The sequence below is a fragment of the Nelumbo nucifera genome, chromosome 5 (genome assembly GCF_055504915.1).
Source record: "Nelumbo nucifera cultivar China Antique chromosome 5, China Antique-T2T, whole genome shotgun sequence".
In the NCBI taxonomy this organism is placed as follows: domain Eukaryota; kingdom Viridiplantae; phylum Streptophyta; class Magnoliopsida; order Proteales; family Nelumbonaceae; genus Nelumbo; species Nelumbo nucifera.
In genome coordinates, this window is record NC_142653.1 from 19671838 (window position 1) to 19743926 (window position 72089).

Below are 72089 nucleotides of genomic sequence, written 5' to 3' on the forward strand. Positions count from 1 at the left end.
TTTATTGAAGTAATTTTACAATCTGACAAGTTGGGAACCCAAGGATTTGTCCACGGGTCAATCTTTCTACCACTTCTTACCCTCCAAACAAGACATTTTTTTAAGAGATCGAGTCCATAAAGCAGACTTGTCCATCCCTATGAGGGGGAACTCCCATGTTTAGCCTAGAGGGAATTGTGGGGATAATATATGCTTTTGATCGTATCAGCCCAAGCTAAGGATTCTTCCTGCAATAAACGCCAAGCTGATTTGGCCAGTAGTGCCTAGTTAAAGAGGTTTAACCATCTGAAACCCAAGCCTCCTCTAGATTTTGTAGCACAAAGAGAACCCTAGCTCAACAAATGGATGTGATTCTCCTCCAGCCTCTAACCCTAGAAGAAACTTGCTAATTGAGAATTTAATTTCTGACATATGTTAAGGGGGATTTTGAAGTGGCTCATTATGAATAGAGGAGTCGGCCGCTGCTTTAATTAAAGTTTCACGCCCTGCCTGCAAGAGCGAAGCTTGCTTCCAACCCTTGACTTTACCACATGTTTGGTCCACTATATTAGCAAACATAGTTGTTTTATTTCTCTCAATCTGAGTTAGGAGCCCTAGGTATTTTGAAACACTTGAACAAACTTTTATACCCAGAATTCTTGCAATGATATGTCTAAATCTATGAGGGGTATTTCGACTAAACATGTAGGACCTAATTTGCAATTGCTTCTAAAATAACCGAGGAAAGAGCCTGGGCAGCAAGGATGAAAATATAGGAGGGCAAGGTTCTTGTCTAATTCCCCTTGTAGGAGTCACTCTGCCTCGTTGGGTTCCATTAACATTGAAAGTGAACTTAACTGAAGACAAGCAATTGCAAATTAGGTCCCTCCAATGCTGATTCAGACCTAACTTTCCTAGCACTTCCCCAATGATTGCCATTCAAGGCTATCATACGCCTTGTTTAGGTCCATTTTAATTCCCATAAAGAAATGTTTACCTTTTGTTCTAGTACAAAGGGAATGAAACGCCTTGTGTGCCAACAGAATGTTATCAGTGATGAGACGATTCTTAACAAAGGCACACTGGCTTTTATCAATAATCTGAGGAAGACAATCTCGCAGCCTATTCACAAGGCATTTGGCAAACACTTAGGAATTAGAGTGATGCTTATAAAATTAATTGATTTTGGAATCTTCTTTTCTTCGAACTAATTTTTGCACTCATGGATCAAATCTTCACCAATAACCGCACAATAGTGTTGGAAGAAAATAATGGGGTAGCCATCAGATCCAAGGGCCTTGTGGGCCCCAATAGTGAACAAAGTTGATCTAATTTCACTTGAGGTCAACGGGCTTTTCTAAATCCTGATTCATTTCATCAGAGAAGACGAGATTAACTGTATTGAGAATACCATTGCCAAGACTTGGGTTAGCCGAAGTAAACAAATCAGTAAAGTAGTCAACAATTACCTTTTGAATTTCTCCCTATGAGTAAACCTATTGCTAATCTTGGTTCTTAATGCAATGAATTTTGTTTATTTGCCCTCTAATAATTGTAGTTCTATAAAAAAAAATGGTGGTGTTGTCACCTTCTCTCAACCACTGAATTCTTGACTTTTGTTGCCATAGTGTTTCTTCTCTTTTTAACTCTATTGCGAGCTGAGCGTGAAGTATCTTCTCCATGTCGTTGTTGTACGTGTTTTGAGATTGGAGATTCCTGATTTCCTGTTTAATGATCATGATCCTATCCTTGATGCAGCTGAAAGTGGTTATGTTCCAAATCGTGAGCTTTTCTCTGCAAATACTTAGCTTTTTACCAACGTAAGTCCCCTGGAGAGGTCTTCTACAGTGGTTGTTGTTCCACGCTTCAGAGACTATCTTTTCGCAGTCATGGTGGTCTAACCACATGGCTTGGAAATGGAAAGGACGATATCCTTGCCACATCTTGGGGGAGGTGTGCAGGATGATAGACCTGTGGTCTGAGCCATGCGTAATTTCATTGAAAACGAATGCTTCTGGGTCCTTTTGGTGCCATTGAATTGAGGCCATCATTTTATCTATTCATTCTCTTACCAAATGTCTTGCACCTCGCCTATTGGACCAAGTAAATGGAGAACCAGCTGCCCCCAAATCCACTAGCGCACAATCATCTATCAAGGTATCGAAATCCTGTATTTTACGATAGTAAGAGGTGGACCCGCCATCCTTCTCCAAGAGGCTGGAAATGGCATTGAAATCACCACATATGAGCCAGGGGTGGTTAACGTTTTAGGAAATTTGACAAATACTGAGATAGTATCCCAAACCAGCCTTCTATTTCTGCAGTCAGGCTCGCCATAAAGAAAGGTACATCTCCAAGTATCATTTAAGCTGGGAATAACTATGATGGTATCAATGATTCTCTGAGAGGAGGAGATAATTTGGACCACAATTCCATTTTCTCACGCAATAATAGTATCACCAGCAATACCAGTAGGCCCCAAAGCAAACATGTTATGAAACCTGACTGTCTGCAAGGGTCTCCGCAATCTTTGTGAACTAATTTTAGTTTCACAGAGGAAAACAATTGAGGGTCGATGAGTTCTTAAATGGTCTTTCAAACCTCTAATTGCCATGGGCCAACCCAGCCCCTGGAAATTCCAACATAACAAATTCATTGCTCTTGACAGCCTGAGTTACTAACTGAGGTGGCCGATGTATCATTACCGGTGGGAGGAGGGGAGGAAACGCTTCTCCTCGCATCTTTCATCATAACTTATTGGCTTCTCATCTGCTAGGTTGGGTTATGAAACACTTGTAAAATGGAATCAACAAAACACTAGACATACATAATTAGGTTTCATAGCAGTCGTCTCAAAATTCAGAACTAACCAACCATACTCATGTAAGACACCCACTTTATTAGTCAAAGTAGAATCAACACATCACTAGACATACATAATTGGGTTTCTTAGCAGTCATCTCAAAATTCTGAACTAATCAACCAGATTCATGTAAGACATTTTAAGACAAGTCAATTTCTGAAACTCAAGGTGGCTCTATTGTCTTCAATGTATTTGTTAAAGGGCAAATTTCTTAAACTACCACTACTATTTAATAGCTAATTGACTAACTCTATGTTAGACAATGTATGCCCATAGCTCCAATCAATATGATGTACATTATGACATTTATTGTAAATGAATAAAGTACATATTTTATTCATGTTATTATGGTGTGTTTTTGTGTAATACCCTTAAATTGGACACACATGAGACTCGTGTTAGTTTAGAATCTTCACAGTCATTGGATAGATCTAGGGAGATTTATCCTGTCAAGGCTGACACTGATGTACCGCCAAATTGGTTGGGGTGGTTTGTCTCAGCTGCTAGGGTGAGACCTGAGGTATATGCAGTGTGGGTTTTCTTGAAACCCATGTGGCTGATGTGTAGATCAATGATAGGGTCCCACATCATACAAAGAGAGTCAAGCTAGCCAGCATTTAAGTGGAAGTGAGCCTGAAAGCTTAATGGGCCTAAAAGCCAATTTCGAACTGGGTTAATTAGATTAATTAAATAGGAGCAGATCTGGGATTTGGATCAACAGATAAGATTAGGGATTATCCTTATCCACTTAAAGAGTCCAGGTCCAAATAAAGATTTGGACCAAAGGAACTCCTAATTTGATTAGGAAGGTTGATCTTTATCTACAGATAAGATAAGTGATTATCCTTATCACTTAAAGAGTCTAGATCCAAATAAAATATTTGGATTAGGAAACTACAATGGGATTAGGAAATTTTCTTTTTAAGGCTATAAATAAGAGAGTAGGGCGAACCTCCAAAGACACATTTGTTGAATACAGAGAGAAGACAACACAGTTAGATTGCTCTTTGCCTTCTACTCTTTTTTTCCTGCTCTTGCCGCCCTACCTTGTTCGATCTCCATTTCTTGGATTGAACCAAAATTTGATCTTGATATTGTTTCTTTCTAGAAGAAACAATCTAGAAGTTGTGCTCATTGTCCTATTCGATTCTTGCTGAAGAATCACTAGTTTTTGGAGAATAACTACCTGTTGATCCCGCCTCACCCTAAGCTGTGCCATCTTTAGTGGAGGGAGGATTTGGTACTCTCTTTGGGTGTGAGCACCTACGTTGGGAGGAGCATTCTTGCGTGGATTCCATATCAGGTATATCCCTCCCTTAATTTGGTTTCATATTTGGTTTGGTTTGGTTACAAGAACGAACCTTGAAAATACAGTTTTCTAAATTGGGAATAGGATTCTCGGATGGGAGTAAAGAAATTTTTGAAATTTCGCCCAACCTTCCTACAGGGTTCGGCCATCCATATGATGGATCTCCCATCCATCCCTTCACTCTACTCTTACTGTTTACCTATTGCCTTGAAGTACCCCTACTGTTTGACAATTGACACCACCGTTAAATAGTTATGGAAAAAGCAAAATATCGAATTTGCCCTTCACTATTCCTCAAAATTTCAAAATAAAACCCAACTATTGAAAAATTTTCACTGCCACCACCGTCCCTACATCCTTCAAAGAACTTCCTTATATCTTTGCTCTTTACATGGCATTTCTGGTTGATCAAAGTTGCTACCTGGGAGACAAGCTCAATATCATTCCTATCAATATTCTCATTTCTATCATGAAGTTCAATTTATTCTTTTAGATATTGGACAAAATTCTGCCATGGATTATATTAATATCTCAATACACTTTAACAGCTATATCAATTTAACATAATCCGATACATAGCCAACTTGCAAGCAATCTACAAATTCCTGTTCTATTTGAGACCTAAATGGCCACATCTCAAACCCATAGATGAACTTAGCACCGGGAGTGGGTGAGGCAAAGAAAGTGCAACCATGAGAAAGGATTTCCGTGATGGATTCTTTACTAGACCATTCACTTCTTTTTTTGGCTATTATAGTGACTAATGCGATTGGTCCAAACTTCCACCAAATGCTATCAGAATTTCAATATGTAGTCTACACTAGTTGTATACGATGTTGGGAATTAGGTCTTGCATTTGTGTATTGTGTTGTATTTTTTTCTTGTTTTCTCTAAAAAAAACTTTGGCTTAATTTGGGCACAAAGTGTGAATATGGTTGTAGATCAGGTAATTTATTCCTATGAGAACTCAATCACTACTCTATTATTGGTTTAAGTAAAAAGGAGATAGTGATGTTGTCCGATCCGAGGACATAGTCAAATAGTCATGCCAACTGAATGAGGCTGAGGTGGAAAGACGAAGACGTGCATTGAGATATGCAATCAGGAGAGAAGTCAAAGGCCCGAGGAGTTGCCCCCCGGGTAGGTACTCTACACTCAAGTCAGCAGGGTAGAGAAGGGTGCGGCTGGGTCGATCAGGTTGAGATAGCGTTGGTCTGAGCCGAAGAGATAGTGTAAAGAGGTATTCAAAGAATGTGGTTCTGAAAAGTCTCTTACCTCGAGTGGGGAATACCTATTTTTAGTTGGGCATCCATGTCCTACATGGATAGGGCTTTCGGGGTTATCGAGATGAGGGCGTCCGTCGATGTCTTCAGGAGGTTTCCTCTTCTCTGACAGAATTTGCTTCCTTGTCCGTACATGATACTCTTTCTTAGTCGTGCTCTTCCATTATGCATAGCATTGACGTAACCTGAGAAGAGCGATCATAGAGATAGCCACGTGGTATCCTTGACCAACTCAACCATCACCCGAACAAATAGGCCATCGTTTTATTACACCTTTAATATCCCATCTAATGGTTACACCGTCCAACATATCCACCTTTCTCACCTTCTCACCAAGGAAGTTACGGATCTTGATGCTCTAGATGAAAATGACATTGAATATTGATGGTTTCTAGGATTGCATGTCCCTGTTGAGCTATGGAGAAATCTAGAGTCGACGGTCCAGAGAACGAGGCATGGCAGCCATGCGAAGCTCCTAACCCGACATGTAGCAGGTTCAATTACATGAAATACCTCCAGAGCTCAATATCAGTTATAGATTCTGAATCTACTCTCGTCAGCTCCGCTAACCCCTAAGCCTGATCATACATCGAGGAAAGGTAAAGAGAAACATAGAAGGGAAAAATGAAGACGATCTTGTCAAAGACAATGGACATCCTGGATGAAGTGAAGATACCCCAAACCCTGATTATACATCAAGTTAAAGGTAGAGAGAAACAGAGGTGGGGGGAAGATGAAGACGATCTTGTCATCGAAGACAATGGACATCCCAGATGAAGTGAAGATTAAGGTCAGGGTGAAGAGCATCGAGGTGGAGGGCCCCCGAGGAAAACTCAGCAAGAACTTCAAGCACCTCAACCTGGATTTTCAGCTTATCAAGGATGAGTTAGGGAAGAAGAAGCTCAAGATCGAAGCCTGGTTTGGTTATAGAAAGACCATTGCGGCGATTCAAACAGCCCTCAACCACGTTGAGAATCTCATCAAGGGTGTCACGACCAACACAGTTCCACAAGTCTTGGTGACTTCAGTATCATATTCTTCAAAGAGGAGGGCGATGAGCTACTGACAACGAAATTGGCATCTGTTACAATACTTCTCTCCACCATGTCTAGTGAGAAGAATAAATCTAGGGTTGTGTTTTAGGTAAAAGAGTCATTGTCGAGGTCGGTGACTGCAATGGGCTAAGGCCATTCAAGTGGGGTGAGACAAGTGATGCCAAAGGGAATAACCCAGAAAACTGTCCCCTCTCTGTATCACCTCTGGTTGGGAGTAGCTTGCCTCGATTTTTTGGTGACGGTGTCGTTGTTGTTTTTTGTGTTGATGGTGTCGCTGTTGCTGTTTATGTTGATAGTGTCGCTGTTAAAGAAGATAAGATTAAAGAGAAGGAATATGGAAACTGAAGACAGAGGAATGGAGGGAATATTGGGTTTAAAAAAATATATAAAATCATGTGGTGTTACGTGCGTACGCATTTAAACGGATAAGGTAAAGCTAGTTAATTGTCAGAAAATTTAGGGATAAACAGGAGGGATAGTTTACGAAATTTGCCCTTTATTAAACAACATTTTAATGTTTGTGCTCATAATTAGAAATGAATCAAATCTAAAGGCATTTTTCTTTGGCCTTTTAAAATCGACTCAAGGGAGTTCGGGTTTATTTCTTTGTTTTTTTACCAAAACGCACATTGTTGCTTACCGTGAACTTGTGTTGCCATATGAAGTTGGGCTCAAGCTGTACTACTAATGCTTGAGAAACTATACTAGTTTATCTTCTACCAAAATTGATAGGAGTGAACTATGCAATCTCTCGCTTGATAATTGGTATGGCGCCTTCGACTTTGTGAATTTCTTTAAAAACTTTTTCTTAATTAATTTTTCTATTTTTCTCTTATTTTTTATCAAACAAAGCATAACCTAAAGGAGGACCCTACAATGTGATGTCTGAATGGGTCATTGTAAACTCTCCTAAGGCATGAGGCATGGCACTTGATGGAGACTTGAGCTTAAGGCTGTGTTTGGTTGCAATGCAAACATATTTGTGCGATGCAAAATTATGGCAGTGCAAATGATTTGAGTGTAAATTCTGGCCTATTTTTCTTTCAAATTTTAGCTTATTTTGTTTGATTGCAATACAAATGAAATAAATCAAGGCATTAAGCAGAATAAATTAAAGGGGTTTTTATTGTTCACTCCACCTCAAAATTCATAATACAATCGTACATTTCAACATCATGGGGTGAATGATGCCAAATTCATTGGGGGGTGTTTATAGGTAGGCATAAATACATTGGAAAGAAAAATTTTACGAATTTTGAGGTGGACTGAACCATAAAAATCCATAAAGTAAAACCCAAAACAAAATTAAACCATAATTTACAATTTTTTTTTCATTTGCACTCCCATGCATTTGTACTGAACAAGGTTTAGCTGAATGCTTTAGCTATTCGACAAGCCATGGAACCAATGATAAAGTTCCACACATGTATTAAAGACATGGGGCCCGCATCTTTTACAGTGAAGCCCATGAATTTAATACTGACATAAAACCTCATCATTGGTGAGACAGCCCGTTGCATAGCTAAAGCATGCAACTAATCCAAATTCATTTGCACTAGTGCAAATAAAATTGCACTGCAACCAAATGCAACCTAAAAAGTTCACATCTTTCCCCCATAGAATGTGTCCCAAAAACACCCCACATGCACATCTCAGCGTGCAGTGAGTATTGAGAACATCTCCCGTATTTATCATTGGGAGATGTTTCCAATGCATGATTGGGATGTGCTATAGGACATTTTTAGGACTCATTCTGTGGGGGCGGGTTTGAACTCTAAAGAATACTGTAGCTGTTTGAACTATCACCCATTTAGATAGATGTGGTGCTTTAATTACAGGAATTGTGATACATCATCGATTTGTTAAAGCATAATATAATGGTTATGTAGATTTGGCGGTTTTTCCCGTCATTCATATTTGATCAATTTGGAATCAAATCAACGACTCGTTTATCACAGTAAAATTCCCTTGTGGTCCAACCATCCAAGTATCTATGAATATTTTTTTCAAGTTCATTTTATTTTAACCAGAAATCCGGTTCCCCTTTTGATGACCATCATGCACAAGGGCGGAGCCAAAGTATATTGGTGGGGATCCTTGCCCCCCAAACTTTTTGTTAAAACCGTATCTATATGGCTACTTTGTGGAGGTTGGGGTTAAATTGGGCGCCTCCCCCCCCCCCCAAAAAAAAAAAAAAAACCTAAAATTGTAAAGCATTAAGGTTCCTCCAATATATATATATATATATATATAAAATAAATCCAAACATTTTCATGCTATTTTTTGGGCCTTCAAAAGAAAATTCCAGGCTCCGCCGTTGATCATGCATCACTAAACCAGCAATACATGTACGATATTTTTTGGCACCATCCCTAAGAGACAAATCCATTTTTTATTTTGCCTACAGAATTGCATCATTTGTTTCCACAACAAAGTTTGGAAAGAGCACAAATACAAATATATAGAGTGCAAAACTATGTATTTTGTATTATTGTGAATGCATTTGCATTGTACATTGTTGTATTTGTACTCCTTCAAAATTGAGCCTACTATACATCTGGACATGATACAATGACCTAACAGGTAGTTAGAATAATCCAATTAAGCAAAATTGTATGACTTGGCCAATCAACTAGAAGGTGGGCATCCACCAAAGAGCATCGTCAATTCCACCTCCCCTGTAAATGAGTTTTGAAGTTAATAGATGGTGAAGAAGAGAGGGTAAAATTGGGTTTTTAAAGTATTATAACAGTAATGTGCTATCACATATGAAGCAAATGTAATGGCTTGCTAAGGGAATGATGTATTTGTCTCGTTATCATAAAACCTAGGGGTACTTTAAGGTATTATTTAAACATGAAGGTTATATTTAATCCAATTTTCAAGACCCATGGATGCTTTACTTAAAAATTTAACTCATTTATCTTTTCAAAATTGACGAGGGGTAATTTGGTCCTCCAATGACATCATGACATGTGGCATCGTAGAACAACTGGGTGACACCTCGACACCATGTAAGTAGATCACTTCGGACATTTCACAACTACGTCAGTGACCTCGGGACCACCCGGTAGACCGAACTGCAAATAGCTAGATGGGACATCAGGTCGGTGTAAGAGGCAACATGCTTCCACTGGACTACCCTAGCCCCAACAAGGCATCAGGTCGGCATGAGAGGCAACCCGCTTCTGCCAACTTGACCTGAGTTCAGCTAGCGACTTGCCGGGCAACCTCCTCCTTAAGTGGGTTATCGTCTTCGACTTCCAAATGATCATGATGGCACGTCAGAAGAGCCGATTATCACCCTGCCTGCTTCGGGTGCGATTGGATAAGCCCTATCCGCTTACACGAAGTCTATCTTCAAGCATAAAACCACCTCCAAATCAGACGGCTCGGAGAGCCCAGATGTGTTTCATGAGGCTCATGGCAGCCCACCTATATAAGGGCCTTACTTCCAACTTCAAAAGGTACACGCGATTTAACTCTCAATCTCTTTAGCTATCTTGCATTCTAGCAGTCACATATACAATCAATTCAGTATAACTTAAGCATCGGAGTGCCCACCCCAGGTAAAGCAATCCGAATACTCTGATCTCTTTCTTGCAACTTGACCAAGTGACCTACTTAGCTTGACATCTGAGATATCCGCCAGTAGGGAGCACCAAATCGTGCATCATCAAAAACCAAAAATAAAAAAAAAAGACTATTATTGAATTTTTTATTAACAAATATGTTTTCAACTTTTCATATGGTTATTTAATATCATGTTATATTTACATATACTATATTTTTCTAACAAAAAAAATCATATAGTTTCTATACTATAAATACATGGGTCAACAACTCTCTTTTTTTCTTATCTATTTTTAGGGGCATCCTAAAGCGTAAGTTATTTTTCTTGTTGTTGGTTCCCAAAACAAATCAAAGCAATCTTGTTTGAAAAACAAATTGTTTCTTAAAACAAAAACATAAGAAACATGTTTGGTTGTGTATGCATTTTTTGTTTTCAAAACTGGAACCAAAAACATGTTTTTGAATTTGGTTTCAAAGAATACAGAAACACAAGAAGCATGTTCTTGATGCGACAATTTAGGTGGCGTTCTACAACGTAAATGATTTTTCTTGTTGTTGGTTCTAAAAACAAATCAAAAACTAAAACCAAGAGTGAAGCATGTTCATGATGTGGCAATTTAGGGGGCAATCTACAATGTGAATTGTTTTTCTTGTTGTTGGTTACAATAGCAAATCAAAACCATCTTGTTTGAAAATAGATTGTTTCTTAAAACAAAAACATAAGAAACATATTCTTGGTTATGTATGCGTTTTTTTTTTTTTTCAAAACTGAAACCAAAAACATGTTCTTGAATTTGGTTTCATAAACAAGTTTTCATTTGATTATTCAACATCATATTCTATAAAATCATATAATTTAAATACTAGATTTTTTTTTAAACCAACATTTTATTGGTTTCAAAAACATGCATCTCTTTTTAGTAGGGTTGTTCATAAATAAATTCAAATTGACCAACCTGGCCTGACCTAAACTGATTTGGCCAGTTTTTCTTTACCACCGGTCGGTTTCGGGTTGGAAAGATGGGCAAACCAATAATTCAGTTCGGTTTCAGTTTTCATATGTAAAGATGGGTAAACCGAACCGAGTTATCTATAAATATATTATCACTGAAATATTATATATAATATGTATATTCTAAAATATATATTTCAGTTTTAAATGTATTTCCAGTAAATATATTCTCACTGAAATATTATATATAATATGTATATTTCTGATATATATATATATATATTTAAAGCTGAAATATATATTTCGGAAATGTATATATTTAAACCAAAACTGACCCAAACCGACCAAGTTGGTTTTGCTTAATATAGGGTCGGTTTTGGTTTAATCTTTAGGTAACCTGACTAGGTCGGGTCGGTTGAAAAAAAAAACTAGTAAACTGACCCAACCCGACTCATGAACAGCCATACTTTTTAGAAACAAAATCAACTTGCTTTTCCTTTTCGAAAAGAAAACAGAGTTCAAGAATATTTTTTTTTATTTAGTTGCTTATGTGGCGATTCAAAAAACAAATGACAACAAAAACATTCATGTTATAGAACATCCCTTAGTGAATTGCTTATTTGATTTCTATTGATGGCCTTTGGTGGAAGGTATGAGAATGTGTTATGGCTGTGGTCTCTAAACTGGCTTACCTAGGAAATAGAGAAAAAGAAAAGCATAATAACAATTGCCAAATGGGAAAAATTTGAAAAAGTGGGTGGTGTTTTGTCCAAAGTTAACTATTTAAATCATTATTGGAGGAGTTCACATCTCCACCCCACAACACATCCCTGCCGTGTATTGAGAGCATTTCTCGATGATGATAGCATCAATTTTGATACATCATCGAAAATTGTTCCCAATACACGACGGGGATGTGTTGTGGGGTGGGACGTATGTTAAATAGCATGAAAAAATTTGGAAAAATGCCACATCAGCAAAAATTAGACAAAGTAATGATGTGACAATTGCTTTTCTTTATTTTTTTTGGTGTTCTAAGTAGGAAGCTCAAGAGCTGTAAGATGAAAAATTTATTCTCATACATTGATTAAAAAAATAATCACTCGGGAGATGCTTCTTCATCGTTCAGACATTCATTACATGTGATATTGGCATTGTACATAAGGTTGCATTTGGAAATGGTGCAAATGGAGTCTAAATCCCGATTTAGAATAAATTTGCACTCTGATTCACTTTTGCCTATGTTTAGCAACATTACATTTATGCATTGACAAATGATAGACTAACACATATTTACATTGATAATAAGATGTAAAAGTACATCAATAAAAAATAAGTAAATTTGCATTCAAGTGGGCTTTTGATAAAAAAAAAGCATATGCTTTATTAAAATTCATGTTTGCATCCATTACAGCTAAAAGTCTATTTGGTAAGAAGGTAAATTTATATGAACCTAATTTTACAATTTATATGAATCATTTTACACTACATATTTACATTCACACTTATTTGCATCATTTCGAAACGGGTCCAGATCTGCTCCTCACACCTGACGCCTCAGAGGTGCCTCACATGCACATCCTATCACATGCATTGGGAACATCTCCCATACTTATTAAGTATTATTCATGGGAGATGTTCCCAATGCACGGTGGATATGCATGTGAGGTGCCCATATGTGAAGAGCAGATCCCGTCTCTTCCAAATGGAGCTGAAGTTCATTAAGGTGCTTATTTATTAATCACTATGATTTTGATAAACCCCAATAGAGCTGCTCACAAAGCGCGTCTCACACCGACGCGCAGCAGTGTTTCAGCCGTGCACCGGGAACATCATGTGAGTGCAGATCCGAACTCACTCCAACACATCAGATAAGCTGATAAACCGTAAGGCTGTGTTTGGTTTGAGAGAAAAAAATAAGAAAAGTAAGGAAAAGGTAGGGAAAAAACCAAACACAGCCTAAAGTTTATCAGGTTTAAGATTGATGTCGTATAGACCCGCTATTTAACTCATCCGAGTTTTCACATGCAGAACTCAATTCGATGGTTGGATACCGACCGAGTGCGTCGGGGTTCCGGGTCCCCAAATGGGCAATTTGGCAAATACTTCTGAAAGTTCAAGGTTGTACCTATCAATTATCAGGCACTCTTGCCCGCCAAGTTCGTCTGTTCGACAATGGCGACTTCTTATTCCGTCACCCACTTTCCCTCATTCTCGAAAACCCTAAGGTGCCCTTTGTACCCAGTTATCTCCAAACTTTCATTGACCTTCAAGCCCTCTTCAAAGTCCCTGAAACTAAGGGCAGTTCTATCAGAAAAGGCTACGACGGTCACGAATGATGCACCAGCGACCAGATTCCAGCATTGTTTCAGTAAATCCAAGGATTTTCTCTATTGCGAGGGTGTTAAAGTACAAGACATCCTGGATTCGGTGGAGCAAAGACCGTTCTATCTCTACAGTAAGCCCCAAATATCTCGGAACTTCGAAGCGTATCGGGAAGCTTTGGAGGGGCTGAAATCGATCATAGGATACGCAATCAAAGCCAACAACAACCTGAAAATTCTCGAGCATTTGAGACAGTTGGGTTGCGGTGCGGTGCTTGTTAGCGGGAACGAGCTGAAGCTAGCGCTTCGTGCAGGTTTCGACCCCACGAGGTAATTTCGAAAAATAAAAAAAAGAACATAGTTCTAGATTTCAAATGCACGCCAAGTTTGTTGTTCTGGTCTTCAATGCATGTGGCCAGCGTAGACTCGTTCTCATTTGATCATTTCTGCACCTTAGAATATCTTTAGAACCATGTTGAGGGCAATTATGCATGAGCAGGTCTGAGTGTGATAAGGATAATATTAATTGGTTTCACAAGACCAATACACTGTTTATTTGATGCCCTAATCTATTACTTTGCAGGTATCAGTGTATGACTATGATAAAGATAAGGTGTTTTCCTGATCTTGCTATCCTAGTTTGATATTTTGCTGAATGGAACCCATCCTAATATATCAACTTCATATACGACAAAAGAAAAATGTATAGATGAAGTTTATCTGGGTAGTTTAATCCTAGTGAAGCCGGTTTTGTTGTTTATAGGAGCAGGTCGAGATCATATTTTTCATGACTTTGTCACGTGGCAGTTGAGGTGGCAACATCAAGGGCTATAGTTTGTACGGTAGAACTGCAAAACATGATTATGCATGGGACTGCCATGGATGAGTACACATTCAACAGGACTACTCAAGAATGTCCCTCATCAAATGAATTGCCATTTCTACCGTGTCAGTCCACCACATAGCAAAAAACTCATGTCACTGTTAGCCAGCAGAAAAATATGGGATTATCCTTATTTAATATTTGCATGTATAATATTATGAAAAATATTTGTTTTGTCATCATCCAAGTCTTCTCCCAACTATATGGAGTTGACTACATGAATCCTGTTTTTCCATTCCATTTTGTTCAGTGACATAACCATCGTTAAACCTTGGGTTGTCAAGCGTGAGAACAGAGAACCCGGGTTCGAGTTTGACAGTGACTACCTTTTGCAAAAAGTGCCAAAGTTAGGACCGTATCTAGTCCACCCTTCCCAAGACCCCAGATAGTTGGGACCAACATTGGGTAATGGCTTTTTTTATTTATATTTAAATAATTTTTTATTACTTCTACCCAAGTTCTTTTCAGTCTTCCCATAGCTCTTCTAGCCCCTTCAACTTGTAACGGATCACTTTTTCTAACAGGTGTTGTAGATGGTTTTCTATGCACATGACCAAGCCATCTCAATATACTTTCTCTCATTTTATCACTTATTGGAGCTACTCTTAGTTTCCTTCATATGACATCATTTCTAACCTTCCACCAAAAAAAAAAAAGACATCATTTCTAACCCTGTCCTTTCTATCTTTACCACTCATCCATCATAGCATTCACTTACAAAAACTATTTGTTTGTATGTGCAAAAGTTCAAAATTAGTTATTGGACTCTTGAATGAATCCTTTTTATCACCATCTTTTTTTTTTCCTGTCAAAGAGCCATGCCTAGGGGTGCAATTCTAGCTGAGTTGGCTCAGGTTGTGCCAACCCTAGCCTAATTCAATGTGTTCAAACCTCAACCTTAACCCTAATCCAATGTGATCTTTCAACCGTGGTTTTAACCCTAACTTGAGCCAACCAAGAAATTGGGTTTGGTTCAGGTTGAAACCATATCAAATTTACAGGCACATGCAAACCTACTAGCATACTCATGCAAACACAAACATTATATATTGGAAATGATAGTCATAAGAAAAACACCCTTCATTATCATCCTCCCTCTTCCAGTCCTCCCCCTCTCACATAAATCTACTTATACACAGAATTTATACATATATCATACGTAATATATAAGAATTGATACATTAGGTTTAGGTTGGGTTAGATTTCCCAAGGCATGAAGCTAACCCAACCTGTTCCTATGGCAGTGTTAGAAACCAAAAACAGAGAAAACCCACTATCCAGAAGGTCTACGCAAGAAAGAAAAAACATGGGTTTAAATCTGTTGAACAACAAACTGATTAAGTGGGTTCTTGAATTCTTGACCTTGATTCTTGAACCACTACAGTTGTCAGCTTACAAGTGTAAATAAGTGAATTGGGGAATGAGAGGCTTACCTTGAGTTTGATTCATTTTCTGCTCTCTAACCTCTCTCTCTCTCTCTCTCTTTCAGGAGATCACACTCTCTCGAAGTAGTGTCTGAGTTGGGCAGAAACCCAACGTCTGGTATCAGAGCCAATTCCAAGCACTTGGTCAAATACCATGGAAGACAGGGTCGATCAGATGGAACCTACACAAAGCTATCGACTATCTCCAAAACATCAAAGAATCCGTGAATGCTATACTGGCTTAGATAGGAAAAAGCACCACAGACAACAACCTGGAAGGAGATCAGGAAGTCACTGGCCAAGTACACAGAGAACCCATTCTTTGATTTGGAAAATTCGATTTTCCTAGGTACGCCAGCGACGGTCCAATTTCTTGGATTTTTAAAGTTGAGCGATAATTTGAGTGTCACGAGACCCCAAGCCACCAGCGCGTCCTGGTTGCTTCGTTCCACTTGGAAGGTGAGGCTGTAACATGGTTTTAATGGTTCAAGCGTTCCCATTAGGTCTCGTGGGCAGACTTCATCAAAGCTCTGTGTGTGTGATTTGGTCCAATAAAGTTTGAGAATCATGATGAAGCCCTGTCCAAGCCCCACCAATGGGGTACCGTCCGGGAATACCAGCAAGAATTTGAAAAACTGGCAAACCGGGTACAGGGTTGGCTAGAAACAGCCCTGTTCGGATGCTTCCTCAGCGGCCTGCGCGACGACATGAAAAATGATGGCTGTTGTCAAACTTGCAAAGCTACAGGAGGAGAAGATAAATCAGTTGAGGAAAATGTGATGGTTCGGTCCTCTAATAAAAAACCCTCCCAAGATTGAGTCGATATAGTCCAGGCCATTAATATCACAGATCCAAGACTGTAGTGCACCCTCCCAAGCGTTGTTGCCCTTCAAGAAGCTCTCTTGGACTGAAATGCAGGATCGTTGGGAATGAGGCCTCTGCTACAACTATGACGAGAAATTCGGGCCTGGCCATAAATGTAAAGCTCAACAAGCCTATTTACTCCAAACGGATGATGAGGAAACTATGGAGAGCCAAGTTGAGGAAACATATCCAGCCCTGCCGGAAATTTCAATACATGCGCTTAGCGGAACCAACTCACCAAGAATGATGAGGGTGGAAGGCACGGTGCTGGGTAGAACAGTATCGGTACTGATCAACAGCGGCAACATGCTGAACTTCGTATCTGAAGACCTCTCTAAGCAACTAAGTCTAACCATACAACAAACCCATCCCTTCAAAGTCTGTGTAGCAAACGGACAGAGCATCCCCTGTTGAAGGAATATGCAAGGAGGTAACCATCAAAGTCCAAGGTTATCTACTTCGAACTGGCTTACGTCCATTGCCATTTTCAGGGGCTGACATTGTATTGGGCATTCATTGGCTTGTCCAATTAGGGCTTCTAGTATGTGATTGCAATTGGATGATGATGGACTTCTTGGTGGATGGTGTGGATTGCCATTTACAAGGTGCCCAATCTACGGGAACTCAAACCCAAAGCCTTCAGTCCATGATCAAAAGTTGTAGACAACAAGGTCATCGCTTCTTAATGAGCATGGGCCCGGTCCAGACAACTTAGATTTTACATCAACAACATAAGACCAACCGCAACAGTCAGCCCAAATAACATTATAGCAGCTTTTAGAAGAATTTGGTGATGTGTTTAAAGAACCACAAGGGCTACCTCCATCCAGGCAAAGTGACCATAGGATCCCTATCATGCCAAGGGCTCCACCTGCCACTGTAAGGCCCTATAGGTATCCAAACTCTCAAAAGGCTGAGATAGAGAAGATCGTGACTGAACTATTGCGAAAACAACATATTCAGCCTAGCTCAAGTCCTTACTCCTCACCAGTGCTTCTAGTTAAGAAAAAGGATGGTACTTGGCGTTTTTGCATCGATTATAGAGCCCTCAACAATATAACAGTGAAGGATAGGTTGCCAATTCCCCTAATTGAGGAACTCTTGGACGAGCTAAGGTCAACCACCATCTTTTCTAAACTGGATCTTAGATCCAACTATCATCAAGTAAGGGTGCACCCAGATGATATTCACAAAACAACATTCAAGACACACGATGACCATTATGAATTTCTGGTGATGCCGTTTGGCCTAACAAATGCTCCAACGTTCCAATCACTCATGAATGAGGCCATACCTTCGCCGTTTTCATTACATGCTCTTTGATGATATTCTAGTGTATAGCCCAAATTGGGCTTCTCATCTAGAACATCTTAAGATCACTTTGTACACCCTACGACACCACCAATTGTTTGCCAAGGAATCCACATGTGATTTCAGAAAAAATAGAATTCACTACTTGGGCCATGTGGTGAGTAATGGCAAGGTTTCGGCCGATCTAGGAAAAGTGGCTGCTATTAAAGCTTGGCCTCAACCAACATCTATTAAAAGCCTAAGAGGATTTTTGGGTCTTTCTGGATACTATAGATGGTTCATAAAAGGGTACGGGCAATTGGCAGACCCACTAACCCAACTTTTATGCAAAGGCTCATTTATATGGACCAAGGCAGCCCAATCTGCATTTGATTAGCTAAAACAAGCTCTCTCTAGCTCTCCTACACTTACTCTACCAGATTTTAATAAGACATTTATTCTTGAATGTGATGCTTTGGGTAGGGGCTTAGGAGTTGTGCTTATGCAAGACAATCAGCTAATTGCCTACTTCAGTAAGGCACTCAACAGACAAGCACGTTGCAAATCCACACATGAAAGGGAATTGATGGCCCTAGTGCTTGTAGTCCAAAAATGGAAGGCCTATCTATTGGGGGTGTTTTTAGGGATGAGGATGGGGCTATTTCTGCCTTGTTCTCAGGCCCAATTGGAGTGGGTGACTCCTTTAGAGCTGAGACCTTTGCAGTTATGGAAGGAGTCCAAAAATCTAAGGAGATGAATATCAGAAAACTCATAATTGAAGGGGATTCGGAGGTGGTGATAGGGTGGCTGAATAAAAATAACAGTGGCTTATGGAATTACAGCAATGAGAGGAGGAAATTTAAGTGGCTGGTGTGAGAGATGGAAGTTAAGATGAGCTGGGTTAAAATATCAGCTAACTCTTTTTCTGATGGATTAGCTAAACAAGGGGAATCAATGTTTTGGGCTCAGTTGTAATTTTTTTTGTTTCTTTTTTTTCCTCTTTCTTTTCTTTTCTTGGGGGCTCAAGTTGTAATTGGAAGATAAGAAAGTTTGTCTTCTTTTCTATCATTATTCTTATATTGAATTAATGAAAGTGTTATTGATAAAAAAAAAAAAACAAAGGTGGGCTTGGGATTAGGAAGCTGGAACTTTTCAATTTATCTCTCTTGGGAAGCTGGTTCTGGAGGTTTCCTAGTGAAACTCAGGAGTTATGGAGGATAATAGTTGCTGAGAAATATGGTTTCAGTGAAAATGGGTGGGATGCAGGAGGGTTGCAGCAATCCTATGGGTGTCGCATTTGGAAAGGTATTTACAAAGCTTATTCTCATTTCAGCAGAGGCATTTCTACAAAGTTGGAAATGGGAGGAGACTGAAATTCTGGCAGGAACCTTTGTGGCAGCATCTCTCTTAAAGAGAGGCTTCCTGTTCTGTATGAGGCAGCTGAAGACAACCTGGTGTTAGTAGCAGATTGCTTTGCATAGGTAGGAGGTGCTCTAGTATGGTCCCCTGCTTTCAGAAGAAGTTTCAATGATTGGGAGTTGGATCAGGTGTCTGAGTTACTCTTTGTGATTCAAGAGCAACACCCAGACCTGCTATCAGAGGATACTAGATGCTGGTTGTGGTTGAAACCTCAACCAGCTGTTTGGGAAACCTCAGTTCCTTTGAAAATTAAATTCTTCTTGTGGGTGGCTGCTAAAGGGAAATGTCTTACCAAGGATATGCTGATAAAGAAGGGTTTCAGCTTACCAGATATGAATTGTCCCTTGTATAACTTGGTACTGGAATCAGCAAACCATATTTTCTTTCACTGTGGTTTTATGGCTGTGGTATGACAGCACTTCCTTAAAGCTTTAAATCTGAGCTGGTGCTGGCCTGAATCGGTCTCTACTGTCTTACAATGGTGGAGAACCCAAAGAATGTCCTAGGAAGGGAATCTAGTATGGTTTGCTGTTCCAGCTGCTGTTTTAGGGGCAATATGGATTGAAAGGAACAACAGGACTTTTGAGCAGAAAGCCAGGTCAGAGGCTGTGGTGATTAACTGTGTTGTGGAAGAGCTGAGGAGCTGGCTGTCTATTTCATATGTGTTTAAGGATGTATTTTGCTCTGGTTCTTTTTTGAGGGTGAATTTTTTTTTTTGTGGGGCCTTAATGTTTATTTTGTATAGCCTCTTGTACAGATAGTATACTGTTTGGTTCTGAATACAATACTTTACTTTACCTTTTCAAAAAAAGGTTCATTGTTTATGCCACTGGCTTTTCTTTCTTCTTTTTGAATTAAGCAATACATTAATTGGAGCAAAAGAAAGTACAATAGCATAACAGTCCAAAATACAGTGTGAAGCTATAGAGAGCAAGCCCAAAGATGCAACCACAAGGTCATAGACCTGATTACAAGCCAAAGGCAGAATGAGCGGAGAGGAATAGTCTGCATGGGAATATCTTTGAATCCTATGTACCCCAAGATGCAGTACAGAATTCTTCCTACTTCATCCTTCCAGATTTCCTCTTCCTGGGGCTGGGAGTGCTTTCCCTAAAAAAATTCTTCTGTTTGTTTCTTTCCAAACTGGTCATGTCACCACTGCTGGGGTAGAATAATGGACAAGCTTACCCCGGCAACTAAGGTCTTACACTCACCAACTTTCCATAGTTACTTAAGGCTATGTTTGGTTTGATAGGAAATAAGAGAGGAATAGAAAGTTGAGATGCAAAACTTGTTAAGAGCTTTCACTCAAATTGCTGTTTAAGATTGTTAAGAACTTTCCCTCAACTTATTGTTTCTCTCTTATTTTCTGTCAAACCAAACACAGCCTAAAGGATCATGGCATTTTTTCAATCATTGATGCTTAATAGTTAAGTTCTCAAGAATTTTTTTGATTGGAAACGGTAACTTCATTAATACAACTTAAGAATAACTTTCTAGAATTAAGTACATCTGTCAACCCTTAAACAGGTGTTGAGCCCCCAATAATATTTCTTGCAGAACTGCCCAGGACATTCTCTCTCTCACAATCCCTTGTTTAGCCAACGTGTCAGTTAAACCATTAGCTGATCTCCTTGTCCATTTGAAGCACGCACCAATCTCCCTTGTGTTGTTGAGGATTTCCCTTATGGGCTGTCTATAATTCCAGGCTCCCAACTTACTAGATTGCAGCCACTCAATCAACAATTTAAAGTCTCCCTCTATCTCAATTTGGTGTAACCCCAACTGTTTGGCATATCTTACACCTTGAAGCAAGGCCATCACCTCCGCTCTCAATGAGTCCCTCACTCCTATTGGTCCTGAAAACATAGCCACAATTCTGCCATTTTCATCTCTGAATACTCCTATACCCGAAGGGCCTGAGTTACCTCTAGAACTCCCATCAAAGTTCAATTTCACTCTTTGTTGTGTTGGTGGGGACCACAATTCCTACACAATAGGTTTTATGGAAGTTGTAGATGCCACCACTTCCCAATTCCTATAAATGTCTTCAACTGAGAAGTCTTTAAACAAATCCAAAGTTTTCAACCATTGAATAGTCATAATGATTATCCTTTCTATAATTTCCTCCTTGGATTTTTCCACTCCTTTAAAGATCCTATTGTTCCTTTCTTCCCAAACTGACCATAAGATAGTTGCTCTTGTGGCTCTCCACATTAATCTTCCACATCTCTTCGGTTGCCTGAAAAAGCTTAGGTCAAAAAGGCTTGCCACGTCTGGGGGAGGTGTCCACTTGCAACTAAAGAAAGAAAAGAACTAGGCCCAAATAAAGAACACAAATGGACAAGAAATTAATAGGTGTATGATCGTCTCACCAGAGCCCAAGCAGAGGCTACAAACATGGGGTGATAGGCATAAATTTGGCCTTTTTCTTTGCAACATATCTAGAGTATTGATTTTTTGGAGAACCACCTCCCAACAAAAAGACCAAATTTTTGGGGTACAGGTTGACACCAAACCTCCTTTGAAGGAAAGTTCCTTGTAGGGTTTGATGATTGAATGAGGACATCAAAAGAGGAACAAGTGAACATGCTAGATGGGGAAGGTTTGCAAATTCTACTGTCTAAACAAGATCGATCCAGGTAGATTGACCGTAGAAGGTTAATTAATTCATCCATAATTGCCATTTCCGACTCCCTTAGACCCCTCCTCAGACCCAGGTCCCAAGAATTATCAGTAAAAATTGAAGAGATCACTTTTCTTTTATTTTTTGATAGTGAATAAATAGAAGGGAACCTTTCACTAAGGGGAATGTCTGCAACCCAAAAATCTTCCCAAAACAACACTTTATTTCTTGCACAATCATCAAATTTGAAGTAAGGAAGGATGGAAGGTAAAATACCATGAATAGCTTTCCAGGGAGAGCATCAGGAAGCCCTAGGGTTGACTTTGCATCCCAACCATTGTCTGCCAATCCATGAATGCTAATAATCACTCTATGCCAAAGCCTGTCCTGTTCCAACGACAATCTCTATAACCATTTCCCCAATAATGCTGTGTTTCTTAGCCTAATATTTCCTATTCCTAGGCCCCCTTCATCTCTACTTCTAGAAACCACCTCCCACTTCACTAGGTGGTCTTTTTTGGTGTCTATTGGTTCCCAAAGGAAGTTTCTCATAATCTTCTCTAGCTGGTTTGTCACTTTCACTGGTATTCTAAAGGTAGATAGGAAGTACACTGGTAAGTTAGCCCAAGTTGACTTTATTAGTGTTATCCTACCTCCCAAAGAAATGTAGTTTCTCTTCTAATTCGCAAGTCTCTTTGTAAATCTCTCAATCACTAGATACCAGAAACTATTTATATTAGGATTTCCTCCCAATGGTAGTCCCAAATATTGTAATGGCCAATCCCCTACTTCACACCCCAATAGTCTAGCTAGCCAAATTACCTCTTCACTTCCTAAATTTACTCCTGCCACAACTCTTGCCCCAATTAATCTTAAGGTTGGAGATCCTTTCAAAATTTATGGACTATCCTTTTTAGGTTCGTAAGTTCTTCTGTTTTCCCTTCACAAAACAGGATAATATCATCTGCAAATTGTAGGTGAGTAACCACCACTTCATCCCTTCCAACTCTCTAGCCTCTAAACATATTGTTGGCATCTTCCCTTATGATCAATTCACTCAACACATCAATTGCCAGAGTAAAAAGGAAGGGGGATAGAGATCTCCTTGTCTATGGCCCCTTTTGGCAAGAGAAAAATCTCTTGCTACTCCATTTACCAGAATTGAAAAGTGACATGAAGAAATGCAACCCTTCACCCATTTACACCATCTTTCTCAGAAACCCCTACACTTAAGAATGTCCAACAGAAACTCCTAGTCCACTATGTCATAAGCCTTTTCTAAGTCCAACTTGCAAATCAACCCCTTTTGCCTTTTTCTTCTAAACCCTACATTTAGAATTTGATCCATTATTTGTCTCCCAAACACAAAAGCCCCTTGATTTGGTGAAATCATCGAGGGAAGAGCATATTTTATTCTTAGGGCTAAAACCTTGGAAATGATTTTGTACATTCTTCCTATCAGACTTATGGGCCTAAAGTCCTTCGGCTGGATTGCATCCACTTTCTTTGGTATCTTTTTTTTGGATCCACTTTCTTTGGTATCAAAGCGATGAAAGTTGCATTTGCACCTGAGTTAAATTTGCCCCTCTCATAGAACTCATCAAAAACCTCCATCAAGTCACCCCCAATTATCTCCCAACAATCTTGATAGAAAGACATTGTAAAACCATCAGGTCCTGGGGCTTTAGATCTCTCCAACGAGAAGATTGCATTTTTCACTTCCTGAACCTCAAACTTCTTTTCCAAGGAATCCAACAACTCTCTATTTCCAACCCTCCAATCCATACCCTCTAAGTCTTCTCTTGAACTCCTCGGGCCCTCATAGAGTGTTTTGAAATGATTCACAAAGGCTTGGGCTATGTCCTCATCTCTTGTCAACACTTGCCCATTCCATTCCAATTTCAACACTGAATTTTTCCTCTTTCTCCCATTTGCCAACATATGGAACCCCTTCCCTGAGCCATTGACATCTAGATTTTTGTGTCCAAGTAACCTCCTCTTTTCTTAGAATGTCTTCCAGATCCTTTTTCAACCCCCATCTCTCTTTCCTCTTTTCTGAACTCAAACTTCTCTCAGCTTCCTCACCATCTAGCTCCTCTATTCTACTGAGAATTTCCTGTTTTCTTTCTTCAATCTTTCCAAAAGCCTCTTTATTCCACACCTTAATTCTTGCTTTCAGCAATTGCAATTTCTTATAGAATCTATAACCCTTCCATTTAAAATCCACTTGATCTTCCTCCCACCATTCCTTCACCTTTGGTAAGAACTTAGGGTTTAATAGCCACATATTCTCAAATCTGAAAGCGCAGGGGCCACCCCCATCCTCTCTTGGGTCAAACTTATTAGGCAATAGTCTGAAACAGATCTTGGCAGTGCTGTAACTACTAATCCCCACCATGCCACTTCCCAATCAGTTGTTAATAGGAATCCGTCTAACTTACAGCAAGTGGGAACCTCTTGAAAATTTGACCAAGTATAATTTGCCCTCTGAATAGGTAAGTCCCGTAACTCAAAGGTCTCTATGAAGAGGGTAAACTTCCTCATAATCGTTGTAACCCGGTGATTTGAGTTGTTTGATTCACTCAAAAATCTTATGACATTAAAATCTCCCCCCAAACACTAGGGACCATCCCATAGACCTCTCACTGCTGCTAATTCCTCCCAAAGTCCCTCCCTTTCCTTATAAGAGGTGGGTCCATACACATTAGTTAAAACCCATTCCTAATCATCCACCCTCCTCTTCAACTTTATGGACACTGAATACATCCCAATTAACTCCTCAGTACACTCCAACTCTGCGTTTTTCCACAAAGTTACAATTCCCCCTAAAGCTCCTAAAGATTGTGCGTATGCCCAACTTATGTCTCTTGCTGACCATATACTTCTTACCCATTTCCTATCTAACTCAGACAACTTAGATTCTTGAATCAACCCAATGTCTGGTTTTTCTCTTCTCAACAGATCCCTAATCACTCCTCTTTTTCTTGAGCTTCCTAACCCTCTTACATTCCAGCTTATCAATTTCATGGCAAATGCGACAAAATACCCCCTAAACAAACTACTCACCACTTCTTCCTCTCTTTTCTTCCAACACTCCTTTTATCATAATCCACCTCACATTTTAGCCTTTCCACCTCAAGAATTCATTTATATCATGCCAGTGATATTCATTGGTAGCTCCAGACTATTTTATTTTCTCATCAATTAGTTACATCATGCTGTTCTTGCTTCTAGATGTAATTGTTTACTACTTGTTCAAGTGCAATGTTTCATTGGGATTAATTTATTACATTAATATTTTGAAGATTAGGTGTATATTTAATGGAAATGGAAAGCTCTTGGAGGACCTTGTGCTAGCTGCCCAAGAAGGAGTATTTGTTAATGTTGATAGTGAATTTGACTTGAACAATATTGTATTAGCAGCAAGAATAGCTGGGAAGAAGGTTAATGTGTTACTTCGGATCAATCCAGATGTAGATCCTCAGGTATATTGCTCTGATAACCAATAACTGTTAGGTGTTCTATTTTGTTATTGGTTATTTAAATATATATTTCCATCATTTTACGTGCAAAACCTTTTTAGTAAGCATAAGTTCAAATATTAGTTATTTAAATAAATAAATATATGTGTATATCTGTTCATATTTATAGGATTTAAAATATTTATTCATGTATATTTAGTCATATATTCATGTCAACATGTATTGTTTAAACCCCAAATTAGATGCTTTTCTTTTCCTATTTCTGAAATTTACAAAGAAAAATATATCAAAAAGGACAAAAAAGGTAAGTGGCAGTGTATTACCAAGAGAACAAGCTGAAAAAATGGAAGATCATACGAAGAACTAAATATCTAAATACTATCAGTTAAAAACAGTAAAATAGAAAAAGAAAGGAAAGGGTGATAAACTTAATTGTAGATGACCTTAGAGGGTGACTGAATTCCAATTTGCTCTTCAAGGGGGATGTTATGGCCTCTTGTGTGGCAGTACACTTTGAGGATCCTTAAAGTTGCATGTTTGTAATTTCTCTTTTCTTTTATTTTACATCATGTTAATACAAATAGGAAGCTGGGAGCCGCCAGCTTATGTTTTTGACTCTCAAACACTTTTCTTCCTCTCCTCTCCTCTTCGTTTCTCTCTTCTCTCTTCTCTCCTTTCTCTCCTCTCTCTCTTCTAGAAAGAAAATATGGTATCAGAGCATAACTCTGGGCGATAGGAATCTCTTTTCTCCTCTGAATCACATTCCTTCCACCCAGTTTTCTGACTCTTGGACAGTGAAGGCAAGAAACCCTAATCGGACTGATCAGAACCAACTGTTGCTGTTTGTTCTGGGTTCTTCCTTGGTCGTAGCACCAAGGTAACCCTAGTAGGAGGGGGCCGATGCTGTGAAGGCTCTCTTTTGTTTGGCTGATGCTGTGAAGGCCCAGTCTTGGAACTGCACCTTTGTACAGGTGCTGTACAGGGATGTGTGATTCCCTTTTGTCACAGGTATGTGCTGTGATTGGTTGATGTGTTTTGTGCATAGACGAATGATAACTGAAGTCCAAGTTTTTGGACTATTCCTGGATGGTTTGAGTGCTTCTAGAGGATTTCAGCAGTATAGTTTGTTATTTCTGGACTGTTTGGTTGAAGTCCAATTCCTTGGATGGTTTGAACTGTTCTTGGATGGTTTGATTATTGCTAGAGGATTTCAGTAGTGTTTTTGGACTTTTTTTTGAATTGTTTAGTTGCTGCCATTAGATTTCATCCGTGGGTTCTTTGTTTCAGAAGCAGATTTCTAGGTGTTTAGTGCCCTAATTGTGACTGTGAGAGTTAGTGGTTGAGTGGGGATTAGTCTTGTGCACCTGTGGTTTAAGTTTTGTCTTGTAGCCTTTTTTTTTCTGTCAATGGAAAATGATGATTCTGCCTCATTTGTATATCAACCAGTGGTACAGCTGGTATGGGAGCTGAAAATATGATATTTCCTATGCCAATTACCCCTTTGAATGGCTTGAACTACTTGGAGTGGGCTAAAGGTGTAAAACTTTACGTAACAGCCAGGGGAAAAGCTGGGTGTATAAATGGAAGAGTGAAACAACCCAAGAATGGGACAGCTGAACATGATAGGTGGGACTAAGAGAACAGTAGTGGTGATGTCTTGGCTTCTGGCAAGCATGGTACCTGATGTGAAGAAGAACTTTATGTGGGCAGACACCTAGTGAAATATGGGAATTGGCCAAAACCACTTATTCTGAGCAGAGGCACTATGCCAAGATTTACCAGTTACAAGTTGAATCTTCAACCTGCAAATAGGGGAACCGTAGTTTGTCAGCCTATTATTCAGCCCTTACTTCAATGTGGAAGCAGTTAGATCACTATCAAGCTATAGAATGGAAACATGATGATGATGCTAAAGCTTATAAGAAGTTGGTTTCTTAGCAGCGGGTTTTTGCTTTCTTGTTGGGACCAAACCCCGTATATGAACCTCTTAGAGTTCAGATTTAGGGAGTAAAGAGTTGCCTTTAGTTCAAGAGGTGCCCTGGTTCAATCTGAGGAAAGTAGGCGGAATGTGATGGTTACAATTGAGGGGGAGCAATAAGGTGGCATTAGCTGCAATGGGTGGTAACAATATGGGAAAGAAAAATGACTCCAAGAAGGTTGATGATGAGAACAAGTTGTTCTATAGCCATTGCTGATGTTCAAGACATATACGGGACAGATGTTGGAAGCTCCATGGGAGGCCAAAGTGGGCTGTAAAGAACCAAGAACAGGGTAAGGTGCAGGGTTAAAAGAAGCGTAATACAACACATAATGTGGCAACCCAAGATACTCAGTTTGGTGGAGTGTTGACTGGTACTGCTCGGGAGTACTTCACTGGTTCTAACCCCAAGGAAGATATCATGAATTCCTTTTGAAATCATTTGGAATCATATGATAGGGCCTTGCGCCAGATGGACAATTTAGTCACTGGTACCCCTTCTACTTCATTTGCACCTACATCAGGTAATGCAGCCTTTGCCTTCCATGTATCCATTGCCACTGATTCCCCCTGGAGCATTGACTCAAGGGCCTCTAACCATATGATCGGTAAGCCAAACCTTTTTCAGTCTTATAACCTTTTGTCAGGAAGGGATAAGGTGAGACTTGCAGATGGATCATTCTCCTCCATTGCAGGCCAATGATCAATATCCCTTCCTCATGGAATTAACTTGAATAATGTTTTGCATGTTCCTCAACTTCCCATCAATCTGCTTTCCATTAGTAGTATCACAAACTCTTTAAACTGTAGCGTAACCTTTTTTCCTGGTTCATGTACTTTTTAGGATCTAACTTCTGGGAGGACGATTAGTAGAGGAAGCTTAGTGGATGGTTTCTACACTCTCGACAACAAGGCTGGTTTCTCGATGTCATCTTCAAAGTCGTAGTCAGTCAAATAAGAGTCATTTTTTTGTGGCATAATCGGTTAGGTCATGTGTCTTTTGAAATAATGAAGTCTTTGTTTTCTCATTTATTTAAGTCATGTTCAGTGTCAGATTTCTAGTGTCAAACATGTCAGTTGAGCAAGCAGTGTAGAACAACATTTCATTCAAGTAATAAAAGATCAAGTTTCCCTTTCCATATTGTGTATTCTGATGTGTAGGGGCTTACTACTATAACTTCGTGGGGCGGGTATAAGTACTTTATCACATTGATTGATGATTTCTCCCGTTATACATGGGTATTTCCCATGCATAGTAGAGATGAAGTTCCAAAGGTTTTGCAGGATTTCCAGAGGATGGTGTTTACACGGTTTCATGTTGAGATTCTAAATTTTCAATTAGATAATGCAAAGGAGTATTTCCATGGTGAGCTCAATGAGTTCTTTGCTTCCCATGGATCCATTTATAGGAGCTCATGTGCAAGAACATTGCAACACAATGGTGTTGTAGAGGGAAAGAGCAGACACCTCATTGAGGTTGCATGAGGGATGATGTTACACATGAATGTACCAAAACGTTTTTGGATAGATGTTGTATTGACTGCTGCTTATGTCATCATTTGCATGCCTTCCAGAGTGCTGAACTACAAGGCCCCTCATCAGTTGTTGTTTCCCCAAATCTCCTTTGTTTTCCATTCTCATGAGAGTGTTTGGTTATCGTGCTTTTATCCATGATTTATCTTCGTCCTGTGTTAAGTGGGACCCTCGGTCTATTCAATGTATCTTTCTGTGGTATCCCTCTACTCAAAAGGGTTACCAATGCTTTGATCCCATTGATCATAAGTTCTGTCTTTATGGATGTCTCATTTTTTGAGTCTGAACCATTCTTGCCTACTTTTCCTCAGGGGGAGAGTAAGTCTCTCTTCTATTCCAGATCCTACTCCTTTTTGTGTCTTCCAACGTACATGCCGTAGAGATCAACAATGTGACAAAGATGTGGAGCCACCAAACACTGAGCAACCGACACCTTCAGACTCCAGGAGGTAAGTCCAAATGAACTAGGTACTATCCCACATGTTGATACCCCAACTCCCACTTCAGTTGTGGATGACCTTGACATTCCCTATTGCTCAAAGAAAGGGAGTCAGGTCATGCACTACCAAACACCCCATTACCCAGTATGTCTCCTATGACCACATTTCCCCCTCTTATCGTGCTTTCCTATCTGCAATTGGTAACATCCCCATACCCAGAAATGTTGCAGACGCTTTAAAATACCCTGAATGGACAGATGCTATGAAGGAGGATATTAATGCCCTCCATAAGAATTTGACTTGGGAGTTGGTGGATCTTCCAAGGGGGAAGGACCCAATAGGGTGCAAGTGGGTGTTTACAGTGAAACACAAGGCGGATGGGACTGTTGAAAGGTACAAAGCAAGGTTGGTAGCAAAATGGTACACTCAAGTCTATGGTGTTGACTATTATGAGACGTTTGCTCCAGTAGCTAAGATGAACTCAATTCAGGTTCTCCTATCATTAATTGCAACCCTTGATTGGGAATTACATCAGTTGAATATAAAGAATTCCTTCTTAAATGGTGACTTGGAGGAGGAGGTGTACATGGTTCAACCCCTAGGGTTCTGTGCCAAAGGAAGTGAAAATAAGGTGTGCAAGCTAAGAAAGCCTCTCTATGGTTTAAAACAATCTCCTAGGGCGTGGTTCAGTAAATTTCATATGGTGGTCCAACAAATAGAATTCAAACAATGTTAGTCTGACCACACTCTCTTTGTGAAGAGATGTCAGGAACAGGTTGCTGTACTGATAGTGTATGTGGATGATATCATCATTACAAGAAAACTGGAGCTCAAAAATACGAAGGCTGAAGGGGTTCTTAGCTTCCAAATTTGAAGTGAAAGATCTAGGTCCACTAAAGTACTTTCTTGGAATTGAAGTTGCCCGCTCAAAAAGGGGCATCTTTATTTCTCAAAGGAAGTATGTCCTCGATCTGTTACAAGACACAAGAAAGTTAGGAGCAAAGCCAGCAGATGCTCCTATGGATGTAGATCATAAACTAGGTGATTGTGATGGTGAACCTTTGAAAGATGTGAAACAGTTTCAAAGGTTAGTGGGAACGTTGCTTTATTTGTCCATGACACGTCCAGACATTGCTTATTCAGTTGGGGTCTTGACCCAATTCATGCATTCCCCTAAGAGACCACACATGGAGGCAGTAGAGAGGATTCTTAGGTATTTGAAGAATTATCCAGGAACAGTGTTGCTATTCAGTAAACATAATCATCTGAAGGTGGAAGTCTATATAAATGCTGATTGGGTAGGTGTTGTGGATGATAGAAAGTCCACAAGTGGATACTGCACATTTGTGGGAGGAAATCTAGTGACATGGAGAAGCAAAAAACAAAGTGTACTTGCAAGGTCAAGTGCTGAAGCGGAGTATAGGGCTATGGCACATGGGGTTGCTGAAGCACTTTGGCTGAAGAATTTTCTAGGGGAACTTGGGATAACTGTTCACAATCCTATGTCTCTTTATCGTGACAATAAGGCAGCTATAAATATTGCTAGCAATTCTGTCCTACATGATAGGACCAAGTACATCGAAGTGGACAAGCACATTATAAGAGAAAAAACTGGAAAAGGGAGAAATTTGTACTCATGTCAACTCCAAGGAGCAACTAGCCAATGTTTTCACAAAAGGGCTTCCATACTTGCAGCATAATGAGTTGTGTGACAAGTTGGGCATGATAGATATATTCAGCCCAACTTGAGGGGGAGTGTTATTAGAATTAGTTTTTTATTTATGCTGTTAGAGTGTTGTCAGTCTAGGATGCTGTCAGCATGTTCTTTTCCTTGTTTAAGTTCTATTATTAGGGTGGGCTGCTGGGGGCATGTTTGTAATTTATCTTTTCTTTTATTTTACATCATGTTAATACAAATAGGAAGCTGGGAGCCGCCAACTTATGTTTTTGACTCTCAAACACTTTTCTTCCTCTCCTCTTCTCTTCGTTTCTCTCTTCTCTCTTCTCTCTTCTCTCTTCTCTCTTCTCTCTTCTCTCCTCCCTCTCCTCTCTCTCTTCTAGAAAGAAAATAGTACGGAAGCTTATACAGTGATCTGATATACTTATATTTCTCCTTTTGATTAATACAATTTTATTTTACCTTTTCAAAAAGAGAAAAAAAGAAAAAAGAAAGGAAATACTAAAATGAATAGCCTGTTATTGGCTAGAGAACCCATCAAAGAAATAGCCATTCAAGGAACCACAAGAAAAAGATTTCCATTGGGGAGTCTTTCTCTCATATTTCTTGAATACGATAATGACTCCACACAATCTTCCATTTAACGAATCAACCCTATCTCATTCTCTTTTTTCCTCTTCTTTGATATGTTAATATCTTGCTAACAGAAGTTGTAAAGTTCTATACACAAATGGGTGTACATGGTCTATAGTGGATATTTTTTGTTTATACAATACTTCACCTTCTCAAAAAAAAATATTATGTTCTGGTAGGTGTAGAGAACTCTCCGTGCAAAAAGGCATTAATTAATACCAACCCACATACACTGTATACAGCTATTAGTCAAACGGAAATACTGTATTCGTCATTATAAAATTTGTTGAAGTTCAATTCATGGGTACACTAAGATAGAAGCCTGGAAATAAATACGCTATTCCACTTCATCTACAAATCTGGCTTTAAGTCCGAATCCCTTTTGTTTTCAAAAAACCTCTTGTTTCTTTCCTTTCATTTGGACCAACAGATATGGTATGGAGATAAATTCTATAGGGATACCTTAATACCTTTCTTGCTATAAGTCATGCCCCCTAAGTGGCCAAGCATCAATCATGTGCTGCAACAAACAGATTTCAAAAAATTCTACCAGATTTTTAATGGGAAGGCATAATGTAAGAGACAGTAGGGATATTGGGTAGCAATCCTTTGTGGAAGCAGTAAAGAAAGCAAAGGCTTTGAGCATCTAAACTAGAAGAAATAAGGTGATCAATGGTCAAAATCTTATCCCAGTGTACCAACCTGCCTTTTTTCTTTTTATTTTCCTTTTCTTTTTTGGCTAAGAAAGCAAAACAATCCGCATGAAATGTATACCCTGGAGGCAGTTTAGGTGCCCAAGTCCAGTGCCATGGTAAAGGGTTGGGAAACACAAGCTCAAACAGGAAGAGCCTTTCAGATCTCAGAGTGCACTGAAACTTGTTGCTTTTTGTTAATGTTATCCTTATTTGATTTTTCTGAGTCATACCCAAGTTAAAATCTAAAAATTAAAATTTGTGGGAATGAGGACATTAATAATGATGAAAGGTGTTTTAAATAGGCATATGTCTGTAGTCTAGGCAATCCTGGGCCTTCTGATATCGGGGGAGTGTTCAGAAATGTAGAAGGTCAGGTTATTGCATTATTTTCTGGTCCCATTGGAGTGGGGGGTGTGATAAACACGGAAGTCCAAGCAGTGTTACAGGGAGCAGAGATTGCTAATAGAAGGTGATTCTAAAATGGTAAAAGTGGTAATTGGGTGGCTTAAGGAACCAGAGACAGTGGATTGGTCCTATAGGGGCGATTTGCAAAGATTCAAGTGGCTAACCACAAATGTGATAGTTAGCTACCAATGGGAAAGGATATCCGCAAATGGGTTGGTCGATTGTTTAGTTAAGCAAGGGTTGCATAAGAATCAGTTATTTTGGGCTCAGTTGTAATTTTTTGTTTTTGCATCTACATCTCGTGCCTCTCTGTGGGAATCCTTCACTATGTATCTATCTTTTTGAATCTTAATAATACAACTATTACTTATAAAAAAAGAGCTTTACAAGTATACCAATAAGCCCCAGCTATACATTCTGTGATGCTGTACGAAAAATTAAAGCACTCCAACTGTTCAAAAAACTGTTATACATCTTCAAACACCTTTAAAACCTGTGCCCATCGGACCATCAACTACTCAATCTTGTTGATCAAAGCTTCAATAGGGGCAGCCCTGTTTTCAAATACTTGACTGTTCCTCTCCTTCCACACCCCCAGCAAAGTGCTAGTGGAAGAAACTTTTGAAGAATTTTTCCCCCTCACTGAAAACCCTGCTCTAGGCCAGGAAGCAATAAGTGAAACCAAATCAGGGGGTGTCACCCAGCTTTTATTAAAGAGCTTGAAGAAATGGACCCAGACTGAATGAGTGAAAGTGCAATAAACAAACATTTATCAAAAAAAAGTGCAATGAACAAACAGGTGGGTAACAAATTCTGGACCAGCTAGAAACAGGGGGTGTCACCCAGCTTGTATTAAAGACCTAGAAGAAATGGACCCAGACTGAATGAGTGAACGTGCAATGAACAAACAGGTGGGTAATAGATTCCGGACCCAAACTGCATAACCTGCAGGAATTCTCAATGGACATTCCTCTATTCAAAAGATGATCCATAGTAAGTGCCTTGTTTCTAGCTGCTGTCCAAAAAAAGAATTCCTTGTGCCACTTTGGGTGGAGCCTGAGCTTTCCAAAACCAAGCCCAACAAACATCCACACTTGGCTGAGCTGAAAGCAGCCTGTAGCATGAGTGTGAGGAAATACTTAATGGCCACATTATATGGGCTTTTAATTGGGTAGATAATAGTTTTCAAAAGGAAAAACAATTGAATACATAATTTCTATATGTCTTGGATTTTGGCATGTTGTTGAGCCCTTATCACTTTTTTAAAACCATGGTTAGAAGGTTCTTGAACCATGTATTTAAAGTGTGAGTAAATTTCTGAGAGATGGAGAAAAAGCAGCAAACTTGGTTAGTAATAAGATTTCTTTATTGTTATATAAATACTTTGTTACTTTACTAATTGTTATGCATTCTATATGATTATTTATTGCTAAAACTTTTGTAGGTCCATCCTTATGTTGCCACTGGGAACAAAAATTCAAAGTTTGGTATTAGAAACGAGAAGTTGCTATGGTTTCTTGATGCTGTGAAATCACATCCTAATGAGCTGAAGCTTGTAGGGGCCCATTGCCACCTTGGATCCACCATAACCAAGGTATCCAAATAAATCGAGGTCTATGTCCGTTTTCTTCTTTTTAATATTATGTGTTTTATTTTGTTATCTGTAATTTTAGCATTAAGTACACTTCTGGGGTGTTGTACAGATTCTACAAATCCATGGGATGTTTCCGTATATTGACCTGTCTCATAAAAAATGTAATCTGTCCAGAAAGTTTTGAGTTTTTGTTAGTGAAGTTTTAGTAATGAAATGCTTATATACCAAATTTCTAGGTGCAGCAAGTGTTAAGTTTGTTTCATCGTTGTACTTCTCCTTTTTTCTGGAAGAATGCTTTTGCTTTGTACCTGTGGGAATACATGTGCATGCATGAATTCATTCAAACATGGGTTACAGTTTAATACATGTGTAATTATTTCCAGACTTAAGAGTACAAATTGTGCATTTAAATGCTTTGCTGTACACCCAGTGCATGATTGAGTGTTTTGAAGTTTTCTGCTACATTTTTTTTTGATCAATAACACTTTCATTAATCATCAGTAGAAAATTTACAGGAGGAAGACAAACACACTTATCTTCCAAGAGTCACTAAGAGCCTCATAATAGAAAGAAAAAAGAAGAAAAAGAGAAAAGAATATAGAATACACTAAAGTTACAGCTTAGCCCAAAACAGTGAATCCCTTTCTGCCCCTTGTTTAGCTAAACCGTCAGCTAGGGAATTAGCCGATCTTTTAACCCAACATGTCTTAACTTCCATCTCCCGCACCAGCCACATGAATTTCCTCCTCTCATTGTTATACTTCCATAAACCATTTTGATCTTTAGTTAGCCATCCTATCACCACCTCTGAATCCCCTTCAATTATGAGTTTCTTGATGTTCAACTCCTTAGCTTTCCGGACTCCTTCCATAACTGCAAGGATCTCAGCTCTAAGGGAGTCACCCACTCCAATTGGGCCTGAGAACATGGCAGAGATGACCCCATTTTCGTCCCTAAAAACACCACCAATCCCCGATTGCCCCGGATTTCCCCTACTGCATCCATCAAAGTTTAATTTCAAGAATCCTCTAGGTGGGGGAGTCCAAACCACTTTCATTACTGACTTGGTCTGTGTGCAATTTGCAATTTCACCCCACTTCCTCAACATGTCATCCACAGTGTAATCTGTGAATAGTTTCAAATATTTCAGCCATTGTACCGCCCTAATATGTATGATAGCCTTCAGATATGCTGCTCCTCTTTGGATTTCTGAGAATATCCTGGAGTTTCTTTCCTCCCACAATGTCCAACATACTGTAGCCCTTAGTCCTCTCCACATTATCCTTCCCCTTTTTATCCGCCACCTGAAAAAGGTGGGGGAGAAAAGGCCCTGCAAGTCTGATGGGGGATTCCAACTACGTCCAAATAAGGAGGAAGCCCAATCCCAAATTGACCTCGCAAAGTGGCAAGACACCAGTAGGTGAAAACCAGTCTCCCCATCCGCTTTACATAGAACACACCACTGAGGTGACAAACAAGTATTGGGTCTCTTCTTTTGGAGTAGATCACCAGTGTTAATTCTTTCCAGATAGGCTTCCCAATAAAAACTACCAACCCTAGGAGGTATTGCTCTGCACCAAACCTCACCAACAGGGAAAGGGGGGAAGGTAGGACTAGTGGACTGACTTAAGACTTTGAAGAACGAGGCACAAGAGAAGATGCCATTGGGTGTAGGTGTCCAAATTCTAGAGTCCTCCCTAGTGGGGTCTAAGACAACATTATCAAGAAGTGCAATAAGGCACGAAATACTGTCAAGGTCTGAGTCCCTCAAATCCCTTCTTAAACCCAAGTTCCACCCAATCCCAGAAGTGGAAGAGGACGGGGTGATGAAAGATGAGATCGGCTCATTTTTCAAATCAGATAGAGCATACAAAGAAGGAAATTGATCCTTTAAAGGGGCGCTCTCCACCTAGGTTTGTTCCCAAAATTTTATGGAATTACCGGAATTCAAGTCATACCTGATATTAGGGGAGAAAACTGTTAGCAGGTCATGAATGGCTTTCCAAGGAGAGTTGCTTGTGGTCCTAGTTTTGATTCTAGCGTCCCATCCATTGTCCTCCAGCCCATGTATACTTGCCACTATTTTAGCCCATAGCTTCTCCTTCTCCATAGGGAACCTCCACAACCACTTCCCTAACAGAGTCATATTCCTTCTCTTGATACTCCCAAGCCTCACACCACCACAAGACTTACTCCTACACACCATCTCCCAGCTAACTCTGTGATCCCTCTTCTCCTCTCCTGGCTCCCACAGGAAATCTCTCATAAACTTCTCTAATCTGTTAGCGACCTTCACTGGGATTTTAAACACCGATAGGAAAAAGATGGGTAAGTTAGGAAGCGTTGCCTTAATTAGTGTAAGTCTTCCACCGAGAGAGAGGTAATTCTTTTTCCAGGATACCAGTCTTTTTTCAAACCTTTCCACCACCGGGTTCCAAAAGCTCTCTCACATGGGATTATCACCTAATGGCAACCCTAAGTAGTTCAATGGCCACCCCGAAACTTCACACCCCAACAGTTCAGCACTCTCCCTGAGCTCTCCCTCTTCCAGGTTCACCCCCACTATACAACTTTTCCCAAGGTTAACCTTTAAGTTAGACATTTGCTCAAACAGTTGTATCACCAACTTCAAGTTTCTGATCAAGCTCACATTACCGCCTTCACAAAATAGAATCGTGTCATCAGCAAACTGTAGGTGAGTGGGGGGGGGGGGGGGGTTCCACCCTCCCAACTCTCCAGCCTCTAATGAGCCCCCTATCATCTGCTCTGTGGATCAGTTTCCCCAGAGCCTCCGCAATTAGAATGAACAAGAAAGGAGACAGGGGGTCTCCTTGTCTTATACCCCTATTGGCTGGAAAGAAATCTACCACTGTCCCATTCACTAGTACTGAATAATGACAACTCCTGACACAACCCATGATCCACTTGCACCATCTAGCCCCAAACCCAAATTTAGTCAAAACTCTCCTCAAGAAATCCCAGTCCACCAAGTCATAAGCCTTTTCCAAGTCTAACTTACAAACCACTCCCTTCTTCTTATCCCTCTTAAAGTTCTCCACACTCTCAGTAGCAATTAAAATCTAATCAGTAATTTGTCTCCCACTCACAAAGGCTCCTTGATAGTGTGCAATGATATTGGGCAATACCTTTTTCAACCTCATAGACAACACTTTTGCAATGATCTTATACAAGCTATTAACCAAGCTAATTGGCCTAAAATCCTTCGGGTGGGATGCATCTTTCTTTTTTGGAATTAAAGCTATAAATGTAGAGTTCACACCCGGATTGACAATTCCTCTCCTGAAAAAACTCCTCAAACACCTGCAAGAGATCATCTTTCATGATATCCCAACAATCCTGATAAAAAGCCATTGTGAACCCATCTGGCTCTGGAGCTTTTATTCTATCCATAGAAAACACAGCCTCCTTGATCTCTTCTAGAGTAAAGCTTCTTTCCAGCCTTCTCTTGTTCTCCACCCCTACATCTGGCCAGTCTAGACCTTCTACCCACACCCTTCTACTTACAGGCTTTCTTAGAATAGATTTGAAGTGCTCCACACAGGCCCTGGCAATCTCCTCTTGTTGTACTAACTCGACTCCATCTACTACCAATTTGGAGATAAAGTTCTTCCTTCTCCTACCATCTGCTAGAGAATGAAAATACCTAGTGTTTCTGTCTCCCTCTTGCAACCACTTACATCGAGATTTTTGCCTCCAACTAATTTCCTCCTTGTGCAGACAATCCTCTAGCTGTCTTCTCAAATCTCTCCTGAGATCATTGTCTTCCTCTCCAAATTCTCCCCTTTCTTCTTTAGAGTCAAGGCTTTCAATCTTATCCATCAAATCTCCCTTTCTTTCTTCTATCCTCCCAAACTCCATCAAGTTCCACTCCTTGATTCTTGCTTTCAAGAATTGTAGTTTCTTATGAAATCTCATCCCCTCCCAATCCACCATTGGGTTACAGTCATGCCACCATTCCCTCACTTTGTTAGTAAACCCTGGATGACGTAACCACATATTTTCAAATCTAAAGGGGGTAGGACCTCCACACATTCTTTCCTCCTTACATAATACTATGGGCCAGTGATCTGAGGTCACCCTTGGGAGAGCTCTAGAAGCCAAGGTTCCCCAATGTTCTTCCCAATCCAAAGAGAACAAGAATCTATCCAGTTTAGAGCAAATGGGTCTAGATTGGAGGTTTGACCATGTAAACGTCTTATGGGCTAGGGGAATCTCTTTAAGCTCAAAGGCATCCACAAAACTATTAAACTTCCTCATGCTTTTTGTCACCCTCTGGTTAACCTTATTGGACTCCCCCGAGAATCTGATTACATTGAAATCCCCACCCATGCACCACAGCCCATCCCACAACCCTCTAACATCCGCCAGTTCCTCCCACAACTCCTCTCTCTCTCTATAGTCATTCGGTTCGTAAACATTTGTGAGCACCCATGTATAGTCATCCTCTTGCTGCTTAAACTTCAGAGACATCGAGTACTTTCCGATCAACTCCTCCAGACCTTCCACCACATCCTTCTTCCACATTGTTACGATCCCCCTGGAAGCACCCCACGAGGGAGCAGCCACCCAGCTAATTCCCCTGGCTTTCCATACACTCATTGCCCATTTATCATTAAACTGCATTCTCTTAAACTCTTGTAGTAGCACAATGTCTGGGTCACACCGTCTGATTACCTCTTTTATTGTCGCCCTCTTCCTTGCATTCCCAATTCCCCTCACATTCCAACTAAGAATCTTCATTCCGCTTCTTGGTGAACCCCTTGCCACTTACCACTACTTTCCCCTTTCCTCCTGTTTCCCTTTATTCCGAGCCTCTTATCACCTTCTACATCTCTCTTCAATCTCTCTACTTCACTCAATCTCCTCTTCTTTATTCTGATCTTCTCCTTCCTCTTCTGTAAGTTTTATTTCAGCACATTCAGATCTTTCAATCTGCACCCTAGCTTCCCTACAAATTCTGCTATCATGTCTTCTCTCACCAAGTCCACCAGCCCTACCCTTCCTACAGGATCCCCTCCATCTCTATCCACCTGCCCCTTCTTCCTCTCCTCTGGTCCCACCTCTACTCTTTCTTCTCCATCCACCCTCCCTTTCCTATTACCTCCCTCCAACCCTGCTCTCTCCTCGTAGTCCTCTCCATCTCTACCCTCATTCCTTTCCCTCCTCTCCACTAACCCCTCCCCTCTTCCTACCTCCCCTTCCCCTCTCAAATCAGCTCTTCTTCCACTTCCTTAAGCACTCTTTCAATAATTTCTCAGACTTTTTCACTCCTAAACCTTCCTTCCGGCACCTTCCCACCTTCCTTCCTTCCGGTCTCTCCCTCCTCGAAGAGCCCATATGCTGGCTCGGCTACATAATCATGGGCTACAGGACATGGAGCAGGGACGAAATCTGGAACCAAAGACACTGGAGACACATTAGTAGCACAAATCGAAATCACTTGGTTACCTGGGACTGATGGACAAGCTAGAAAAGGACTGCTCCCTGCCTCCCTCTCTTGTTCCAGAGGTTGGTAAAAATTTATCTCCCTGAGTTGGTCGGGAAGTACATCTGTCCTTTGGTCACCCTGGTGATCTTTCCACTCTACCCCTGGTTCACCCCTTGATGGTGTGTTCCTGCTCTGCTTTTGGTTTTCCCGGTCTGCTCCTTCTGATCCTCCTTGCACACTCTGAGGTCTTGGGAACGGGTTGTACCGCTTGCCTTCGTCACCCTGAAATAAACTTACAATATTCCACCCATCCACGTCACCTCCAGTGCAACTGCCTTCGTCGTTTACACTACCCAAGCTAGTACCATCAACCGAACAGTCCTCTAAGTCTTCATCACCTTCACTGCACTACGCCCAACCTTCATCCTTGTCTTCCTTCTCTTCAGGTCTTCCTTTAACGTAACTTGGCTTCGGCTTCTTTGAGGAGCGCCGCAGGGGGCTAAACTCCTTCAGCCTTCGTTGGGAAACCCACCGCAAGTCGAGCAACTTCTCTGTTTTTCGGTGCTGTGCGCGTTCCCCCCTTTGTCTCGCAACTGGGGATGATGATAGACCATTAGCATCGTCTATCTTAGTCGTGTTCCCAGTCACGTGAGTTACTAAAGGCTCACGCGCCTTCTTAAACCACTGGATCGAGCCTGCTGACCCAAATGGGCCTTTAATCGCACCCAAGACTTTTCGAATGGGCTTTGGCTCTGGCCCATTTTTAAGCCACTACGACCTCACGTGACTTTTAAAAGAGTCACACGCACTCGGTTTGGTTTTATCCGGTCTAGATCCAGTTCTTCCTTGGACCGGCTCCTTTTCCTTGTTCAAACAGGTCAAGTTGGCGCCGGTTACAACCTGTGCAAAGGACCTGCCACCCTCCAGGCTGTTCACTGCTCCCACACGCATAAAACCCACCCCCTGAGTGCTACCCTTTTGTTTTTCTAGTCTTGGTTTTTCCATTTTTGTGAAAGATCTTTTCTTGTTTGAATCAACCAATCCCTTCTTGCCACACAGTACTTCTTCTTCAACCTTCTCATCTCCCTCCCTACGAGCCTCCTTCCAGAGCACCGATTCAAAGGATGAAGCCAGCCACACTGAATAGCAAAGCCCTTCAACTAGCACCTCAATCTTTCGAGGAATCTCCTCAGGTTTTACACCATTCAATAGAATGGAGGCTGAACAAAGGTCTCCCCAAAAGGCACCTCCTAAAGATCCTCCACACATCAAAGCAATGGCTTCAGCAACTTCCTGCTTCCACAAGTTAAAGGGAAGACCTAAGAGACGTACCATCACTCCATCTTCAACAAAGAAATCTTTGGAGTTTGATCCCGGACACCATTTTGATACTGTGAAGCTTCCAAGAGCAGCTTGGATATTTAATGCCTCAATCTCTACTCTATTCTCCAGCAGATCCAGCACAGCCTTATCCTTCTCAAAGGGTGTTAAAATAAACGTACTCTTCAGCTTTAAACTTGTTATTAATAGATCTGCAACTTTCCTCCAGTCTAGTATATGATCTGAAGCTTTAACTATCAGCTTACTCTCCCAATCTCCTCTCTGTATGTTTACTCCCAATCTGTATTTGCCTGCCCCAGCTGTCACTAATAGAGTCTCTTGCTTATTATTTCTCAGCAGACTAGTAGAAGTGCTCATCTTCCTTTTTACTGTTTCTTCTCTTTTAGCACCCAAGTGTTGCAGCAGTTCACATAAGACCCCATGGACTGCCTTCCAGCCCTGACTCTTCCTTCCTTCTGGTAGGCAGACCATCTGCTTTCTTCCTTTGCCAAAGAATTCTGTCAAAGATATAAAATAACCTTTAAGGTTTCTCTTACACTCTACTACAAACCTTCTTCCAGTTTCTGAGAGAAGCTCTTTCCGACTATTTTGCTTGCCTTTGTTACATGCACCTTCCACAAACTCCATGAGCCCTTCAATTACCCCCAAACCTTCTAACAGCACCATCCCTCTCTTTGCTTCCCTGATTTTCAAGCTCAGCTGACCATTTAATCTCAGTTCCTCAAATAGGAGCTCCTTAGATTCAATCTTCAAAGCTTTTTTCCAACGGCCTACCTCCACAAATTCTCCCATCTCAGTTCCTCACCCTCTCACCCTCTCACCATCTCAGACTTTTAGCTCAGATATGATTGACCATAACCCATCTGATATTCAATACCCTAAGTTTTCTGCTACATGACATGAGTGAAAAAAGATGATGGTAGATAGAATTGTAACTAGATATGAATAAAATGTTGTCATTAGTTAGGACTCTAGTTGGGCCGGACAGAGAGACAACTAAATTGAGAATTTTTGGATTGATGTTAAATTGGGAAAAATTATGTTTACTCTAATTAAAAAGGAAAAAGTCATTGTAATGATTGTCATAGTTAGGACTCTAGTATGGTGTGTAGATCACAGAAGAAACTCCATGAATCATCATCATCATCATCATCATCATCATCACCCTGAAACCAATTATCTGGCATTGAATGCACAACCAATACTTACTAGAGTTACCATAATTTGTAAAAGAAATTACCTGATTCTCCTACTTCAATGAAATGGTAATAGTTTTGCTCATTGGTATAAAATCTTCTCTACCCCTAGATGGGAAGCAGGACCCTTAAACCCCAGAGGGCTCTGGCGACAAATACAAAGTAATCCAGAAAAACACTAAAGAATTCTCCCATCCTGGGAGAGCCTGCTCCCAATAAGATACTTTCCTCCCAACCCTCCCTTATGGCAAGAGTATCTACCATAGGCAATTAACCTATCTTGTGGTCCATGTCAACCTCCATTTTGCCCTTTCTATAACCATGTCTACCATGAAAAATTAAATAATGCAATCACACATTTTCTTCACCTTGTGATCTCCCTTTTCTATTTCCATCTTTCTATTTACAAGTACAGAAACATGTGATTATAAGTTTGATGGTTGAGTTGTTTTAGAGAAGAGATTTAACCAACTAATAACCTTCTATGTGGTCACATTGTTGGGAGGCCATACGAAGTGTTCCCCCTTCTGGGGCAAGATTCAAGCAATAAATCCTTGCAACATTATCTATGCCTTTTTCTGGGCTTTTTTTTTCCTTTTTGAAATAAAAGTTGAATCTTTGCTTAACTAAGATCATTTCAGAAAAGCTCCAGTAACTGTTGCTGTATAAGATTACCAGAGCAACATATTGATTAAAAAAAAAAAAAGATTACCAGAGCAACGGACATAAAGCAAATAAGCAATTCCAAGGGATGCTTATTCATTGAATGCTACATGTGTAGATTTATTTCTTTTATTTTTTCCATTGCAATAATAACCTCTGTGCTGTTTCATTTTATTTTCAGGTTGACATATTCACGGATGCTGCCATCCTCATGGTGAACTATATTGACCAAATCCGTGCCCAAGGCTTTGATATTCAATACTTGAACATTGGTGGTGGTCTAGGAATAGATTATCATCACTCCGGTGCTGTCCTTCCAACACCCATGGATCTCATTAACACTGTGAGCATATTTCTTCTTTTATATAGATACATGCATACATACATACATAATGGAGTGCATTGGTATTGGTTTATATACCATTATGTAGCTGTTATCTGTCCAATGTGCATTGGGAGCAAGAGCCCACAAAAAAATCAATGACAATCCACCCTTCCTCCATCAGTCCTTGCCTACCAGTTGCTCCATATCCTGCACATAGAGTGCAAGATCCAACAAGGCATCCCCCTCTAGGAGATCCCACAACCAGGAACAGCATGACACTTTACATACGCAAAGTGGTCTTGAGATCTGTTGATTACACTTTGAATACCACATCTTAAAATATGTTATAATGACATCCAAATGTAGGGTGTATAGGTAGGCAGCATTTGTTCTCTACAGAAAAATGAAACAGAAGATATCCCAGGAAGAAGAGTCAGTGGAGCTTGTTTTGACAGTGCCTTCATATGGGATTTGCCACTTGTTTTTCTTTCATATTTGAGAAAGGTTACATTGTTTTTTTAAGGTTGCATTGTTATTTGCATCCTTATAAACTACTATTTTGATGGCTCTATAAATGATGGCACTTCTGTAATATTTTTGTGCCCCATTTGTCAAAAACAGGATATGCCCAAATAGCTTGCTTTTGTTAATAATGCTAACTATGATTGAAATAATGATTTCATTATATTTATTATGTTGGTTTTGTAGGTCCGGGATTTGGTCCTTTCTCGAGACCTTAATCTCATTATTGAACCTGGGAGATCACTTATAGCCAACACATGCTGTTTGGTTAACCATGTCATTGGAGTCAAAACAAATGGAACAAAAAATTTTATTGTGGTTAATGGAAGTATGGCAGAGCTGATCCGACCCAGTCTTTATGGTGCTTATCAAGTAAGTTATACATGCAAAAGCAGCTTAGCTGATACAGCATAATCACTTTCCTATTCTAGAACATAGTTGTCAAGGCGGCGCCTAGGCGACAAGGCATCCTTTGAGGCTTGCCTCGCCTAAACGCCAAGCAGTTTTCTACTTCCTACTATAAAATACTTTTTATTCATTCTTTTTTGAGATTATAATTATAAAATAGACATTATTAAACTAAAATAACCATTTTGTGCGTTTATATACTAATTTTTTTTATTATTTTCTCATTTATTAGGGTTTAATCAACACAAACATTGCTAAATTCTGTATTGAACCCTCAAAGACTTGAAAACCTGAACCAACAAGTAAGGAAGAACTTAAAATTTTATCTAATCAGCACATTTTCCTCTTCCATATATTCTTCTTCTTCTTCTTCTTCTACTACTACTACTACCAATACTTTTTATTTTCTTCTTTTCCCATAACAAAAATAAGGATTCAGCCCCTATGTTTTTTGAATTTTATTTTCCTTCTTCCTTTTCTTCTCATGAATATGTTGATTTTCTATACTTTAATATGAAATTTATACTTTTCTTATGAAAATAATGAATAATTATTAAAGAAATATGGTTATAGTACCTAGGGAACTACCCTATAAAAAAATCCATCGCCTAGGCGACTAGGCAACAAGGCGCCTCCCAGTCGCCTAGCCTCGCCTTGGCGCCTTGAAAACTATGTTATAGAAGTTATGTCCATCTTCTTTGCCTGTATCTAACCTTAAGCAGCATGTGCACCAGCAATAGAACATCTTCTGGATCTTTGCCTTAAACTTAATTGTATGGGGAGCTTTCCTCCCTTGATATTGTCTGTACTATGTACTCAGCATGTATACTTTAGTTATTGTTAGCGTGCTTCATGATTTAGAGGCTATCTCTCAGTCTAACTTGCCTTTTCTTACTGGTAATTTAGATGATTGTGTAGCACTAATAAAATTGTTTTTTGATTACCAATAAAAGAGGCTAGAAAAGAAAAATCTAGCAGTTCTTTTTGATAAATAATGAAATTTTATTAAAGACAAGATGTAGTGTTACAATAAACCCAATAAAGGCATGAGGTGCAACACTCATTACAGGACCAGAATTACAACTGAGCCAGAAAAAGTTCAGACTAATGCTCCCCCAGTTTTGCAAAATAATCAGCCATCCCATTTGCTGACCTCCTTTCCCGTTGGATAATAATTATCATGTCTCTAATTAACTATTTAAATCTTTTCATTGACTCCCTGTAATTCCAAATCACTGTTTCCGGTTCCTTCAGCCACCCCACTACCAATTTAGAGTCACCTTTGATCAACAATCAAATCTAGTAGTTAATTAACTGAAAATTGTAACTGTAAGGATCTGACTGGGAGTCATTTTCACATATATCATTTCTCTGACATTAATACTGTAAATGCATCAAGGCCCTCTTGTTTTCCATTTCCCTGGCAGACATTCTATAGAATTGTTTGCTACTTTTTTGAAAAGCAAGGATAATATCTATCAAAAAAAAAAAAAGCAAGGATAATGAACAAAAGGAAGGAAAAAAGAAAAAGAAAAGAAGGGGATTTTAAAGAAGCAAGCTGTTTTCTTAGTTCTCCTTGGGATTCATATTCTATCCACGGAGAAGTAAGCTGTTCGCTTGGTTCTCTTTGGAATTTTTTTAATCAGCGCAAATAGATTTTATTAATTAAAAAGGTAGAAAAGAGAAAAATACAGCACTTGCCTAAGGCTACCCCACTATAACTCAACCACACAACAAGAGGACAGTTTTTCCTTTTTAGCATTACAACTGGGCCCAAAAACACTGCTCTCTGTTAACCCCTTGCTTTGCTAACTGATCAGCAAGACTGTTAGCCGGCCTTGGAATCCTTCTGAACTTTTTTATCTCATTTCTGAAGCACCATGGAGTCTTTTCATCTTGTTTCAACCAACTTATGATTACTTTAGAATCTCCTTCAATTATCAACTTCCTAACCCCTATCTCAACAGATTTTTGCAAACCAAATGTCACTGCATTCAACTAAGCTCTTGTGGAATCCCCTTCCCCAATTGGTCCTGAAAACAGACCCAGTATTACTCCCCTTTCATTCCTTATCACCCCTCCTATTCCAGATGGTCCTGGATTTCCAAAGCTGCTGCCATTGAAACTTAATTCAAGGAAGCCATTTTGGAATTATTTTTCTATCTGCAAATTTTGTGTCAAACTAATCTAAGATCTATATCTGTTGATTTATATGGTACTAATGATTTCTGCAACACTGGGTTGCTTTGGAATTTGTGGCTGGTATAGCACATTTTGGAATTTGTTTTCTATCTGCAAATTTTGTGTCAAACTAATCTAAGATCTATCTCTGTTGATTTATATGGTACTAATGATTTCTGCAACACTGGGTTGCTTTGGAATTTGTGGCTAGTATAGCACATAGAGTTGGTTTCTCCCCCACCACCCAATGCAGAGGTTTCCACATTTGATGTGGTAGGTCCTGTGTGTGAATCAGCAGATTTCCTGGGAAAGGATAGAGAGCTCCATACTCCAGATAAGGTGATGTTAATGCATTTTCTTTTCCTTGTATGGCTACAGGTAGTAGTTTCTTTTTTCTCATTTGTTTCTCACCAGGAACCTTTGTTTTCCAGGGTGCAGGGTTGGTAGTGCATGATGCAGGGGCATATTGCATGAGCATGGCATCAACCTACAATCTGAAGATGCGACCACCTGAGTATTGGGTATGGCATTTCTAATTTCTGCATCCTTAATGGAATTGTTAGGGTCTCTTTAGGATGATAAAGATTTTCTAATCCATCTGGTATCTACTTTTGTTGCATAATAATACATGGAAATAGTTTTCTGCACAGATCATGTATATCCCTTTATCTATATGATTCCCATTCCTCATCATCCATGGAGGAGTTAGCTGCATGCACCACCCTATACTGGGTTCTCTTCTGTATAATTTCAGTTGCTGAAGTTCCAGAATGTTAAGAAAAAATTCTCCAAAGAGGGGATTCCTTTTTTGCCATATATTATGCTGCTGGGTTAAATGGCAGATGTGGATAGGGTATTGGGAAAGACATTGGCTTGCTCATCTAAAGATTGGTTCATCAATTGCTTTGTTACATGAATCATCTACATAGTTCAATTATACATAATGGCCACAATCAAGAAACAAGCTGAATACTCTTCTTAACAATGGAATGTTCCTTGTTACAAATGACCATTAATCCAAGAGATAGTTTATGCTTTTCAAACTTTGTTGGTTCCTAATAGACCTGTTCATGGACTGGGCCGGGCTTGGCTTTTGCTCTTCATTAACAGAAAATTTTCAGGCCTGAGCCTGAGCCCGGCCCGACAAACGGGCCTATAACTTGGACCCGAGCCCGGCCCTCATAAAAAGCCTGGGCCCGAGCCTGAAGCCCGACCTAAAGATGAAGATGATTAAGGGCAAACTTAACGAGAGAGAGAGAGAGAGAGAGAGAGAGAGAGAGAGAGAGGTGACCTAGTTCACTAGTGGCACCGGTGCCCAAGTTTGCCTTTGAGAGTGAGAATGGTGCATGAGTTCGCTGGTTCCTAGGAGTTTGAGAGTGAGAATGAAAACTGAGAAAGTGAGAAGATAGAAGATGAAAACGGTGAGAGAGAGAAAGAGACATAGTTCTGGTGGCGCTGGCCGCCAGTGCCTGAGTTTGCAGAGTGAAAACGGTGTGCCTGGGTTCGTCGATTCTGAGAGTCCGAGTGAGAAACTGAGAATGAGAAGAAAAGTGAGAAGATAGAACGCTGCTGAAGAGGAAAATGGGAAAGGGTTGGGCGGTTTAGGAATTTAGGGTTTAAAGTTTAAACTATATAAAAGTCGGGCCGGGCTTTTTTGACAAATCCCGAGCCCGGCCCAAAAAAAAATCGAGTCGGGCTTTTAGGCCCGCAGGCTAAAACTCATGTTCAAGCCCATCTGGGGCCCGGCCCGGCCCGTTGGGCTACCCGTTCCATGAACAGGTCTAGTTCCTAATGGTTGTTATGTACAGTCACTCATTGTACAAAGGACCTTATTTTGACATTAGTACAGAATACTATACTTTACCTTTCTCAAAAAAAAAAAAAACTTTCTTTGTCTTTTACTAGGTTGTGCATTCGGTTCCTATAAGAATAACCCGCTTAACTCTGTGAAATTACCTGTTAGTGATCCATGACACTATGATCTTTTGCATCATGAATCAACGTTAAGGGCATACAGGGATGACTTGTTGATCATCCTGATACATGTTTCTAGAATTACTCATTGTAACTGAGGGCGGATATTTTGTAGGTCCAAGATGATGGAACTGTGGCAAAAATCCGACATGGGGAGACATTTGAAGATCATATTAGGTACTTTGAGGGCCTCTAGTTACATATTTATGGACCAACAACTTAACAAGTAACAATTTCTTGGGCACTGGAATAGGAGACTGGAGTTTTGATTTTATTATTTGTGTACATCGCTTGGTTGTAACTTGCAAGCATTAGAATTGGTATGCATCGGATTATTCTGTTATCCATTGGAATGTTTATCTTCTATGCCAACTTATCTACTTACATTTGACTTTGTAAAGGAATAAAAGAAAAAACTTGAAGTTCATTTATCCAAAAAAAAAAAGAAAAAAACTTTAAGTTTTGTGCACCCTTGCCAGTGTTTACAATGAGACAATTATTAAATTGCCCACTGGTCTGTATGAGTAAAAAATGGAAACATTAAATAAAGTAAAAAATAACACCTAAAATCTAAGCCATCCAATAGCACCCTAAGATCAATCAACTGATTTTAACCATCCAAGTAGTTTACCAAGATTCCATCTAATCTGGTCCATCCAAATGTATCCCGAATATCCAGGTTAAGATCAATGAATGAATTAATCTCAACCATAGGTAGCATAAAAGTGTTTTTTTTCTTGAATAGAACATACAAAGATATCAATCAATTCCAGCAGTACAAGGCATGAAAATATCTTAAAAGAAAACCTAGGTTTACATAACTTGTCAAGTAAAATATAAGATATGGACCATCAAAATGACCTTCTAAAATGAGTCAATGAATCTTATCCATCCAAATGGTGTATCAAAATTTCCTCTAATTTAGTCCATCTAAATGTTGCATAAAGGTTTAATCTAGATCTAGCCCATCCCAAAGATCTGGGCCATCAAAGTGGTCTCCTAAAATCAATAAATTAATCTTAACCGTCCAAGTAATATACCGGAATACAGTAAATCAAAGCCTTCCAAAATACGTACCAAGTCAACCTAAAAATCTAAGTCGTTAAAGTGGTATTCTATGGTAATAGATTAATGTCATCCATCCAACTGATTTTGAAATTCGAAGCTCAATTTTAATATAGATTAAAGTGGTATTCTTTGGTTAGAATATTTTTTTAACAATATTAGTGGAACAGGGTAAAATCATCCTATGTGCATGATCTATTCATTTATAGAATGCTAATGGAGTATCATGCCTTTCTGTCATCATAGATTTATCTACTTTTTAATTGCCTTTGTGTATGAAAGAGAGGCTTGTGCCAAAGCTTAGAGAGGAAAAAGTGTTGGGATTTGGGAGTCTAAAAAAGAATGCTCCTTAACTAAGGGTTGGCTCGTTGGTGTATTAGCTGTTTGTTTTAACCTTGATGTGAAATCAAATTCCGCAACCAGCACTTTGGGAAAAAAGTAAGGAGAAGTTATTAATAGTGCATAGCACCGAATACCAAAAAAAAAGGAAAAAAATGCTTCTTTATGGCTTTTTCTGCCTTTTTTGTTCTTTTTTTTACCGAAGAGAATTACAATGCAGAGAGAGCGGGTTCTCTGAATAAGAATTTCAACCTAGAGTAGTAAAGTGGTATTGCCAATTTGCCACTGGAGTCTGGATAGAGAGAGATGGAGGACATGGTTTTACCGTTGAAGCAACAATCATCATCATCAACTATATCGGATATTCGGATTATTGAGGATAGAACCATTGCCTTGGGCTGATGTCAATACGACCATCATCATCCCATAATATGCCCATCCCAAAATTTTATTTCGATTTCATTCTCTATTGACAAAGCAGAATTAAGTCTGTCACCATCTACTCTAGTCTGGACTTAATGCTCAAGTAAAGGATCACGTGAGAAATCAGCACCAACTAACCCCTCGCTTCGCATTCAAGGTTGGTTTTCTGTCCCCACCTTGCATTCATTTTCATTAGTCAATTATTTCAGTTCAATCGTAATTGACACAAATGCCCCCGTGCCCGTGGCTATAACACATGTGGGTCGACTCTTGTTAGTTGTTATTGTTGATCGCTTAGTCGCGAATTTAGGGTTGCTATCTCGGTGTGTATTTGCTAGTTCTGGTTCTGCTTCTACTGTGGGGATTCCAAAACCTTCAGTTCATTTGCCAGTGAATGCCATCCAGTTCCAGTATTTGGGTTGTGATTGAAATGGAAAGCTGTTTCCACCGTTTGGTTGGGAATGAACAAATGATAAATTTTACAAGAATTAATATATATATATATATATATATTAAAAATATTATAATTCTTAAATTTTTAAATATCAAATAAAAATATTTTTTCTCAAATCGAGTTTATACTTATAAATTTTTTATTCAAATCAAGTTCAAGCCTCGTACTATTCAGCTCGGCTCAGTTCAAATCCACCCCTACTTAAGAGGTTTAAAGGTTTTAAACCTCCCCTCAAGTTTTTAGGTGTTGATGAAACTTCCCCTGAGGTTTGGACTTTAGTAGAATTCTCAAAAAAATGACATGAAAATGTTCAAAATACCTATACAATTGCTTTTGGCCAAAATTTTTACTTTTCAAATTTTCTTTTCATATGAATCGTTAGCCTAAATCCTTCCAATCTTGTTTCTGAATTTGATTTTTCCAAATATTTTTTATTATATATTGACATTTTAATGTTTGACCAAGTCCCAATAAACTCAAGCAGATCAAGCTCTTACACAAATCTGCACATCTTATTTCTGCTGATCTCAGGGAATACAAACTGCTTTCCGTTTTCCGCCTCCTGTATCCAAACACCGCCCGGAACTGGGGGGAGGGGGTGTTAAAAGTCTTACGGAGGAAGCTTTATAGGTAAATAATACATTGAGTCAATTGAATTGAATTGATGAAGTGATGGGTCCAACCGTCCAAACCCATAAAAAAAATATTTGTTGACCAAAATCTCTTTAAGACTTTAAAGAAACTAGCGGGAGGTAAAATTTGGTGGATTTGTTTCTAAAGTAATCATTTCGGGGTTATATAAAAAAAAGCAAGTAAAGATTTGACTAATGAAGTCATATAGCAATTATCAATAGTCGAAGCGGACTCGGGTTCACCTTTTTTTAATTGGGAGAATGACCGATCAGCCCGGGTCAGATCGGAATTGATGCTGAAAGTACCGTGTAAGATCGGAATTGATGCTAATTTATGGGCGAGTGTATTGATGTATAGAGTATGATTGTGATAGTATAAATCAGAAATCTGCAATGGGCAAATTTATATTTTTCCGTTTTTACTTTTAGTAACTCTCAAGTCTCAGCAATTATCCTACTTTAAAAATATTTGGACATTTGTGTGCTCAAATGTTATTGAAAATTAAAAAGAAATTGCAATCTAAAAAATATGTTCCAAGTCACTGGGTTTTTCTTTTCTCTTCTTGTTTTTAGGACCCATTTAGCAAGTCTTTTTAAGATCTTTTCGTAATTTTGATAGTCAATAGATGCATTAAGCTTTTGACATAAGATGTGGGCAGTCCGAAGACCGTTTGATAAACATGCATCTTTCCATGCATCATTTCGGGTCTTTTCACATGAGATTAAAATGCAGAAGATACAAGAAACTTCATTTGGAGCTTCTTGAAATCAGCCCAAAATGAGCTTCCCGTGTCTTTTTGGCGACGAGATCTTCCGCGTACCAAACGGGAATAGACCGATTTTCAGTCTTCCTGGTTTGTAAGCAGCTGAAAGACCATATGAAAAAACACGCCAAACAGGGCATTATTTTTTGGGTGAAAAGCTTTTAAGCATTCTGTGATATTACCAAAAAAAAAAAAAGGTAAATCTATGATGGTGGAGACCTATTTCCCAGTTTCGCTATCATGTTTAAGACAATTTTCAAGGCTCAGCTTGGAAGAACTACAAATACAAATTTGTAGAATACAAAATCTTATATTTTGTTTTATTTTGCATGTTATACGGTACATATTTGCACTTATAGTCTTTCCAAACTGAGCCTAAATGCCCGAAAGGTATCTTCTTTTTATTGGTAAGTGCACACCTTATTGTAAAGCTTTAGTGTAAGAGATCTACACTGCCATGAAAGGAATGTATTTCATGGAGTATTTCAGAAATTTGCAAGTTTGTTCTCGTTCCTTGAATGAGGACGCAAGAATCCTTCCTTGTGTGATTTCAAAGGGTTGGATTAGATGTAGGGTCTTTGATTTCCATATTACCCAACTAAATGAAATAGGGTTTCTGTCACACACATAGTACACCTTATAGGCCATAACTGGATCAGAAATTTAATCGTTTTGACCACTGGTTTTCCGGGTGAAACAGTCCGACTATAATGTCTGGTCAGATGGTTTTGGAGTCTAAAACTGCACCCAGAACTATGACCGCTTCCTGGGTCAATCGGCTTGACTTTCTGGTTCGTTCTGATTTAAAAAACCATGCTATAGTCAATTAAAGCAGCGCAGCCTGAACTACACCCAATTAAGTCTGACCCAATCCTAAATTGATAGAGTTAGTCAATGCAGATTTATCACTTAACCAGTGAACCTAATCCCTTCTTCCCTACTTTCAATCAAGGTTCAATGTATCGATACAGTCCAATACGTCAAATTGAGTGTATCAGACTTCATATCAACACATTTTTTTTATATATATTTTTAGTTTTTTTTTTTTAAATATATATGTTCAGGGGGTCAGTTAAAGGCCTAGCTACCCCCTGAAACAAGTCTTACCCCGAAACTCTTAATATTTCGTACTGATACGATATACATTGATCAATACAGGCTGATACATGATAATATTTTGAACCTTGGTTCCAAGCATTCCACTGCATAGCATGTACAGGTTGTGAGGAAGATTATCATGTACAAGTTTTCATTTCCTTCTGCAACGGAGATGGAAATTCTGACTTATACCCTAAAGAGTTTGTCTGGTTTGATTTATGAGAGAAAATGCACAGACACTAATGTGGGGTGCCAATTGGACTGGATTTGGTCCAATCCAATCCAGTCCAGCCCAATGTGAGTCCATTATAAATGGATCAGGTCCAATCCAATCCAATGAATATTTTGGACCATTGTGGACCAGTTCAATTTAATGTTTGGACCATCTAATTTGTTCAATTTCATTTTGATTTAGATTGGTTTAACCCAAACCCAATTCATTAACACTTATATTCTTATATTATATCAATGGACCAGATATTGGCTTAATCCAATCCAATCCAATATAAATTTATTGTGGATGGATCAGGTCCAATCCAATCTAATAAATATTTTGAACCGAATTGGTCCAATTCAATATATAATGTTGGGCTGTTCAATCCATCTAAATTAATTTTTGACTGGACAAAATCTAATCCAAAACCGATCCATTGACACAGTTATTAATGCCAATATAACCTGCTAATTTCAACATAGGTGCTTCCACATGGGTCTGCCCAATCTCAATTTACTCAACATGAGAAAGCAATAGCAATTCTAATAATAGCATGCATGCAAAAGCAACACAAGTAGAAAGAAGTAATATTTCTTCATTATTCCCTATTTAGTTGGAATAGAATGATGTGTGTGGTGTGGTCAATGCCAATGGATAGTTAGGGTCGTAAGCATTCAAACTCAGCTTACTTTCTCCTTTTACAGGCGAGTGAACAGTAGTGTGGAATTAGAAATTGTGTCATGATATGCCACCTGTCCTATACATCTTAAGATTACATCAATTGCTTTATAATGATGTCCCCAAGATTGTGTACGTTTAGGCTAGTTTGGTCTGAAGGAAAAGGAAGGGAAAGATAAGAAAACTTATATAAGTTTTGTAAAAATTTCTTTACCTTTCTTTTCCTTTCCCTACTTTTCCTTCAAACCAAATACAGCCTTAAGAATTTGAATGTAACAGGTTAGTCAAAATGATAATAAAACAAGAAAAAAAAAGAATTCATTTGAATTAAAATAAATTTCTAGGATTTTATGTTAATTTAAAGAATTCATTTTCAATATAAGAACTAAGGGTCATCGTTTGATACAATGGTAAAATCTCTGAGGGTGAGAAAATGGGTTCAAGTCAGAGGAAAAAGAAAAAACCAAATTGTTGGGGTCCAGCCCTCCCAAGACCCGGAGGATCAGTATTGGATAATGGTGGCTTATTTATTACTATTATGATGGATACTGCATCCGTGGAATAAATGCTTGCTTTTCTAAGTCTCTAATCGGTGATCTTGACTTGGTTTGTTTTGAAAGAAAAGGTAAAAAAAAAATAGAAGGAAAAGATAGAGAAACCTGTATAAATTTCGAGGCTTTCTATTTGCAAATTTTGATTTAACTATTACGTACATTGACAAAAACGACTTTTAACTCTGTGTGTCCATACTTCCCAGAATATACTCGCAGGAGAGAGGAGACCCAGGTTGAGATTTGTCCCATGAACAATCCTGTTACAAGATATGGACCCGCCAACAAGTAAATCATGGTTTGATTCTTTTAGGGAGCTTGGTTCATTGAACAAAGTTTGAAATGAAAGTCGTAATCCATCAAGAGATGCTGAAATTGGATTTTAAAATCTTAACCCCGAAGTCTAAGTAAAAAAAAAGAATGGCAAAAGTAAAGGAGTAAAAGAAATGTGTGTGTCCCAGATAGATAAAGAATTTCCACAAGAAAGGTCTACATAATCTGTATTTCTTAGTAGCAAGGAAAAACCTATTTGGATGTTGGCATGACCAATGTTAACAAGAGTTGATAACGAACCAAGTATTTCCAATTGGAGAATAACACGTGTGATGAGAAGCGTGGGTAAGCCAAAAGCATTGGGCCATTGGCTAATGGGCTAATTGGCTAATTGGCTGATGGGATGGGGAGCAGTGGCCACTGGCCAGTGGGTCTATTTCAAGCATTCACACTCCCAGTCCCACCTAATTGACTAACTGAGGCCTGTGTATAAAGAATATTATTGGATTGGATTGGATGAGACCAATCTCAACCAGTTTCTGTTTCGGTTTAAAACTTTTTAAAGGTGTCTGTTTGTGGTGTGGGTGGCTGGGCCCATGGCCTGTGGGCTTGGGGAGTAGTCCAGTAGAGTGCTAAAGAGTTTGGATAAGATTCTCTCTCTCTATCTCATCCATCTGATTTGATCGACGGGTGACACCACTTTAGCGTATGGGTTATAACTGATCTTTTAGGCTTGAATGGAATAGTGGACCCCGGCCTTCATCGTGGCTTATATCAATGGGGATTTGTTAATGACTAAAAAAAGGGAAAATAGCGAAACCACCCATTTAGATATGTCGCTGTACTATCTAAATTTTCAAAAGAATCAAGTTGGTTCTTATCGTTAATTGATCCTTAGTTATTTATCAAAAATGAAAAAATCACCCTTCAGAAAAGACATTGTTCATTTGTCTTCTACCTTTAAATTTGAAACACGTTCTTTTTTAATTATTTCTTTACTTTCGGTTATTATTTTTCTCTACCACATTTTATGTTTTTTTCTCTTTTTATTTGAAGATAATTGGTTCAGTCTCAAAATAAAAGACAATAAACAGTGTTTTATTTTGAATGGTAGTTTTGACATTTTCAATAAAGACAGGGACCAATTTAACACTTTTTCAAAATTTAAGCACTACATTTACAAATCTAAAAGTTTAGTACTAATTTGACATTACCTCCAAAGTTGAGGGTAAAGTGAAAATTTTCCTTATAAAATTGCCTAATAAATAAAAGAGAGAAAAAAAAAGGGTCCAACACGAGATTGTCGGTAAGTAATGCTTACGCGGAAATTCGTCGATGACAGTGATGTGTTTTTGGATGGTCATAGTCCAACCCATTCCTTGTAAAGAAAATTATTCTTTTATCTTCCAATCGACGGTTACGAGGTGCATAAATCCAAAAAATAAAAAAAAGAAAAGAAAAGGAAAAGTGAAGGAAAGAAATGAAACAATTGGCGAGTGGTACCGATTAACTACCACGGAATAGAACAGGATACGTGGACGGCTTCGATTGAACAAGGGGCACCAGTTGATGGCGATTACACCTCCGTTTTGTGAGCACACAGCTTTAGGTGTAGGCCCTGTCTTAATCTTTGTGAATTTGGAATTTCTGCTGCAGCTTGCGTGTTGAAACTTGAAACTTCCTTTTGGCCGTTTGTATCGTTGTATTTGTAGCTGCTATCTGAGTAGCTGGTAGGTTTCTTCGCGCCTTTCTCAATTTTTATTTGTATGACTGAAATACCCTTTCTTACACAAAGAAAAAGAATTGTCTAAATGCCTGAATTATTTCTCTCTCTCTAAAATAACATTTTGATTTTCAATTTATCAAATCGTTTAAACTTTATGTGTTTGATGACGTTACATAGCATCGTCCCAAGCTATATACCTTTATAGGTCATGGATCAGCCGATCAAAATTGCATTTTAGGTTAGTCAAATGGTGAGATAGGCCGATAGGGTTGAAAAGAGAGGATGGTGGATGGATATTGGAATCCCTTTCTACCATTCAACCCAGCCCAAAAATAAGGTTTAAATCCGCATTAAATCTGGATAATTAATCATAATATTCAATGTAGGTTTAACATCCAAATTCGGGTTAATTGAATCGGATGTTGGATCAGGTTTCGAACATTCGAAATCCGTTGTCAGCCTTAATCAGCACCAGTTCTCTCCGTCACTCCACTCTCCAATTCATGGAATCATGGTGTGGAGAGGTAGGATATGACAAAGAAGTGGTTTAGATCCTTTAGGATGGATCGGACATTTCAGAAATTGAAGGGGCATGAGATCGTAGATTGAAGCTCCGGCAATTGTCAACAATAGGCCTACACATTCAGGGGTAATTAGGTAAATAAGTCCCTTTTATGTTCCTTTATGTATATGCATTGGCGGTACCCCGCGGCCCGCGTTAAACGTGCATTTGGATTTTCCGCCTCCTACCTTGGGTGCTTTGAAACCCTTTCTCTACTCTCCCCTTTTACTCTCTTAAGTTGACGAAGTAGACTTTTGCTGCTCGTTTTTCTCCCCCTTCCTTCGATTTCACGGAAAATGTTGAACAATTAGAGCACTTTAAGCTCCATTTAAACCCTATTTTTTCTCTAATTCGGCGTTTACCCTGAAAGTAGTAGAAGAAGAAACTAAACTGAGAAGGAAAACTGAATTATTCAGGTTCTAACGATCGAAAATTTTCTCTGGTTTTCTCATAGATTTGAGGTCAGTGGGCTTGTTGTTGTTGTTATTATTATTATTATTATTATTATTATTATTGCAATATCTGCTTTGATAAGTGTTTTGAAGAATATGAAACAACATATTATAGTCAATTGCTCGTAGTTAATTTTACGGCATCGTTATGTGTTTCTTTTCTCGCTATTTATTTTCAGTAGAATTTTCGGTGAGTGTCTCAAAATACTCGAAAATCGAGAAACTTGTTTCTATTTTCTGGTACTGGTTCACATTGGAAATCTCCTCTGCTATTTATTCCCAGGATTTATTGTTGAATGCGTCTGCAAAACGTGAAACAATAGTTGTACGCTTTTTCATTTGTCTGAAAAATTCACATGGGAAATCTTGCATGTGTGGGAAAAACTATGCTGCCGGAAAGACATGTTACCGGAAGAGCTTTACCAAATCAAAACCTCTTACCGTTTGTTGTCAATTACTTGGTTCTATTATTTTTTAGTAGTTCGGTTTTGCTCTCTCTCTCTCTCTCAAAATGTTTGATATCTCCTTGGAATCCTTATTTCTGGTTATAATCGGATAATCCTTCCTCTCTCCATCCCTGATTTTTGTTTAACACTGGTACCCTCCATGTCTGCGTTACTTTGAGGTCAGGACGGAAATACTGTCTTTCACTATTGAGTGGAAATTTTAGTTAAAAATGCCGGCTAGGTAATTGGCGAAGTGTAGTGGAAAATTTTGGCTGTCACTTTATTGTCATGTTAGCTTTGATTAAACAAGTTATTGTTGCACGCAACTTGCCTTTTTTTTTTATGTGTGTCCAGATGATCAAGAATCACCATTAGTCTTTCTAATTCTACATACGAGAAGGCCTATTCGAAAAATGAGAGCAGAAATGAATAGAATGAGATATTTCTTGGCCCTAATGGTAAAATCCTGGGCTAAAAAGCGTGAGAATGTAAATTTGAGCATAAGAGTGGTCACTTTGTGTAAAATATGTCAAACGATAGGTTCATTTCTAGTCCACCCCTCCCAAGACCAGATAGTTGGGACCAATATTGGATAAAGTCCTTATGTGTGATGGTATGCTCGAACTGATTTTTGACAGATTTAATGTCTCAGGTGCAACCAGTTTTGTGGTAGGTCTTGATTCTATGAACCAACACATGGAAAGTTATGACATTTTGGAATGTCAGTCCCAATAGGGGAAGGAAATGCCATGGCTGAAATAATGTCCATGTCACAACGATTTGGAGTGTGCTAGTTGCTAGTGGCTACTCAGCTTTAAAGAGAATTGGAAAGAGACTGTTTGGTAACCAGGTTGATCAGATCATTTAGATTGATTCCAACATCCAAATTTTTCAACATCCTAGTTGATAGTCTAGCATGAGGTGCAGAGACTCCTTGTGTCGGGGATGGGTGTACCAGGGTAAGAATTGTATCTACTTGCTTATAGAGTAGATGGCCAGCCATGACTGCTGTTGGTCCTTTATTCTATTTGATCAGGGTGGAAGATTTGTGCTCTCTGGTGCATAATGTTTTGAGGCTGCTACACACTAATATATACTTCTAATCTTGTTACGGTCAAGTACCCTTTTGGACCCTTGATCTGATTTTGAGTTCATGTATACAAATTTTGACATGAGACTCTAGAGGATTATCATGTTTACTGAGGAGACATTTCTATTTTCCAAGTCCATGATATGATGACTACAAAATCCATTTTGTTAGCTACAAACTTTGTCTTTTCAATTTTCATATAACCCATTTCAGCTTACCAATGATGGCTAGTTTCTTTGCCACACCAACCAATTTATAGTTTGGCATTTCTTTTTATTCAAAAGCTTCTACAGTCGTATATAAAATTAAAAACTTGCAAATGCACATTCAATGGAAAAAAATGTAGCATACTCTATTATATTCTTTTTTTTTTGTTGATCAGCTATATCCTATCTTGATTTTGTTTCTTTTGTTCTAAAAGTATTTATAAGACATTTCTGTTTTAATTTGCCTTTTGTTGATTGCTGTTGTATCTGTATATGTATTCAGAAAGTTGAATTCCTATCATCAATTTGAAGGCCAGTACATTTCCATCGAAAATTCTTTTAAGACCTCTTTATTCGAACCTAGCCCTTTTTTTTTTCACTAGTGGTAACATAAAGAAGACAAAATCTTATCATATAGAAAAATTATTTGATCCACATGAGAACACAAATTGGTAAACCAGGTTTCAATAGTGTTTGAGGTTTACATAATAAATATAAATTATTGCATGTCTGTTTTTTGAGTAATCTGTTAATTGGTAAGATACTAAGATTGGGTTCGATATTCTAGATAGACCTTGTGAAAATCATTCTAGGGTCTATATGTGAAACATGCTATTTTCTTTTTATAACTTATGAAGAGTTTACAGATTCACATGGTTGTGCTTGGTGTATGCGGCATCCTTCCAGGAGTTCTAGAGGTTTTAACATTGATGCTGGAGCCTTTCATTCAGTAGTTTAAATCTTAGATTTATTTTGAACTTTAATTTGTTAGGAATTCTATTATCCTGTTTTATGAATCACCAAGTGAATCTGGTTAGCCTTCAACAGATGTCCAGTTGTTGAAATTGGGGATTTTGTGCTCAGAGAACATGCCTTTTTGCAAGGTTTCTCCAACATTCTCTACATCATGTGTTAAGTGTAACTTTATTGACCTATTACAAATCTACATATTGGCTTATTGTCCTTTGACGGGTTACTTCATTTTATTATTTTTCTTAGATTTGCATATTAGACCTCCTTGTAGATGTGTTTCTCCATTTTGAGTATTGCAGTCTGGTTCTTTTACCTATTTCAGGCTCTATCACGCTTTCGCAGAAGTAGCTTTGTTTCTGACTTATCATCTTCACAGCTATTTGGGGCTTTATACTCGATTGCAAATTATAGGTCCTGTCTTAAATTTTCAGTTATGGCTGGTGAGACCATCATGAACGTTCCAAATGGAAATGCAAGTATACAGCCTGATCCCAAGAGAACTTTCCAAGTTGTTGTGGCTGCAACTAAAAGTATGGGCATTGGAAAGGATGGGAAACTGCCCTGGAGATTGCCTTCTGACCTTAAATTTTTCAGGGAGGTCACAATGGGTACATCAGATCCTGCGAAAAAGAATGCAGTGATAATGGGTAGGAAAACATGGGAAGGTATTCCTCCTGAGCATCGACCTTTACCTGGTCGCCTTAATGTTGTACTGACTCGGTCTGGAAGCTTTGATATTGCAACTGCTGAGAATGTTGTAATATGTGGAAGCATGTCTTCGGCTTTGGAATTGTTAGCATCTTCTCCTTATTGTCTATCGATAGAGAAAGTGTTTGTTATAGGTGGTGGCCAGATACTAAGGTCAGTATTTTGTTACTTGTCCTAAGATAAGGTTTGTTCTTTAAGATAGATATTTATGTTCTTCAATACAGGGAATCTCTTAATGCACCTGAATGTGATGCCATCCACATCACAGAAATTGAGACAAGCTTCGAATGTGACACATTCATCCCTCCTATTGAGTTATCAGTGTTTCAGCCATGGTACTCATCCTTCCCATTGATAGAAAACAACATTCGATGTTCTTTTGTTACTTATGTTCGTGTGAGGAGATCTGCAGCAGAATATCTTTATCAAGACAATGGGGGGATGTTTGATGGTAATTCAAACAATACTAAATTTGAGATAGAGAAATTCTCCTTTCTGCCAAAGATGATTTTTGAGAGACATGAAGAGTATATGTATCTGAGACTGGTTGAAGATATCATCTCAAATGGCAACCAAAAGGATGACAGAACCGGGACTGGTACCCTTTCAAAATTTGGCTGCCAGGTAATGGTAAACCTAGTCTATTTATTTTGGTTTAGTTTTACTTTGCTCTTGGTGTTTTCTCTAGTTGTGTTTTATGTGTGCACATCAAATTTCTACTAGGCCCATTCATTCAACATTATTGTCTTCCTGTTCTGCAGATGCATTTTAATTTGCGCAAATCTTTTCCGCTTCTTACTACTAAGGTATGAGCTATCTTCCTAAAGATTTTTTCTAATCACAACATGTTGCAGTAATCATTTCTGCTGAGTACATGATTATTTGGCCATTTATCCCTTATCCATGTGTCTTATCATGAGCGAATGATTATTACTGACATGCCTGTTGTTGAACTTTTCTTTCCTTTTTCTGGTCATCATGATCTAATTGAGATATCTAATAAGGAATTTTGTACGGATTTATGTTTTCTAGGTTGTAATTTATGGTTGTCTTTTGGTTCCACAGAAAGTGTTCTGGCGTGGTGTTGTTGAAGAACTTTTGTGGTTCATCAGTGGTTCAACAAATGCAAAGGTAAATTGTAGTTAAACACCTTATTAGATATCTGTGCTTTTTATACATTGTTTTCTACCTTTTCTAAAAAAAAATGCTTGTTTTTTTTTTTCCTTTCTAAAGCTATAAGGTAAAGTGAAGCTTATGGAGGCTAATGATTTGTTTGGTTTTGGAAATCTCAGTGAACGCGGTTTCTTTGATATGCGCTTTATGCATCTTATCAGTTAGTTTTATATATAGCTGAGTCAATAAAGGAAATATTCTTAAATATTAAATATTTATCAGGTTTGGGATCTCCTTTCTTTTCCTTAGAGGTATTTTTAAGTATTAAATATTCTTGGGTTTCAGGTTGACATTTCCATGCTGCTAAGCGGCTTTTTTATTCCTAGTGCTTCCCTATTCTCTGATGAAGTTTCTAGTTGTCCTGGCAAATCAAATAGCTGCTTAGATGATATTTTTATTTCTCTGGTTTCCCTATCATCACCCCAAACATGGAAAATATAACTATTGTATCATAGTGCACCAGTTTACTACCTCAGAATTTTTCTCAGAATGTGTTAAAACATGACTAATAGTTGACGGGCAAAATTTACAGGTTAGGACCAATATAGGAAACATGTTACAAATATTGTAAAAGTTATAGACATGCTGGAAACATCGTAAAATATGTGAAAATATAGAATGATATTTTATGAAATGATAAAATAAGCATAGGTACACCTTTCTAGATAGATTATTATCTTGTTCCAAGCCATCGAACAAAGCTAAGAAGCTAAGGTTAACGACAAAATAATACTATGCAAAGTTCTGTAAACTTTAGGAGTCAAGACTACATGATAGAGTGAGTTCAAGCAAACCTTAAACTCAAAGAAAGTGCAAATTATTCCAATAGATCAACCAAATAATCTATTATGAAAACAAAAGCTAAGATTTAATTTCATGTCTAAAAGGAATTTTAAGCTGGTTTAAAGTGGTAATCATGTCCATTAGTTGGACATCATTACTCCACATGTCTACAATGTTGTTTTTGTACTCCACATAGCACTGGTGGTTTTCACTGGAGAATGTTTCAATTCCAGTAATACTATCGGTAGCCATGGAAATGGAAATACATCATGTAAATATTAGGAAATATATGGGCATTTTAAACCATGGTTTGCCTTTTTGGTATGTACGCACTGCCACATGCACTCAGACCTCACAAAAAGGTTTGTATTTTTAATGTTATGTCAATAGAGGGATTACTACTATATTTATGCCATTAAAGTTAAAATGTCTTATTATTTTTGGCATTTCTGTACTTATGATAAAACTAGTTAACGAATTTCTTCAATTTCACGATCCTCTATACATCTTCTCCATCATTTCTAGCTTCTTTTTTCTGCCTTTTCTTCCGACTCTTATAATGGTGGGGAGGTTAATTATGGTTACATCACTTGACAACATTCCATTATATGAGCATTTATTCAGGGAAGCTCCTTTAGTTTAACTTCTAGTTTGTGATGGCAGTGGATCATCTACTGAAATATTTTATTGCCAACAGGTTTTACAGGAAAAAGGCATTCACATTTGGGATGGCAATGCGTCCAGAGACTACCTTGACAGGCAAAAATACTAGGCTATTAAACCTTGTTTTAGGAAATTTAAGAACTACTTCATTGATTCAAATGTGACTAACTTCTTATTTTGATGCTGAGCTATAGGACATCTTAAGTTCTTAATGTCATAAATGCAGATCTAACTGACAGGTTTTGCATTCTCTCACAGCATTGGTTTGACAGATAGGGAAGAGGGTGACTTGGGGCCTATATATGGCTTTCAGTGGAGACACCATGGTGCCAGGTAAAGGAACATCTACTATCTTATCAGATAATCTATATCCCCACTTCTCTATTAGGATTGGCATCATTTGTTGAAACATGAGATTGTTGTTTGGTTTCCAATCTCTTTAAGTATAAGTAATTGGATAACACCACAAGATGATTTCCAAAACTCCAGAAGGGTGGTTTGCTAATTGCCTATAAGAAGGGTTTTATGCATCAGTTCTTTCACATTATAACAAGTATTTTTTTCCTCTCTTCTGTCCACAAGACCAGACATGTAAAGATGAATGCAACTTTAATTAATCACTTAATCTCTGTAAGTCTATTCTTGCGATTCCCTCAACCATTTCTTCCTCTAGTATCTTTCCTTATTACTGCTAAATAAACTGTCGCCACTAGGAAAAGAGTTGGTGGTAGCAGGTTCTCTCTTCTCCACCAGGAAAGAAGGCCACTAATAAGGCAGTGGGAAGCAACTATATAAGAATTGAAGGTGGTCATATTCTGGTATCTGCCATTTGATATGTGCCTTGGGAGAATTCGCCCCTAAAAGCTAGCTGTTAGAGGGAGGGAACCCAAGCACATATATACCACACAACAACAGTACCCCATACTACCGATGTGGGATATCTCACATTAGCATCCCATACTACTAACGTGGGACAAATGGATCACAACATCCCACCACGCTCTTTGCAGTCCCGGTGCCCACGCAAGTTGGCTTTGCACTAGTCCACCTAGTCCCAGCCAAACACTGCAATACCGACGTTACCACCTGCGCTGCACGACTGCAACTGGGAGGCATGGTGTAGGCTCTGATACCATTTGATACATGCCTTAGGAGAACTCACCTGTTAGAGGGAACCCAAGCACATATATACCACATAACAGTATCCCTTACCACCGTTGTGGGATATCTCACTTCTCACATTAGCATCCTATACTACCAACGTGGGACAAACGGATCACAACATTACACCTACAGATCTAGGTTTAGTAATCCAAAAGTACTTCTATGGAATGAGGACAAAGTAATAAATGTGAATCATGTGATACATAAATGTAATTGCATGAAGGTGCTCTTAGCCTATCATAGGAGAAGACTCGTTCAATAAGATGCAAATGACATCTCATGCAGTCACTATTGCTAACAAACATGCAACCACAATCATATCTATAAACAGAAGGCAACATATGAAGCAACCTTGAGATTAAAGCAGGTTTCCTGAAGCAATTGAAGCCCTTTAAGAAGAAATGGAATATAAGAGGAAGATGAAGCTCTAATAGTATTTTCAGTTAAATCAAGACTCAAGAGGTTGATAAAAAAAATAAAGAAACAAACAATAACAAGATCCACTGAAAGTCCGAAGAGAAGAAGGTTAAAAGGTTGAACTAAGGTTTTTTTTGGTTTGTTAAAGGATTAAATTAACAGTTTTATGATTATTCTAACATTTAGGATATGGATGTATATAACCTAGAAAAATAGGGGAATGATGCAAATTTAAGGGGGAGCACAGAAAGCTCCTAAAACATGGGAGTGCAGAGGACTGAAAAAAATGGGAGCACAAAGGGGGAAGGGTAAAAAGGATGGGTTAAAAATGGAATCCTGTGAGTAATACACATGAATTTCATGTGCCTCCTGTTTAACATGCCATTTGTTCTGTTTAACCTTCATTCATTCCATTTGGATGGTTCCTCATCTGGGGCTCTATTTTGCAGGTATACCAACATGCATGCTGACTACAGTGGTCAAGGATTTGATCAGTTGTTGGATGTTATCGACAAAATCAAGAATAAGCCAGATGACCGGCGAATTATTCTCTCAGCTTGGAATCCTTCTGATCTTAAATTGATGGCACTTCCACCTTGCCACATGTTTGCACAGGTTAGCAATGGGTTGCTTCATTTTTTGTGTCTTTGCTATTTCTATTCCTATTGAATTATATGTGTTATTATTATTATTATTTCTTTTTTGCAGTTTTATGTGGTCAATGGGGAGTTATCTTGTCAAATGTATCAGCGCTCTGCTGACATGGGTCTTGGTGTGCCATTTAACATTGCATCTTATGCTCTCCTAACATGCATGATTGCTCATGTTTGTGGTATGCACCTGTCCCTGCAACTACAGTCCAGCTTTGTGCAAATGGGCACTTTGGATGCATAATATCTTGATGGAATACATTGGCATTTGATTAGGTGTCAACATAAAATGTTTTTGGTTCTGTGTACTATGGGGATCTATTTGCACTGGTTAAAGTTTTAATGGAAATGTTGTTTTATAATGTTTTCAGAAATCATAAGGTGGCTACTCATGGTGTGGTATTTGATTTTGAGAGCTCATACTGTGTTATGAACAATATGTTATTTTCATATAGAATGGCAAAAGATTAAAAAAAGAAATGGGTTTATTTGGGAGGCAAGATAGTCTACCTGTAGATGATACCTTCTTGGCCAATATTCATTAGACCTGATTGCACTTTTCCTCACAAATGTAAAACTTCTCATGGCATTTTCCTCTCTAAGAAGTTTTCCTTTGGAGCTTTTATTGGAGAGCTCTACCCCTGTCATTTGGTTCTGTATGTGAACATCAAATGGTGTAGGGGTTTCATGTGGATGGTCTCTCTCTCTTTCTCTCTCTCTCTCTCTCTCATATGTGTGTGGAACTGATCCTCTCTGGTCTCTGAACAGTTCAACCATCTTGTCCACTGATTTCCAGAAAGTGTAATTTTGCACTGCATCCTGGTATCATATACTGGAGGAATCCACTTCATAGATTTGGTGGACACCAATACTTCAACAAATCATAGATGTGCAATCCTGGGGGGTCCTACTTTCCTGAAGTGGGCAGTGGACTATTAAAACAATAATTTTATGCATATCCTTTTTTGTTATAAAATATTATCAGTTGGGATATATAAATATAGTTGCAAAAAAGTATGGAAACAATGAGGATATGGTATTTACTTTTTTTTTTTTAATTTCTCACTGTACTTGGGGTTACGTTTTCTTTCCACTTTTCTTGGTAGTGGTTTGTTTTCTGCATGACATCATACTACTATCATCTCTCTCTTTAACAGGTTATGTTGTTTCTCTTTTCTCCTATACAGATCTTATTCCTGGTGATTTCATCCATGTTATTGGGGATGCTCATGTTTATAGAACTCATGTTAGACCTTTGCAGGAACAGCTTCAAAAACTTCCTAAACCTTTCCCAGTAAGTATGCTGGAGTAAAAAGAAATTAGTTGTTTTTTCTTTGGTCTATTATTTTAAAGCTGTTTAATTTCCTTTTTCTTTGATTTCTCATTATTCTTTTGTATCCTCTTACCATTGCAATACAGATTCTGAAGATCAATCCTCACAAGAAAGACATAGATAGTTTTGTGGCTACTGATTTCAAACTTGTAGGTTATGATCCTCACCAGAAAATAGAAATGAAAATGGCTGTATAGAGATCCTACCTTGAGGGTCCACCTAAACAGATTTTAGAGGTTATTCACCCCCTTCATCAAGATTGTTGTTAGTATTTTAGGTAAGTCGTTTGTTTGCTTTTTTAATACCGTCTTACATTCTTCTGGTGTATAGTTTTTGTGCATTATAACTTAAATGAGCTGTGCTAAACACCAGTTTTCAAGGCATTGTGCCACTCGGGTTATGCAGCATTTCCATGTGGTTATTTTTGGAAACGACATGGAAAACATGTATTCTTTGTAATGCAATACCTATTGTTGCCCAGCCCCATAATATAATAGCTTTTTTTTTTCTGATAAATATTTATAATGTAATAATTCTTAACTGTCCATACCATAACCTGTTTTTAGTGTATCAACTTTATGTAGAAGGAACATTTATTTAGAAAACAGTTTAGGGACAAAGTTTGTTCTATTGGGATCTGTGAATATCTCGGGACAAAAATCAATCTGATAAGATGATCTTGACCATCCATCACATTGGCATGTTGAACAGAACAGAGTTATTTTTTATTTTTTGAGAAGGTGGTAACTTTCATTAGAACAAAAAGGGAAGGAATTACAAGATGAATTCCATAGGGACTGATTCTGTTCTGCTTCTAAAGGGTTCGATAATTTGGGTTAGTCTTCTTAAGACTGGGCTTATGCTTACTCTTTGGGCCATGTTTAGTATTCCTTTCATTGTTTCAAATTCTCTTAATAAGAGGCCTTGTTTCTTGGGAGGGGTAGACTGGATATGGACCTAACCTTCAGCATTTTTTTCTCCAGTAGGCAACCTTCTTCTTGTAGTGCCCTAAGACTTCATATTAGGGCACTACTACATTTCCATCAAGTATTTACTGGGTCAAGTATCTATCTATCTATCTATTTATCTATACCTGTGTTCAATGTTAAGTTAAAATCTTATGATTTACAATGGTTTCGATTTGAATCTTATGTCCAAATCCTTTTCTGCAAAAATCTTGTGATTTTTGTTTGAATCCTACAACTTGAATCATAAATATTTTGATTTATACGATTCTTGCGATTCAAATTAATTCAATTAAGAGTTAATTCTCTACTTTATTGTTTTATTTTGTTAATATTTAGTTTTGACAAGGGTGACTTGTTTTAAGGACGTTACTAGAAATTGGCTTATTTAGGTTATTTAAGACCACACATTGAATTTATTTTCCATCATATGTAGGATAAAGAATCATTGTTTGTGGATTATTTGACTTTCAGGTCAATTTGAATATATCATATTAGACTTCTATTGTTAAGCTGTAAATTCTATTGATTTAGGTACATGCATGGTAGATATGGATTAAAAATAGGGTAGAATCAAGTTTCTATATGTATATATTTTGCCTTTTATCATATCTATATTTAATTTTGACTACTTTTTAAAAGTTAGAAATAATCTTACGATTTATGATACAATTAACGATTTGATTCATTTTTCTCTACGATTTACTATACAATTACGATTTTCAGAATATTGCTTGCATTTAGATCTGGAATTTAGAAATTTTTTCATTGTTATCCAACTAAGATAGCTTTTACAATTTCATTGGTATTTAGTTTTATTTTTGCATATGTGAATCATTGAGTTAAACCCGGTATGTGCCTAATTGAAAGCAGTTATTCCTTAATAATTAAATTTCTCCTTTTAATGTCTCCAGGCACAAGTAGAGGAGGTTTGGTCAATGTAGAGTTCTGTTGAAGGAATGGCTGGTTGTTTTTACCTCAACCTTATTCCAATTCGTGGGATCCTTTTACTTCCCACCTAAAACTATGGCTTGAAGATGATTTAGGATTTTTCCTTGTTGTATGTTTAATACTCTTAACATGAAGCAGTTGCTTCTGGTCTTTTCTAGTCTTTTCCCCTAAATATGTAGCCCAGTGCCCAGACTTGGTTACATGCCGTAATTCTGCATGTATGGATGTTTTTAGGTCATCTAGATTTCGTTTTCATTTCACTCTTTTTCTGGTCTTATGTAACTAATAACTGATACAAGCTTGAAACTAATAGAGAAAGAACTTGGGTGTACAGCATATATTAACTGTGAGGTTAGGAATCTACTGTTAGGTTTCATCTTCTTCGCAATAAAACTAAATGGTTCTACCTTTTGTCGGCCTATCGTTTTCATCTGATTAGATTGAAAAATGAACTAGCAAAGTGGTTTTCCTGGTAAAAACCCCATGTTTGCTGTGTATTTTGCATAAAAATGTGATTTCTTTCAAAATCATAGCATATAAGGGCAACTTTTGGGATTTAATTTAATATCAATTTAAAGTAATATATTTAAAAAAATTTTAAAAATAAGTTAACTTTTTAAAAATAATATTTACAAAGGGCAAAAACACTGTTCATCTTCTTCCCATTTGTTTAACAGAGCCGTCGCCCGCCGCCATTTGTCACCGTTCGCCACCACCATCCACCGCCGCCACCGCCTTTGGCAACATTGCCGGAGGTGGCCGAAGGCAGAGGTGGCGGTGGTGGCACTGATGGTTTCTCTATCCAACGCCGCCACCTCCGCCTCCGCTTCTGGCAACGTTGCTAGAGATGGGTGGAGGCAGAGGTGGTGGCAGCGGTGCTGGTGGTTTCTCTGTCCAACGCTGCCACCTCTGCCTCCGGCAACGTTGCTGGAGATGGGTGGAGACAAGTGGCGGTGGCGACGGGTAGAGGAATGACCACCAGTGCCGCCACTGCCACCTCTACCTTCGGCAACGTTGCTGGAGGTGGCAGCGGTGGCGGGTGGCGGTGGGCGGCGGCTCTGTTAAACAAATGGGAAGAATAAAATGAACAGTAATTTTGCATTTTTATTGATATTATTTTTAAAAATTAATCTATTTTTGAAAATTTTTAAATATATTACTTTTATTGATATTAAACCCCAAAATTGCCCTTATATGCTATTACCCCATCATTTTACCAAGTGACAATAATGATCATTGATGTAATGGTGGTGGTGGTGATGATGCCTAGTTATCAATGCAACACCTAGGCTTCAAAGTTTTAGGTCTGCTGTGCTTTGCCTGGTACTTCACATGGATTGTGCTAAATTTGGGTGTGTTACGCTACATGATATAATATTTGTACAAAGAGCAAAAGAGATGAAATCATATTTCCAAAAGGCCATTTTTCAGTTCGAAGAATCATAAAGTTGTGGACTATGAACCTATAACAATTCAACTATGGTAGCCTTCATAAGAGGCTTCTGCCTCATTCAATCTCTTGCCCTATGAGCAAAACTAGTTTGCATCTTCCTCTCCCATGGATTCATGGTCTTGACTCTTGATGGATGTCTAGATGGGGTGTAATGCGAACTAATCTTCCATGTTTCTATTTCGACTGTCAAAAGTCAATTCAATTCGGATCTGCTCTTCACAGAACGTGTGCCCCACACTGACTTCACAGCACGTTTCAGCTGTGTATTGAGAACATTTTTCCACAGAGCGCGCCTCACACGACCTTACAGCTTGGTTCAATTGTGCATCCAGTAACTGTAAATTTTTATGCATGGGGAGATATCGCATGGCTGAAACGTGTTGTGAGGTGAACTCGCAGTACATACTACCTAGGAGACCTGTTGCAGGCAGGGAATTGAAAGTTGAGAGGGCCTACTGCTTCAGTCTGATTCTCTTCACAGTACAAGAATTTGGGGCTTGGAGCAGGCAAGGGCAAACCAAAGAGGAGCGATCTGTTAACTTTCATGCTAAAAAATATACCTTTCTTTAATCAATTTTATTTTACATGATTTTAGAATTTAAGACCCACTTAGAATCACTAAAAGCACTTCCGTTCTGTCACTATATTCTGATAAATACACAATGCACACTAATATTGCTTTTCTTTACTACTTCTTTCTCTTTTTCTCAACTCCATCCTCAATCTCTTGCCGTTCCTTTTCTTGAATATCATCTTCTTTTACAACTTCAGCGTCAGTTTTATTACCTTCCGTCTTCTTCCTTCGGAGGAATCTAGTCAGCCCTGCCAAGGCAATTTCTGCATCATCACTCTTCATGAGCTCTTCAGCAACTTCTGCTGGCGTGGCATCCACCTCCATTCTTCGATTTCTACGAAGAGACAGTGATCAGATATTCCGAGGTAGTTAGACGCGAGTTGCTTGAATCCACAAAGGGTACAGTAAGACATGTGTATGTGCATATCCATTCGGTCTTGCAGAGTCCAACCGATCTTTATGATTGGTCGTCAACACGATGATCCTCTCATCTCCACAGCTTGACCACAGCCCATCAATGAAATTGAGCAAACCCGATAATGTCAACTGTGGTGCAAAAAGGGGGAAAAAACAATTTAGAAAGAAGAAAAACAGAAACCACCTGAAGATTATGAACATCTGTATCTTGTAGTAGTCAAGTCTCTCTGTCTCTCTGCAGTGTGGAATTCTTTCGTTGTTTTCCGATTTTGCAATTCGACCCTGCAGTCAATATCCTCGATCACGAGTATTGATCGATTGGTTGTTGAATGTTGATGTGAGCAGCTTCTGAGTTCTGAGTTGCCATGCAGATTGGTGAGCTCCCAAGTCATAGATGTCGTAGTTGAGATAATTGGCCATGGCTGCAATCAAGCTGGACTTTCCGATTCCAGGAGGGACATACAACAGATACCCACGTTTCCAAACCTTCCCCACTTTCCTATAGAACTCCCTTCTCTTCACAACCCTCGCCAGATCCTCCATCACTTCCTTCTTGAGCATTGAATCCATGGCCAATGTGTCAAAAGTTGCCGGGTGATTGAGGTTAACCGATACCCAAGCACAGCTGCCTAGAGAATGCAACTTAACGATTTTGTTTTCTTCTTTGATGACTTCTGATTTCTTCAGCATGCAAGGCAGCATGAATTCATCACCTTTTCCTTGTGTTTCTTATGGAAACTGAGCTCGAAGAATCTCTTTTAGGATGATTGG

At 38.7% G+C, this 72089-nt stretch overlaps 2 protein-coding genes and 1 pseudogene across 7 annotated transcripts in view; 2 read left to right on the forward strand and 1 right to left on the reverse strand.

Annotated features, from left to right (window-relative positions):
- The first annotated feature begins 13047 nt into the window (after positions 1-13047).
- Positions 13048-48713, forward strand: LOC104595632 (diaminopimelate decarboxylase 2, chloroplastic-like). Of its 2 annotated transcripts, XM_010256445.3 has the most exons (8): positions 13049-13668; positions 25155-25329; positions 34133-34282; positions 43113-43274; positions 43965-44150; positions 46584-46706; positions 46799-46888; positions 48457-48713. In XM_010256445.3, exons 1-8 carry the CDS (start codon positions 13190-13192, stop codon positions 48535-48537), a joined length of 1446 nt encoding a protein of 481 aa, XP_010254747.1. In that variant the 5' UTR covers positions 13049-13189; the 3' UTR covers positions 48538-48713. The 2 variants fall into 2 exon arrangements, 1 of the variants encoding a protein (XP_010254747.1); XR_016076622.1 differs by lacking the exon at positions 48457-48713 and having other exon boundaries at positions 13048-13668; positions 46579-46706; positions 46799-46815.
- Positions 48714-57263: 8550 nt separating this feature from the next.
- On the forward strand, positions 57264-69212 carry LOC104595633 (putative bifunctional dihydrofolate reductase-thymidylate synthase). 4 transcript variants are annotated; one of them, XM_010256447.3, is made up of 13 exons: positions 57264-57581; positions 60143-60225; positions 60390-60928; positions 61000-61399; positions 61537-61581; positions 61841-61906; positions 63429-63490; positions 63653-63727; positions 65425-65590; positions 65684-65807; positions 66813-66919; positions 67045-67235; positions 68838-69212. In XM_010256447.3, the coding sequence occupies exons 2-12, from the start codon at positions 60184-60186 to the stop codon at positions 67153-67155; spliced, it is 1737 nt and encodes a 578-aa protein (XP_010254749.1). In that variant the 5' UTR covers positions 57264-57581; positions 60143-60183; the 3' UTR covers positions 67156-67235; positions 68838-69212. The 4 variants fall into 4 exon arrangements, with proteins under 4 accessions (XP_010254749.1, XP_010254752.1, XP_010254750.1 ...); XM_010256448.3 differs by having other exon boundaries at positions 57265-57581; positions 60143-60198; XM_010256450.3 differs by lacking the exon at positions 60143-60225 and having other exon boundaries at positions 60499-60928.
- The window catches only part of LOC104595930 (protein HYPER-SENSITIVITY-RELATED 4 pseudogene), a 4313-nt pseudogene continuing 1059 nt past the window's right edge, over positions 68836-72089 (reverse strand). The window contains exons 2-3 of the transcript XR_016076381.1: positions 71547-72089; positions 68836-71454 (exon numbers count right to left, since the gene is read on the reverse strand). The exon at positions 71547-72089 is cut by the window's right edge and continues 287 nt beyond it. The product of XR_016076381.1 is annotated as a protein HYPER-SENSITIVITY-RELATED 4 pseudogene (transcript). The remainder of the gene's footprint in view (positions 71455-71546) is intronic.

Coding starts and splice junctions, on each gene's coding strand:
- LOC104595632 (XM_010256445.3), top strand. CDS start 13,190: ATGGCGACTTCTTATTCCGTCACCCACTTTCCCTCATTCTCGAAAACC. Junction 25,330..34,132: donor ATCCAGATGTAGATCCTCAG/GTATATTGCTCT, acceptor AAACTTTTGTAG/GTCCATCCTTATGTTGCCAC. Junction 43,275..43,964: donor CCATGGATCTCATTAACACT/GTGAGCATATTT, acceptor TTGGTTTTGTAG/GTCCGGGATTTGGTCCTTTC.
- LOC104595633 (XM_010256447.3), top strand. CDS start 60,184: ATGCCTTTTTGCAAGGTTTCTCCAACATTCTCTACATCATGT. Junction 60,929..60,999: donor GGTGGTGGCCAGATACTAAG/GTCAGTATTTTG, acceptor TCTTCAATACAG/GGAATCTCTTAATGCACCTG. Junction 63,728..65,424: donor TGGAGACACCATGGTGCCAG/GTAAAGGAACAT, acceptor TCTATTTTGCAG/GTATACCAACATGCATGCTG.